This window comes from Mustelus asterias, chromosome 20, assembly GCF_964213995.1.
Source record: "Mustelus asterias chromosome 20, sMusAst1.hap1.1, whole genome shotgun sequence".
NCBI lineage: Eukaryota > Metazoa > Chordata > Chondrichthyes > Carcharhiniformes > Triakidae > Mustelus > Mustelus asterias.
In genome coordinates, this window is record NC_135820.1 from 78,644,596 (window position 1) to 78,705,543 (window position 60,948).

Below are 60,948 nucleotides of genomic sequence, written 5' to 3' on the forward strand. Positions count from 1 at the left end.
CTTCTCCAACCCCTTTACTTTATGTTTTCTCCAAGTTCTTCCTATCAAAACGATCACTCACATTTCTCCGCATGAAATTTCATCTGCAACTTATCCGCCCATTCCACCAACTAATCTATGCCCTTTTTAAGTTCTACACCACCTGCCTCGCAATTCTTCTGAGTTTTATATTATCCCAAATTTTGAAATTCTGCCATGTACTCAAAGGTCTAGATCATTAATATATATCAGGAAGAGCAGGGGTTTAAACACCAATGTCTGGGGAATTTCATTATAAATCTCCCGCCTGTCCGTAAAACAACTATTAACCACTCCTCTGTTTCCTGTCACTCAACTAATTTTGTATCTATGTTTATACCGTCCTTTTATCCATGAGTTTTAGCTTTGTTCACTAAGTCTGTTGTGAGGCACATCTGGATATCCACATACACCAAGCTTCTCTATTACCTCACCAAAAACTTAAGCAAGTTACTTAACCACAATTTTCCATTCACAAGTCTATGCTGGCTTTCTTTAATTAACCCAGGTTTACACAAGTGACTTTTAATTTTGTCCAGAATTGAGATTGCTAGAAGCTTCCACATCACCGAAGTTAAACAGACTGTTGTGCAGTTGCTGGATTTATTATACCTTTTTTTTGAACAAGGGTGTAACATTCGCAGTTCTCCAATCCTCTGGCACCACCCTGAGTCCAATAGATTGGAAAATTATGATCACTACCTCTGCAGTTTCCACTCTAGCTTCCCTCAATATCCTTGGTTGCATCTCATCTGGTCCTGGCACCTTATCAACTTTCAGCACAGGCAGTTTATCCAATACTTCCTCTAACAATTTTAAGCTTTTTGTGTTTGAACTATCTCCTGCTTCATCATTCGAGGAGACAGTGGCACTGTGGTGATGTCACTGGGTTAGCAGGCTAATGTCGACAGTTGAAATTTAAATTTAATTAATAACTTTGGAATTGAAAGCTAGTCTCAGCAATGGTGACCATGAAACCATCAATTTTGGTAGAAACCAACTTGGTTCACTAATGCCCTTAAGGGAAGAAAATCCCTAACTGGCCTGCCCTACATGCGCCTTTTAACTGCCTTCTGAAATTGTCTAGCAAGCTACTTAGTTCAAGGGCAATTCAGGATGAGCAACAAATGCTGGCCTTGCCAGCAATGCACATCCCATAAAAGAATGAAGGAAAAAATTACTTGTGCAGTATCTTTTTCCTTGGTGAAGACAGATACCAAGTTCTCATTCAATACCTCAACCATGCTCCCTGCCTCCACATGTAAATCTTCCCCCCCCCCCCCCCCCCCCCAATTAGTCCCACTTCTCCTCTTACTACATATATGCCTATGGAAGGCTTTCCAATTCCCTTTTGTATTAGCTGCCAGTCTCTTTTCATAGTCGTTCTTTGCTTCTCTTATTTATTTGGTTTTTCAATTCCCCTTTGACTTATGTATATTCAGCCTACAAGTGTTACAAGCACACTTTTTCTTCTTCATCTTAATCTGTAACTCTTTTGTTATCCAAGGGACTCTGGATTTATTTGCCCTATCTTTTCCCTTTGTGTGAATATATGACGGCTGTGTCTGAACTCTCTCTTTAGTGGCAGCTCACTGTTCAATTACAATTTTGCCTGCCAACCTTTGATTCCAATTCCATTGGGTCAGATCTATTCTTACCCCCATTGAAGTTCATTCTCCCAGTTAATTATTCTTACCCTGGATTAAGTACAAACATGCCAATTAGGAGGCGTCAGCCTTTTGACCACTTGAGCCTGCTCTGCAATTCAATAAGTTCATGACTGATCTTATTGTGGCCTCAACTCCACATTGCATCTACCCACAATAACCGTTAACTCCCATGTTAGTCAAGAATCTATCTGCTTCTGCCTTAAAAATGTTCAATGGCCCCGAGTTCCAAAGATTCATGACCCTCAGAAAAAAATGTACTCTCTCAGCCATCTTAAATGGGAGACCCCTTATTTTTAAACTGTCCCCCCTAGTTCCGGTCTCCCCCAAAAAGGGAAACATCCTTTCAGCATTCACCCTGTCAAGTCCCTTCAGGAGCTTATAGGCTTTAATAAGATCATCTCTAAATCTTCTAAACTCCAGTGGATACAGACCAAACTTGTCCAACCTTTCCTCAAAAGATAATCTCCCCCGCCTCCATCCCAGGTATTAGTTGAGTGAACCTTCTCTGAACTTTTCTAACGCATTGTTAATGGATGTTCCTTGTCCTTTTACATAGCGAACCTAAAGTGTATGATACAATGTTCGTTGCCCCTAAATGTTCCCATACTGACACCTGATCCACTTGGCCCATCTCATTCTCAAGAATCAGATCTGGCAATGCCTTCTCTCTCATTGGGCTGGAAACATCCTATAGAAAATTCTCCTGAGCACAGTTAAGGAACTCTTGCCCTTTCTGGCCTTTACACTACAATAATCCCAATCTATAATTAGATAATTAAAATCCTCCATTATAATTAACCGATAATTCTCGCATCTTTCTGTAACGTGCATGCAAATTCATTCCTGTACATCTTTTCCATTACTTGGTGGTCTATAGACTACACTGAGCAATGTAACTGCACCTTTTTGTTCTTCAGTTCCAGCCAAATAGATTCTATCCTTGACCGCTCTGGGACATGCAACATTGCAATATTCTCCTTGATCAAAACTGGTAGCCCTCCCTCTTTTCTGAACAACTTGTTTACAGGAATATTTAATACCCAGTTCTGCCCTTTTTTGAGCCAGATTTCCGTTATTGCCACAATGTATTTCTACATGATAACCTGTGCCTGAAACACATTGATTTCATTTGCCACACTCTGCATTCACATACATGTACAGTAACCTTAATTTAGACTTCATTACTTTCCTCCTTAAGATAGCTACAGAAACTTAGAATTCCAAATCCTGCCACTATTTGTATCAAACTAGCCATATCTATTAATGGATGTCAGGTTAAAAATTAGGTTGTTGCCCCCATCCCCATCTGGAGGGTCTGAAAATAGATAAATCCCCTGGTCCGGATGGGATTTATCCAAGGATTCTCTGGGAGGCAAGAGAAGTGATTGCAGAGCCTCTGGCTCTGATCTTCAGGTCGTCGTTGGCCTCTGGTATAGTACCAGAAGATTGGAGGTTAGCGAATGTTGTCCCATTGTTTAAGAAGGGGAACAGAGACTTCCCCGGGAATTATAGACCGGTGAGTCTCACTTCTGTTGTCGGCAAGATGTTGGAAAAAATTATAAGGGATAGGATTTATAGTTATTTGGAGAGTAATGAATTGATAGGTGATAGTCAGCATGGTTTTGTGGCAGGTAGGTCGTGCCTTACTAACCTTATTGAGTTTTTTGAGAAAGTGACCAAGGAGGTGGATGGGGGCAAGGCAGTGGACGTGGTATATATGGATTTTAGTAAGGCGTTTGATAAGGTTCACCATGGTAGGCTTCTGCAGAAAATGCAGATGTATGGGATTGGGGGTGATCTAGGAAATTGGATCAGGAATTGGCTAGCGGATAGGAAACAGAGGGTGGTGGTTGATAGTAAATATTCATCATGGAGTGCGGTTACAAGTGGTGTACCTCAGGGATCTGTTTTGGGGCCACTGCTGTTTGTAATATTTATTAATGATCTGGATGAGGGTATAGTTGGGTGGATTAGCAAATTTGCTGATGACACCAAAGTCGGTGGTGTGGTAGACAGTGAGGAAGGGTGTCGTAGTTTGCAGGAAGTCTTAGACAGGTTGCAAAGTTGGGCCGAGAGGTGGCGGATGGAGTTTAATGCGGAGAAGTGTGAGGTAATTCACTTTGGTAGGAATAACAGATGTGTTGAGTATAGGGCTAACGGGAGGACTTTGAATAGTGTGGAGGAGCAGAGGGATCTAGGTGTATGTGTGCATAGATCCCTGAAAGTTGGGAATCAAGTAGATAAGGTTGTTAAGAAGGCATATGGTGTCTTGGCGTTTATTGGTAGGGGGATTGAATTTAGGAGTCATAGCGTTATGTTGCAACTGTACACAACTCTGGTGCGGCCGCACTTGGAGTACTGTGTGCAGTTCTGGTCCCCACATTACAGGAAGGATGTGGAGGCTTTGGAGAGGGTGCAGAGGAGGTTTACCAGGATGTTGCCTGGTATGGAGGGGAGATCCTATGAGGAGAGGCTGAGGGATTTGGGATTGTTTTCGCTGGAAAGGCGGCGGCTAAGAGGGGATCTTATTGAAACATATAAGATGATTAGAGGTTTAGATAGGGTGGATAGTGATAGCCTTTTTCCTCTGATGGAGAAATCCAGCACGAGGGGGCATGGCTTTAAATTGAGGGGGGGTAGTTATAGAACCGATGTCAGGGGTAGGTTCTTTACCCAGAGGGTGGTGAGGGATTGGAATGCCCTGCCAGCATCAGTAGTAAATGCGCCTAGTTTGGGGGCGTTTAAGAGATCCGTAGATAGGTTCATGGACGAAAAGAAATTGGTTTAGGTTGGAGGGTCACAGTTTTTTTTTAACTGGTCGGTGCAACATCGTGGGCCGAAGGGCCTGTTCTGCGCTGTAATGTTCTATGTTCTATGTTCTATCCCAATCCACCCAGCAAATAATATATCTACCCTTAAAGAATAGAGAGGTGTGGGTGAATTACTGGATGGCTGCTTGAGCAGGAAGCATAGTGGAAACCATATTCCACAAAGCACTATTACATTCAAAACAAACATGAAGTGATAGCAGCTTTAAATGTAGACTAGTGTACTATGATATACTATGTACTGGTATATATACTGGTATATTATGAAGCAGTCAGTTCCCTGGTCATAACAAGAACAAAATATTTTACACTGCATCGCAGTTATGGTTTCCTGAATTCCATAAAAGTCTCCATGAACTGATGCTTGTTAGAAATCTACAGCTTAATAGACTCTTGGCTATGATATATAATGTTTTAATCTACTTGAGTAACTTATTAAAGTGATGGTAACAATGCTATGATTATGTTTTACAGTCTATAGTAATTCTGCAATTTCCTATTGCCCTCCCTAGGAATTTGTTAACTCATTTGACTAGTTGATGCAATGCTAATTATTAACAAAAAATAAATACTATGGCTGAAATGCACTGCATGTAACAATAATTATGGGGAACCTACACCACAGCCCCACAAAGCCTCAGGTCTGAATTAGGGTGATTAATTTCAAGGAAAGGAAACTGGAGCGCTATTTCAAAATATTCAGATTATATTTGTACTCCTTTTAGTCATGTTATGTCACTTTCCTCCTCTATCCTCTCGATGATGTTGCAAAATGCACATGTAGACAGCAGGAAGATGCAACATATTATGATGCTGAATCATTTTTCTTCCTTTCCACAGCTGTGCTGGTTCTCTTTCCATTAGCCATTTTTAGCCAACATGAAGGAACGTGAGCTCTAGTCCAGATGACATTAGGCCAATGTAATGTTACAACAAGAGTTAACGCAAGTGTTTCACTGATCTGTAAAGAGTGTGATGAGCCTAAACACATCAGTGAATTACTGAACAGTTATGAAATAGCACCCATTGGTGGAAAATCATCCATTACCTCCTGATGCAGGATGACCCATCCCAAAGTCTACTGGGTTCTCCTTCGTAACGATGGAATGTCAGTAACACAATAACAATACTGCCTGATACTGGAATTGTTGGACACTGAAAATTTTTAAACATCCCCATTTTTTTGTATGACTAGAGCCAATTTAAATATTCCAAAATCTGGGATTTGAAAAATCTAGTAAAATATGCAGATATTAACTGTTTAACGTTTTGCCAAACCTTGAACGGTAACTGATCTTTTCACCAGCCAATTCAAATAGATTGTCTACTCAGGGTTAGGGGTGGGAAATGAAAATGTAGAACACTGGTGTTATTCCTTCACCACCACAAAGTATAACAAGAGGCAGCAACTTCATGAAAAACATGGAATGCCCAGACCATTGCTACCAGTCTTGAAGATCTAAAAATATATTAAAAGGAGCTTTGAACTTTAGTATCTAAGAATTGGAGATGCCAATTGAGACTGCTGCAAGATTACCCTTACCTGTTTGTGCATGCCAGTTGTATGCTCCTTTCACAGATGTTATGACCAGAGCTCCTGAGGGAAACCAATACAGGACAGGTACAAAACTGAACAAGCAATAGCCTTCAACTAAAGACTGAACATAGACTGTTCTGGCAGATAAGAAGAGCACGATATGCAACCAGCAAGGTTGGTCTCTTTCTTGTGTTCATTGTATGAAAGCATTATGAATAATGTTGAAACAGTTGTACTCATTATTTTTTGGTGGATTTCAAGTGGAAAAGAAATTTAATAAGATGGCAAAAAAACAGGCAAAGCAGGAAAGGCAAATCATTTGCAACACAGAGGAAAGTTGAGAAAACAATGGGTGATCAAACAAGTTGCGTGAAATTCTTTGTGCAGCTTGGGGTGGCTTTGGACAGTATGAATTTCAAGCTGCCAAAAAGAAAACAGATTAAACAGGATGCACTGAAAGCCAAAACTAAATTCACATACAATAAGGAAAATAACAAGGAGAAACTGCACTGGTGCAGATTTTCAATTTTAAAGAAGCATGCATGTATAGTATAGCTGTATGAGGTGAGCACGATGTCTCAGTCTACACCAACAATCTGAATTCATCACTAAGTGCATAACTGGCTGCTAGCCCAATTTCCCAACTCCTTGTTCAGCAACATCATGTTGGCACACCAAAGAACAGAAATATCCTGCAAGGTGAAGAATCACAGACAGCAGACAGAATCCTAATTGTTATAACCAAACTATTACATCACCTGACAACCGAGTGCATTTTTCCCACCTACTTCACAAATGCTATTTCACCTACAATAGTATTGGGGTTCACAGCCCTGCTAAAGCAGAACATTGCTAATATTATTGTAAATCACTGTCACATTAAGCGATTTCAATTCTGTTCCATATTAAATCAGGATACAACATAGCTGCGTTTTCTGAAATATGGGACATCAGCAATTGCACTGTTACCACACCTCCACATACAAATCCTCTGAAACACATTATAGTTAACAATCAAGCTTCAGGAGTTTGTCCTACCAATTCTCCCCACCCCAATCTCTAAATTGTCAGAGTACTGAATGAGCAGCAATTTTCTTCAACCAAATACTGGGTCAGCCAAAGCCATTATTTTGAGTCTCCCTCAAAAATATTGTTCCCTAGCTACTCCATCGCTGGCAATAGTCTGAGCCTGAAAGAGGTTTGCAATGTCGGTGTTATATTTGCTCCTAAGATAAAGTTCCGACCACATATCTTTGCCATCATGAAAACAATCTATTTCCACCTCTCATCCACATTTTTGTTACCTCCAGAGTTGACCATTTCAATGTACTCCTGGTCAGCCTTCCACACTCTACCCTCCGTAAACTTGAGGTCATCCAATATTCAATTGTGCCTAACTCACACCACATCCCATTCAGGCAGAAGAGTTTTGGAGCAAACTCTTTTTAAGAGCAAACAAGGTAGGAGGCAGGTGAGGATTACATTGATGTAGTCTGTTCTTGATGTCTACAATAACGTCAAGGATAGTTCAGCTGAAGCAGGGCGGAGATGGGCGATGTAATGGAGGTGGAAATGGACAGCTCGGGGACGGGAAAGAATGCAGGGTCAGATGTTCAACCCAGGTTCAAATAGGTTACCGAAGTTAAAAATAGTCTGTGGCAGCATCAGAGGAGCTTGGAGGTGCTAACTCTGAAAAGAGCATAAAATGGAAGCAGTGGCTTCAGTCATTCCAAAATTTAATTTGATGCTGTTTTATCCACTTCTGAATGTCAGGCAAGCAACACAACAAATGAGGCCATGGAGAGCTCAAGTGAGTTGGTTTTGAGATAGAGATCTCTGTTTGTGTGGGACTTAACCTACAGAGTAAAAGCACACTGTACAACTAGTCACAGGAGTCAGTTTTACAATGCAGTAGTGCACGTTAGTGGTTGTTGTACTAGGTTCCTAAACTTTGACAGATTAGGTAACATATCCTAAAGGCGTATCAGCATGATGTGCTCCCATTTCTGGTGGTCAGGATGAAATAAAGAAGCTCAGCTGAAACCCTTAGATCACTGCTGTTTTCCAAATATTGATAGTTTGTCCAAATACAGTTGCTATGATAAGTAAATGTGTGAATATTGTATTTGCTCATATGTATTTGCATCCAATTATTCAGGGGCAAGTAGTGTAGCTTTCATATATATATATACATTAAACTGGAAGTTAGGGGACTGAACAATTTATCTCCTGAGTATCCAGAATTACTATACAAAACTACTGTATACTTCACATGTCTGACAGTCCTAGAAAACACTTTCGCTGGCTAAAATATTTTAGTTCCTAAAACTACAACTCAATTATAAACATAAGACTGCAAATGTTAATCATCTGACAGCATTGAAACATCCAATTAGAATTATGAAAGGTTATGTCAGCTACAATTGGATTGACCTCGACCACACTCTTGGGCACTGTATTACAGGTCCCAACCACTCACTGAATAAAAAAGGTTTTGCTTCATAAGGCAGTTGGTTCTTTTGCCATTCACCTTAAAATTGGTAACCTTCTGGATGCCAAAGAACAATTTCTCCCTATCTAGACCCTTCATGATTTTGAACACTTCTATCAAATTTTCTCTCAACTATCTTTTCTCCAAGGAGAATAATCCCAGCTTCTACAACATACCCCACAAAACTGAAGTCCCTCATTCCTGGAACCATTCTTGTAAGTCCTTTGCATCCTTCCTAAAGTACCCTCCAGTTGAATCCAAACCAGTGTCTAATAAAGGCAAATCATATTTTCCTTGCTTTTGTATATTATGCCATTATTTATCAAACCTTGGATCCTCCATTTAATCACTTCCTCAAGCTGCCAATGACACCGTAAACATATATGCGCACGTATACCTCTGGATCTCAATCTGAAACGTTTTTTTACACAAATGGTGTCTGAGCTCGAGCATTTTTTTTCGGTTTGGAGTTCCATTTGACTACCATTTTCTTATCCATCGTACATTAACTGGTTCAAACTCGTTAGGCCAGATTCAACCTTCAATTTTCAAAATTTGATCTTCGCCAATTGTTTATAGAAAACTAGAAAGATATTTCCCTGTCTGCTTATACCAAACTCCAGGAAGCACGTATACACACTGACAGCTTCCCACAGATGTAAAATAAGTAAATCTACGTTAAACTCACACCCACTAGTGTAGAGCGCAATCTAAAATTCCTTCATCACATCTGCAAACAGGATATGTTTAATCCGATTCACTCCGCATTAAACGTTACAGATTAACCTGAAATAAATCCAGTAAAGCATAAACCGAGCTACCATTCCGGGGGGGGGGGGAGGGGAGCGGTTAACCGGGCCACGGTTTTTAGCCCGAGCGAGCCTGCGGTCTAAACGTTACCAAAATGACGAGACTGGTCTCCGTTAATCCAGGGCCGGGGGCACACAGGGGCCCCGGAGACAAAGCGCCTCGGGCCGACGGAGCAGCGAGGCGGACCCGCGGCCTACACTGCGCCCAAGGGCCTAACCCGCGGCTCCCGCGGCCTCTCAGCCTGCAGCGCTACTCACTGGAATGAAAGCGGCTCCTGATGTTCCTGTGTATGGCTGTGTTCCTCGCTGCTTCCGGGGGTACCGGCAGCGGGGCCTGGCTCCGGGCACGGCACCCACACGCGGCCTGGCGCCTCACACCCAGCACAGCCTCCGCCACCTTCTGGGCGCCATTACACACCGCACACGTGACCCCTCCGCGCAGCCCCGCCCCACGTGACCGACGGGGACAGCAATGCTGCTGCACTGGAGCCCCCAGAGCCTCCCTCACTGAGGGGCAAGGTCACACACAGCCAGACCCTCCCTCACTGAGGGGCAAGGTCACACACAGCCAGACCCTCCCTCACTGAGGGGCAAGGTCACACACAGCCAGAACCTCCCTCACTGAGGGGCAAGGTCACACACAGCCAGAACCTCCCTCACTGAGGGGCAAGATCACACACAGCCAGACCCTCCCTCACTGTGAGCAAGGTCAGACACAACCAGACCCTCCCTCACTGAGGGGCAAGGTCACACACAGCCAGACCCTCCCTCACTGAGGGGCAAGGTCACACACAGCCAGACCCTCCCTCACTGAGGGGCAAGGTCACACACAGCCAGACCCTCCCTCACTGTGAGCAAGGTCACACACAGCCAGACCCTCCCTCACTGTGAGCAAGGTCAGACACAACCAGACCCTCCCTCACTGTGAGCAAAGTCACACACAGCCCGACCCTCCCTCACTGTGAAGCAAGGTCAGACACAGCCAGACCCTCCTTCAGTGTGAGGCAAGATCAGACACAGCCAGACCCCCTCCCTCACTGCGAGAAGCTCAGACACAGCCAGCCCCTCCCTCACTGTAAGCAAGCTCAAACACAGCCAGACTCTCCGTTCTGCATTCTGTAGGCACTGCAAAGCCAAATCCAAATCACCATTGCCCTCAGTGCCCTGCCTGGCGCCTCGCTAATCACTCTACATGCCTAACTTCAAACTACCAAAACTTCGCCAACAATTGGCATAACACTCCTGGATACACGCAAATTACTGCGGATGCAGGAATCTGAAACCAAAAGAGAAAATGCTGGAAAATCTCAGCAAGTCTGGCAGCATCTGTAAGAAGGCTACTTACAGATGCTGCCAGACCTGCTGAGATTTTCTAGCATTTTCTCTTTTGACTCCTGGATAAAAGTTCCGACAAGTACATCCACTATTTTGCTATTTTTACTGCGTATATAAAAACTTACAAGCTGATTTAAGACTTACCTTTATTAGGGTCCTGCTCCAAACTCATTTTATCTTATCACTGATCACATTAAGCAGATCTTTCTCTTCACCCTATCGGTAACTGCAACACTACATTCTGCACCCTATCCTTTCCTTCTCCCCTATGTACTCTATGAACAGCATGTTATGTCTGTAACAGCTCACGAGAAACAATACTTTTCACTGTATCCCAATACATGTGACAATAATAAATCCCAATGCCATAATTGGTATTTTGGTAAATATAATTCTAAATGTAAATCTGTGTAATCTGTTATATTAAGCAAAACACTTCACCACTGTCACCCCATTCCCTATTTTGTTTCCAAACACGGATGGGAAATCTTAAAAGTTAAAGTTAAAAGTTAAAGTTTACTTAGTCACAAGTAAGGCTTACATAAACACTGTAATGAAAATTCCCCTAGTCCTAGTCGCCATAGTCTGGCGCCTGTTCGGGTCAATGCACCTAACCAACATGTGGGAGGAAACCAGAGCACCCGGAGGAAACCCACGCAGACACGGGGAGAACGTACAAACTCCACACAGACAGTGACCCAAGCCGGGAATCGAACCCGGGTCCCTGGCGCTGTGAAGCAGCAGTGCTAACCACTGTGCTTCCGTGCTGCCTCAAGCATGACTGTAACACTACATTCTGCACTACATACTACATTCTCTCGTTTCCTTCTGTATGAATGGTATGCTTTGTATAACGTGCAAGAAACAATAATTTTCACTGTATGCTAATACATGTGACAATAATAAATCAAATCAAAAGCAAAGCCAATTAACACAACACCAGGAAACATCCTTCTGACCTCAAAACATTTGGCACTGGAAGATGACAAACTTCCACATAAACAGAAAATGCTGGAAAATCTCAGCAAGTCTGACAGCAACTGTGGAGAGAGAGCAGAGCTAACATTTCAAGTCTGGATGACTCTTCATAAAACTGTCTCTGCTTCTTTGAAGAATGAGATAGAGAATCTGGTGAACTGGTGCAATGACAATAATCTCTCCTTCAATGTCAACAAAACGAAGGAAATAGTCATCGACTTCAGGAAGCATAGTAGAGAACATGCCCCTGTCTACATCAATGGCGACAAAGTAGAAATGGTCGAGAGCTTCAAGTATTTAGGTGTCCGATCACCAACAATCTGTCCTGGTTCCCCCATGCCGACACTATAGTTAAGAAAGCCCACCAATGCCTCTACTTTTTCAGTGGTCTAAGGAAGTTTGGCATGTCAGCTACGACTCTCACCAAGTTTTACAGATGCACCATAGAAAGCATTCCTTCTGGTTGTATCACAGCTTTGTATGGCTCCTGCTCTGCCCAAGACAACAAGAAACAAAAAGGGTTGTGCATGAAGCTCAGTCCATCACGCAAACCAGCCTCCCATCCATTGACATTGTCTACACTTTCTGCTGCCTCGAAAAAGCAGCTAGCACAATTAAGGACCGCACGCACCCCAGACCTACTCTCTTTCACCTTCATCCATCCAGAAAAAGATACAAAAGTCTGAGGTCACGTACCGACTGACTCAAGAACTGCTTCTTCCCTGCTGCCATCAGACTTTTGAACGGACCTACCTTGCGCTAAGTTGATCTTTCTCTACACCCTAGCTATGACTGTAACATTACATTCTGCACACTCTCCTTTCCTTCTCTATGAATGGTATGTTTTGTCTGTATAGCATGCAAGAAACAATACTTTTCATTGTGTGCTAATACATGACAATAATAAATCAAGTCAAAGTAAATATTAAATGTTAAAAGCTGCATCTTGACGACAAATGCTAAAAAAATTAGAAAATCATTACAGCGCAAAAGGAGGCCATTTAGCCCGTTGTTTCAGCACTGGCTCTCCGAATGAATATTTCACCGTGCCATTCCTATGTGACTCTGCACATTATTTCCTTTCAAATAATCATCTACTTCCCTTTTGAATGTCTTGATTGAACCTGCCTCTCCCACACTCTCTGGCAGTGCATTCCAAACTCTAATCATTATTTAAGTACAGACAGCCTATTCAATAAAGGTAAAGTCGCCATGGTCCCAGATGACCATAGGCTGCTGTCCCTTTTGAGGTGGAGAGCTGACTGGTGGTGATTTAACCTGAGGATCACCACACCTCAGAGAGGGGCAAGGTTCATGAATAACCTCAGCCAGTACAGGACCCAACTTCAATACTTCCTTATCAATGTTAAAACTTCTAGCGACTGAATTTCCCCCTCTTTCACCATGGCCTTAGTAGCATTTTCTTCCTTGGTAAAGACGAATATGAAGTACTTATTTATTATCTCAGCTATGCCCCTTGTAAATATTCCCTTTTTGGTCCCTAATTGGCCCTACTCCTCCTTGTATCACCTTTTTACTATTTATATGCCTATGAAAGACTTTGGTATTTCCTTTTATGTTAGTTGCAGCCTTTTTTCACATTCCCTCATTGCTTTTCTAGTTTGTTTTTTCATCTCCTGTCTGAACTTTCAGTATTCAGCCTGGTTCTCAGTTATATTTTCTATTTGACATCTGTCGTAAGCACATTTGTCTGCATCTTAATTTCCACCTCCACTATCATCCAGGGAACTCTGGAATTTGTTTGCCCTATGCTGCAAATTATGTTAAGGGCATAGGCCTGCAAATTTGGCATCATAACAAACTACATGTTATAGTGTAAGCTGGGAATTGTTAAGTCATTCTAGCTGCCTTGTCATGATCTCGGCGCAGGTCATTAACTTTTAAAAATAAATTCAAACATGGTTGTTTACTGAAAGAAATAAGCCACAAGATTCCACATTTCAAACAAAAATTTGACTGTACAAGAGATAAACAAAGCAACTAACTTAACACAATAATTCATAAAGTTATTTTTCAAATTTTAAAATTCAACAGACCATCTCTTATCTATCTTTATTTCCACCTAAGCGTTCCCCGATACTTTACAGAATCTTGAGGGTTCCTTACTTCTCCTGGGACCAAGTTAAGGCATGCCACAGCTCTTAGGAATTCACTTCAAGTTGCCTCAGTGTTCCGACTATACTACGAGGTATGAGATTTCTTGGGATCCTCCCACTAGCAAGCGGCAAGGTGGTCCTCCAACTCTCCTTAACTAATACATGACTGTTGATGCCCTAACTCAAGCATGAGCCTCACTACTTTCTTGTTTAATGAGTCCACATCAGAAAATACCCTTGGTTTTTAATTGCCCTCTGGTACTGATTCACAGCTTCTATACAGCTCCCGATCCAGTCTCCAACTGACTGCCTCAAAGCTGCTCCTAATCTAACTAGCTGTTTTGTGAGAAAATGAGCAGATAAATCCAAATAAAAAGGCACCCCTGTGTAACCTATTTCCATAGCAGCATGGCAAACCTGTGATGTTCCAGGCAGAGATCCAAACAAATTAATTTTATCTTCAAAACGCACCAATTAGGACCCAGGTGAATACTTTAAACCCCTTATTGAGACAGCTGTACATATCTCATTTCCACCAACAGAAAGAGGTCATCCGGATTGTTTAGCATTTTCCTACTTCTAACTCTGACATTATTAAATAAACATTGGCCAGCTTTTGAATTGCAATTACTCTAGATTTTGTTTACCAATTTCTCAACCTGGGAGTTTTCAATTCTTGCATTCAGAAATTTTAAATCCCCTAACTAGAAGTTATGTTCCTAAAACACCTGAATCATGGAATTGCAAATTTGTTAGAGTCTGCATATTTGCATTATGATGCAAAAACAAAGAATCAGCTGCAGGTTGGAAAACAATAGGAGAAGGCATCCGAGGTAGATGTTTAAAGAGGATAAGTGAATGGCCAGGGAGCAGATGGCAGTGACACGGGAGTGGAACCACAGAAAGTGGCAAAAATGCAGGACTCAATTCACCTGCTGGTTAACTGAAGACATTTGTGACTTATCTAAAACCTGATGTGGGTCAGGCAACCCTACATAAGTTGCTGTGGGCTGGCTGCTGTAGTGTTACAAAGTAGCAGAAAAGTGAAGGTAGGTGTCAGCAGCACACACATGAAAGCTGACACTGCACCTTTAACGAGAATGCCAATAAGCAATAAGCACATAGCATTACAGAAATAATAGTCATAGAGGTTTACTTCATGGAAACAGGCCCTTCGGCCCATCTTGTCCATGACCCCCTTTTTTTAAACCACTAAGCTAGTCCCAATTGCCCGCGTTTGGCCCATATCCCTCTATACCCATCTTACCCATGTAACTGTCTAAATGCTTTTTAAAAGACAAAATTGTACCCGCCTCTACTACTACCTCTGGCACTTGTTCCACTCACCACCCTCTGTGTGAAAAAAATGCCCCTCTGGACCCTTTTGTATCTCTCCCCTCTCACCCTAAACCTATGCCCTCTAGTTTTAGACTCCCCCACCTTTGGGAAAATATATTGACCAGCTGATCTATGCCCCTCATTATTTTATAGACCTCTATAAGATCATCCCTCAGTCTCCTACGCTTAATATTAATACTTTAAGAATTGGAAGTGGAGCCATGTAAACGCAGTCCCATGAGGCTGAACAACAATAGAGGTGGTATCACTGAGGGAAGTGACAGTGGAAGTTGTAGAGCCACTGGCCATAATTCTTCAGCCTCAGGGATGGTCCCAAAAAGCTGGAGAATCACAAACCTTACACCATTGTTTAAAAAAGGGTGTAAAGATAATCCCAGCAACTACAGGCCAGTCAGTTTAATTTGGGTGACAGGGAAACTTCTAGAAACAATAATTCAGGACAAAATTAATAATCACATGGACAAATGTGGGTTAATGAGAGCCAGCATGGATTATGTAGGGGAAGATCATGTTTAACTAACTTGGGAGTGTTTTGAGGAAGTAACAAAATGGTTGATCAGGGAAATGCTGTTGACATGATGCACATGAACTTCCAAAAGCCGTTTGATACAGTATCACACAACAGACGTATGAGCAAAGTTATAGCTCATGGAATAAAAGTGGCAGTAGCAACATGGATATGGAATTGGCTGAGCAACAGGAATAATGGTTAAGAGTAATGGATTTTTTTGTGCTGGAGGAAGATTTGTAATGGAGTTCCCCAGGGGTCTGTGTTGCATCTCTTGCTTTTCTTGAAATATCTTGGTAACCTCGACCTTGGTGTACATGGCACAATTTCAAAGTTTGCAAATGATACAAAACTTGGAAGAATTATCAAATTGTAAAGAGAGTCCTGTAGAACTTCAAAGGATCATAGACAAATTGATGGAATGGGCAGAGAGATGGCAGACATAATTCAATGCAGAGAAATGTGAATGTTTCATTTTGATAGGAATTACATGAATAGACAGTATAATTCTAAAGTGGATGCAGGAGCAGAAAGACCTGGGTGTACATGTGAATAAATCATTGAAGGTGGCAGGATTAGAACAGGTTAAGAGAGGAGTTAATAAAGTATATAGCATCCTGAGCTTTATTAATAGATGTCAGACAACAAGAGCAAGGGGGTTGCATTTGTATCAGTCACTGGCTTGACCTCAGCTGGAGTATTGTGCTCAGTTCGGTCCACTGGACTTTGGAAGGATGTGAAGGCATGAGAGAAAGTGCAGAAAAGATTCACCGGAGCAGTTCCAGAGATGAGGAACTTCAGTTTTGAAGATAAATTGGAGAAGTTAGGACTGTTTTCCTTGGAGAAAAGGTGATTGAGAGGAGATTTCATAGACAGGGTCTAGACAGAGTAGATAGAAACTCCCCATTCATGAAATGATCAGGAACATGAGGGTACAAATTTAAATTAGTAAAAAGAGCAAAAGCGATGCGAGGATAAACTTTTTTTATGCAGCGAGTGATTAGGGTTTGGAATGCACTGACCTCCTTTTGTGCCTTTTTGTGATTCAGAATGTTCCCAATGGTGGGTGAGTCCAAAACTAGAGGTCATAGTTTGAGGATAAGGGTAAACCTTTTAAGACTGAGGTGAGGAGAAATGTCTTCACCCAGCAAGTGGTGAATCTATGGAATTCACTACCACAGAATGTAGTTGAGGCCAAAACTTGTGTGATTTCAAGAAGAAATTAGATATAGCTCTTGGGGCTAAAGGGACCAAGGGATAAGGCGGGAAGGTGTGATCAGGATATTGAGTATGATCATAATGAATGGTGGAGGTTTGAAGGGCCAAATGGCCTACTCCTGCATCTAGTTTCCATGTTTCGATAACAATTCTGTGATTAGAGAATGATGTGGCGAACTAACCAACCATTTGGAGATGTTGAAGATTAGGAGGAATAATATTCATGTCACAGACAATGTTCCATAAAAAAATTCTATAAAGGTGAGGAAGGGGCAGGGGCAACTGATCATGATTTTGGTCTTAGAGATATCCTTAACCTCCTTTCACTAGGAATTAAAGGCTAGGATGGAGAGGGAAGGACAAGAAGAAACAAAAACAAGTTTTGTCCTTGCCCTCCATAACTGTTGTTTAGTGAGCAGTATTGATGAACGAGAATGTGGCAGTCACAATTGACTGGTGGCTAGGCCTGTTATGAATCAGATGCACTGGACTTTGTTGCCCTCTGATTTGAGAGTGCCAAGATGTGGATGCAATCAGAAAAGTGATAAAAGTGAAGAAGTGAGGGATTTTCTGGGAACAAGGGCATCAAAGATGGAAGCTTTAGTTCCATAATTAACAGAGGCATCATGGCAGGTTGAGATGAGAAAGCTGGGGAGGAGTTCTATTCCCCCATGGACAAATGGTAAAAAAAAAATGGGATTCAGGAGAGATGGGAAAGTGAGTGGCAGTCGAGACAAGGAACCAGTCAGAGACTATCGGATCAATCATCAATAGGGAGAAAGGTCATGAAAGGTGGGGAGTGAGAAAGTAGCCATGGGTATAAATGAGAAGTTTATAATGAAGGATGGGTATGATTTGAGATCAACAAAGTCAAGGGAGAGGGCTGAAAATGTTTAAATAGAAATTGAAGTTAGAATGAATTAGAGATCAGTGAACTAGAGAAGGTAGGTATTCTGATGGCAGATTTCAAAAAGGGTTGGCCTGTATTGCTGTTGATTTTCTAACACAGTCCCCCAGAGTTGGTATGATGGAAACGGGGCTCAAGTCTCAGAAAATTTCTGCACTTGATGTTATAATTTTTTTATGTGAATTCTATGGGCCAAAATATCTTTCATTCTTTACTTGTTCGATTACTACCCACTTTGGCCTTGCACAGCCAACTTTTCTTATTTTACATTTCCCATCTTCTGCTCTTTCAGACTTTCTGTCGTTATTTTCCACCCTCTCCATTTCACCTGCTTAAAACTTAACACATTTCTAAATTTTCCAGTTCTGATGAAAGGTCATCGGCCCGAAACATTGAGCTATAACATCCATCTAGAAGCAGAAAAATTCTGCAGGAATTAGAACTTAATACATGCTTACCTGCTCTTGAGAACTGTGCAGAAACTTCCGATGGCCTGAGCTGCCTAGGGCTTGCATCAAAAAGTTCTTGCAGGCCTGAGTGCAGTCCAGCTCCGACTGATTCAAGGAAGGCGACACCCCTTTTTTTACCACACTAGCTGCCATAAAGCAGCTACATTTAAAGAGCCCATTGAAGTTGACAGGTCAGGGAGAAGGTAAGTGTCAAGGTAAATGTCAAGGGATTTGTATGGTCAGGAGAAATGGGGGTTGGAGGTCACAGGATTGGCATCAGGTTGTTTCTGCAGGTCAAGGAGGGTGGGGAATTGGTCTGGGTGTTTATAATGGTTACCCAGTATAAGTGGTTTTAATTCTTCTGTGTAAGATGTTCTTTCGGAGATACAGTGCAGACTCGATGGGCCAAATGACCTCTTTCAGCATGTAGAGATTCTATGGTTTAATGGTTCTATTATTAACTCCGTTTCTCTCTCCAAAAATGTCGCTTCTCCCGCCCAGCAGTTTTGGATTTTATTTCAGGATTTCCAGCATCCACAGTATTTTGATTTTGCGTTGATGAAGTAAACTTGCAATGTATCCCTTAAATCACACATGTATAGCCAAGTGTCCGGTGAAGGGCTGAATATTAAATCGAGGGACAGCAGCACAGATCAATCAAATTACTCTATGCTGAACAGTGTTGTTGCCAATGCACTCATCCATATGAGGGGGGGTATATTCCATCACACTTTGACTTGAGCTTGTGAACGTCGAAGAGGCTTTGAGGAGTCAGGAGCTTTTAAGTTTATTTATTAGTGTCACAAGTAGGCTTATAGTAACACTGCAAAGAAGTTACTGTGAAAATCCCCTAGTCGCCACACTCCGGCGCCTGTTTGGGTACACTGAGGGAGAATTTAGCATGGTCAATGCATCTAACCAGCTCGTCTTTCGGACTGTGGGAGGAAACTGGAGCACCTGGAGGAAACCCACACAGACATATGGAGAACGTGGAGACTCCACACAGACAATGACCCAAGCCGGGAATTGAACCCGGGTCCCTGGCGCTGTGAGGCAGCAGTGCTAACTATTGTACCATCGTGCCACCCTGCCACCATCCAGTGAAGATTTCTGGGGCTTTGCTTGTCCGGCTGTTGATATGGCTAGTCTGGTTAAATTTTCAGTCAGTGGTCACTCCAGAAATGTTGATAATGGTGGACTTGGTGGGCAGAGGCTGGGCTTTATGTTGTTCAAGTTAATGAGTGTGTGGAAGTTGTCTGGCGCAAATGTTAACTGTAACTTGTCAGCCTAAGCCTGGATGTTGTTCAAGTCCTGTTGTATGACATCCTGGACTGCTTCATTATTGTGGACTGTGAATAAATAGAGTCAGAAGAAAGTCAGCAAATAGTCCCTCTCGATTTTTAAAAATTCATTCATGGGACATGGGTGTCGCTGGTTGGCCAGCATTTATTGCCCATCCCTAGTTGCCCTCGAGAAGGTGGTGGTGAGCTGCCTTCTTGAATCGCTGCAGTCCATGTGCTGTGGGTTGACCCACAATGCCATTGTAGAGAGAATTCCAGGATTTTGATCCAGCGACCCAGTTGCAATGAAATGAAGGTTAATGATGGTCAGCTGAAAATGTTTGGGCTGGTATTTTCCTGAATAAGTAACTCCTGCGGCGATGCTATAGGATTCGGTGATTGGCCTCCAATAACTTTCCTTGGTGTCAGTCTAGTGTTGCCAGTGCTGATGTATGTCGAGCCTTTGACTACGAGTCACCACATTTTGTCCCATGAAGTTAAAAGGTCTGCATTTTACCATTGTAACTCATTATACAATACTTATATGTCACATACAGACTAGATGAGATGGTGGCGTAGTGGTAATGTCACTGAAACTCCAAAGTCTAAGTTAAATGAACTGAGGAGACACGTTCAAATCCCACCATGGCAGCTGGTTGAATTTCAATGTAATTAATAAATTTAGAATATAAAGCTTCTCTCAGTAACCATGACAACTATCATTGATTGTCGTAAAAAAACAACCTAATTCATTTATGTCCTTTAAGGAAGGAAATCTGCCATCTTCATTTGGTCTGGCCTACATGTGTCCCATGAGTCTTGACTCCCCTCTAAAAGGGCCTCACAAATCATTCAGTTCAATGGCAATTAGGGATGGGCAACAAATGCTGGTTTTGTCAGCGATGCCCACATCCCAGGCAAAAATAAAGGAATCCAAATTCCCTCATCGGCCTCGCCCCTCATTATCTTGTAATTTTCCTGCTTTACAATTCTCCAAGATCTTTTCACTCCTCCAATTGCTCTCATGCCCATATTAATCAAAGGCATGCTATGCCTTCAGCTGTCAAGGCTCTACATTCTGAAATTATTTCCTTCTCAGCATCTCTACCTCCTTTTTTAAGACACTCCCTAAAACTACTTCCTTGACCAAGCTTATGATCACCTTTCTAATGTCTCCTTGTGTTACGCATCGTCAAGTTTTGTTTAAAGTTCCTGTGAAGGAATCTGCTACTACATTAAAGGCACTATGTGAATACAGCTTGTCATCATATACGACGAACTCAATGATTAGCCCTTTAAATCCACAATTTTCTATTTTACTTGGACGCCTTGGTGCCATACTTCATAGAATGCTGCCTTAATAGTGAGGGTAGTTACTCTTCGTAACAAAGTAATTGAGACACCTCCAAAAAAATTCTGCATAATGTTGCACGAGGCTAATAAAATTAATCATCTTTCTGATGCTGAAAGAATGGCACAAAGAGCAATTAGTGTGAACAAAAATATTAAGCAAGTTCACATTAATTCACAGAATCAGTACAGCACAGAAGGAGGCCATTTGTCCATTGTGTCTGCACTAACTCGCCGAATGAACTCACCTAGTTCCATTCTCCTGCCTTCTCTCCATACTTGAGAGAGGATTGGTTGGTTAAGAACAAGTCAGGATTTTGCAAAGTGACTCAGGCAGAATTATAGACGACACCAGGAAAATTGAAGAGATCATTAAATGTTTTTAACCTACCTCTTGTAGAACAGGCAAAAGTAAAAATCAAATGTGTTGTATACAGATGGAATGCTTCAGGCTATGTTAAAGAGATACAGGTGGGAAAAGCAAAAGATCTCACTTATCCTCGGTTCTGAAGGAAATGACTGAAGTTGTGGCGGATGTCCTGGTTTAATTAAGGTGCCTGTTGAACCCTTAAAAGGACATAATCTGGTAACAGTAGAACTGCAAGGTAACATCACTGAATGTCTCCATAAAACTTTATCAAGGCATTCGATTAAAACCCCTAACAGACTATTAGCCAAAGATGAAGCTCTCAGAATTGAGGACAGATTAGTGATCTGGTTAGGAAATTAGTTTAGCAGCAAGAGACCAAGTGTAGGAATAATAGGAGGTACTTTAATGGTGCCAAATAGAGATCTGTGTTGGAGCTTCAGCTGTTCACTGTATTTATTAATGATTAGGTGACATGATAGAAAGTCACATGTCCAAATTTGCCAAATACACCACTGTAAGTAGTACATGTGGAAGCTTAAAATTACAAAGTGATATTAATAGATTAAGTAGATGGCCAAAATTGTGGCAAACAGATTTCAGTGTTGGCACAGCGTGCGCTCATCCACTTTGAACCTATAAAAGGATAGATAAAAGTATTTCTTAAATGGTAAAAAGCTGGAAACAGTGACAGCCAAAAGAAACTTAGGGGTCCATCCATACAGATCATTATGTTCTTATGTTCTTATTAAGATGTCATGGACAAGTGCACAAAATAGTCAAAACAGTAATGGAATTCTGGCTTTTATATCTAGAGGAGTAATATGTAAAGGTTCAAGTCACACTACAGCTAAACAAAGCCCTGGTTAGACCACACCTGGAATGCTGTATTCACTTCTGAGCATTACACCTTAGAAAGGATATACAGGCCTTGGAGAGTCTAGCATGGATTTACTGCAATGATACTTGAACTCCAAGGATTAGGATCACACAAAATAAGGCTGTATTCCTGGGGCCATTTAATCCAAGATATTATGGAGACCTAATATGGTAAATAAAAACATTTCTTGCTGGTTGCGGAATCTAGGACTAAGGACACAACCTGAAAATTAGAACCAGGCCTTTCAAGAATGAAGTGAGGAAACCATTTTTTTAAAACAGAAAGGTAGAAATTTGAAACACTCTTTCACAAATAGCCGTTGATATTGGGATAATTATTAATTTTAAATCTGAGATTAATAGATAAAAGCAAATTGCTGCAGATGCTGGAATCTGAAACCAAAAGAGAAAATGCTGGAAAATCTCAGCAGGTCTGGCAGCATCTGTAAGGAGAGAGAAGAGCTGACATTTCGAGTCCAGACGATTCTTTGTCAAAGCTAAAAGGCATAGGAAGTGGGAGATATTTACACTGCAGGGTGAGGGAGTGAAAGATGAGATTAATAGATTTTTGATAACCAGAGATAATAAGGGATGTGTGAAAATATAGTCTCAGGTTTTGACAGCTGTATACATGATTTCCTTTTCTTTTTGATTACTTCCAAGTGAGTAATATAGAAAAGATTTTATATTTGCATATTAGGGGATTTACCTCTTTGAAAATCATCTGCAGAAAGCATTGAAGAGTTTCACTTTCGCTCACAGTCACTTGCCAATCATGCAGCTTGTTGAACTTTGTTTTGCTCCGGATAAGAAAACATCCGAAACATTTTCTATGAAAAGTGACATGAAAGATCTGTTTAACAAATAAGCAGAAAACTGCAAATTCGGAATACTGAAACAAAACAAAATGCTGGAAATAAACAGATTAGTCTGCATCTGTGAAGAGAAAAGATAGGTTGTGATAGCAGCTCAATATGATTCTAACTTAGAAGCTGCTCGTTAAACATTGAGGATAGTTTGATGCAATGTGAAAAAACTTGGAAATGAATACAAACATTAACTTCTGATAAATAATCTGCCCTGGCCTCTGGTTACATATGGGACCAAATAGAAACAATCATAAATACATTTTCAAAATAATATTATGATTAAGACATCCTTACAGAACAGAAATACTGGAGTTGATTTTCCTGGTTCTCCTGTACCCTATGCACATACGTAGCGGTTCTCAAGTAAAACAGCAATTATGATGGCAAATGGTATGTGGCAAAGGGTTGGAATATAATGTGAGGGAAGTCTTGCTGAAATTGTATGGAGCTTTGGTAGGACAATATATGAGTACTTTTTATGATTTTTGTCTTCTTGCTGTAATGACTTGAGCGAGGCCCATGAGGTGGGCCTCTTGGAGTACGAGCTCCCTGATTGAGGTCATAATTTTCTGCCCAATCACCTGTATATAAATATGGAGTGTCGGGTCCACTGGCACTCCTGATTCTGACTTTGTATCTGAAGCACTCTAGTAGTGGAATTGAGTTTGTAAAAAGGAAATCTGGTAAAGGGACACTGGTCTCTGAGGAGTTATTTCACTTAACAAGAAATAATACATAGCCTCAGACAGTGTGTAACAAAGGTGTAGTAGGTTGATTCCTGGGGTTACACAGTTGTCCTATGATGAGATTTTGAGTAGAATGGGTCTTCATTCCCTAGAGCACAGAAGTATGAAAGGTGGTCTCATTGAAATGTATAATATTCTTAGAGGGTGTTAATGGGTAGATGCTGAGATGCTATTTGCTCTGTTAAAGTTGAAAGTTAAAGTTTATTTATTAGTCACAAGTAGGCTTACATTAACACTGCAATGAAGATACTGTGAAAATTCCCTAGTTACCACACTCCGGCGCCTGTTCAGGTGCACTGAGGGAGAATTTAGCATAGCCAATTCACCCAACCTGCATATCTTTGGACTGTGGGAGGAAACCGGAGCACCTGAAGGAAATCCATGCAGACACGGGGAGAACTTGCAAACTCCACACGGACAGTGACCCAAGCCAGGAATCGAATCCGGGTCCCTGGCGCTGCGAGCCAGCACTGCTAACCACTGTGCCACCGTGCCGCCCCACAGGACAGTCTAGAATTAGTGACCCTAGTCTCAGTAGAAGAGGTCAGCAATTTAGAACTAAGATAATAATCTCAGGGAAAAAGTAATCTCTTCACAAGACTTGTCATAAAGAACCAAGACTTGAGAAAGAAACAAGCTTGCTCTGCTGATCTCTGGGCATTCTCTGACTGTGGTAGAAGAAATATCCTCTTTGAAGAAACAAAATATTCCCTGATCCTCTAGTCAATCTTTGGCTTGCTATTAAGATCCCAGAAATTCCATTATCTGCTTTGTGGTTTCTGGATGGATGTTGCAGCAGCAAATAGAAGCAAGAGGCCAGGAACACCCCATTTTCATGAGATTCCTGAACATTGCATAAATCAGGATTCTATTTTTTATTCGTACAAATGCTTATTGTACCTTTAATATTTTGCTCCAACTTTTCATTTCTAATGCATTTAATTTCCTATCGATTCACTGCATATTTCATGCTGTCACCTACATTTTATTTTACTATGTTCACTAGTTTTCTCTCAGAATGTACCAGCTGTGTCATAGTTGATGGCTCTTCCTCCATTAACTCAGTGGTTTATCAGAGCTCTCCCACTCTAGCTCTTCTGTGATAATGAGCCCTTTGAATCAACATCCAAACTTATTTATTCCTTTATGAGGATTCCACATTTTGACGCATTAATACACTTGTACAATATCAGCTATAGTATCTACATATTATTTAGTTTGAACTGCTAGACATCTGTTACTTTTTAACAACTCCACCCTCAGACATTGTTGAATTTACTTATTTCCATAAGGTCATAGGAAATAGGAACAGGAGTAGGCCGTTCAGCGCCTTCGAGCCTGCTCTGCCATTCAATAGGATCATGGCTGATCCGACATTCCTTGCACCCACTTTCGTGTCCTTTATCCGTAACCCATAATTCCCTTACTGATCAAAAATCTATCTATCTCAACCTTAAATATACACAAGAACTCTGTCCCCAAAGTTCCCTGTGGCAAGGAGTTCCAAAGACTCACAACCCTCTTAGAGAAGAAATTCCTCCTCACCTCAGTTTTAAATTGGCGCCCCTTTATTTTAAGATTATGCCCTCTGGTCCTAGACTCTCCCATGAGGAGAAATATCCTCTCAGCATTTATCCTGTCAAGGCCCTTAAGAATCCAATATGTTTCAATGAGACACCTCTCTCCTAAATTCCAATGAGTAGATCCCGGGGATGATCCTAGTGAACTTTCTCTGAACTGCCTCCAGTTTTGGCTTCTCCCATTTCGTGTGGGGTTGTCACAATGTTGTTTGGTCATCCTCTTGATCTCCTCCAGTCAGACCCCCATTCCTCTTCCAGTCTCACTGTGTTCATGTTTCTTGCCACCTTTCCATTTGGTCTTAGGCCTCCCTCGTCTCCTTCCTGGCAGTCCTATCACCATCACTACATTTCCGTATGCCATACCGTTTTAATCTCCTCTCGGGTACTTAAATGCTCCCGCAATCTTCACTAAACCCGATGGACCAGTTGCTTACGGAGATATCCATATTTATTTTCCATCCCATCTTGACCGGAACACGTGCAATTGCCATTGGATAAAGATCAATAATCAATTACATCAATAAATGTAAAAATACATTCTTTGTCCAACATTTAGGAGAAGTGGTGGAAGATATGTCACATGACTTTTCCCAAGATGATTTGATTTGATTTATTGTCACATGTATTAGTATACAGTGAAAAGGTTTTTTTTCCACTCCAAATCCAGGATTTTGAGATTGCTGACAGGCTGATCGTGCCAACAGTCTCAGTTGGATGTGGATGTACTTTAATGTTCCCGGGGTGTTCAGAGGTTCTAATAAATTTCTCATTAACTCCCCATATCCATCTAACCATCCGCATCCCATTAATGTCCAGTCATTGATCCTCTCCTCTTTGTATTGTTCTATTCTGAACCATATAACAAGGTTGGTCTCAACTGTTTTGTGGCTTTGCCTTTTGGTTTCAGCGATTCTTTTTTGTCGCATAACATTCCATTGCACTTCTCCCAATTACTCCAACCAGTGCCAATCCATCTTTCAGTGCATTTCTCCCATTCTCCAGATTGTCATTCATGTTCCTATCATTCCCACCACCTAGCTCAATGTCATCTGGAGACATCATTGATGTACATCTCCGTATGTCTTCTCTAGGTACTCGGTCATAAGTCTTCTCTAGATCAATGAATCCAGTCATCATGTTACACTGGCCTTCCCGATATTTCTGCAGCCCATGTCTCAAAACAAAAATGGCATCGAAGGTATTCCTTGCAGGCATGAATCCGCACTTACCTTCCTGGGTTGCCACTATTTACAGTAGCTTCATTGCAGTGTTAATGTAAGCCTACTTGTTACACTAAGGGCGGCACGGTAGCACAGTGGTTAGCACTGCTGCTTCACAGCTCCAGGGTCCCGGGTTCGATTCCCGGCTCGGGTCACTGTCTGTGTGGAGTTTGCACATTCTCCTCGTGTCTGCGTGGGTTTCCTCCGGGTGCTCCGGTTTCCTCCCACAGTCCAAAGATGTGCGGGTTAGGTTGATTGGCCAGGTTAAAAATTGCCCCTTAGTGTCCTGGGATGTGTAGGTTAGAGGGATTAGCGGGTAAATATGTGGGGGTAGGGCCTGGGTGGGATTGTGGTCGGTGCAGACTCGATGGGCCGAATGGCCTCCTTCTGCACTGTAGGGTTTCTGTGGTTTCTAATAAACTTAAACTTATTTTTCTCAGTCTCTATTCCATGACTTTCTCCCATATCTTGTGGTAGGAGCTGAAATTACAATCTCCTCGGATCTCAAATGTCCCCTTTTATTAGTAAGAAGTCTCACAACACCAGGTTAAAGTCCAACAGGTTTATTTGGAATCACGAGATTGCGGAGCGCTGTTCCTTCATCAAGTGAATTTATTAGAACCTCTGAACACCCTGGGAACATTAAAGTACATCCACATCCAACTGAGACTGTTGGCACTATCAGCCTGTCAGCAATCACAAAATCCTGGATTTGGAGTGGAAAAAAAATCACCCCAGGTTCTTGATCAATATCCTACGGCAATTGCATGTGTTCCGGTCAAGATGGGATGGAAAATAAATATGGATATTTCCATAAGCCTGGCTTACTTTATAAAATTGTTATTTTTCTCAGTTTTTCAAATTCAAAATGGACAGTCGCTGGACTGATAAAATGGTTCCAGCTGATCACATACTAGATTCTGGACGTTTCTGAGAAGCTTGAAAGTGAACAAATGTTAACACCTCACACCTCCTGGAATCTAACACTCCTTAAACATTCCAGCCAAGCCAACACAATGGTCTCGGTGACAAGTTGTCTGCCCTAAACAGCTATGCACAAAGGCAGCTGTTTGCAACTCCAGGTCTCCAATCTGGTGCTAATGGCCCAAACATTACCTGTTCCAACACACAGCAGCTTTGAGCCAGGAGGCTTGTGTAACAACCTGGAACCAGTGTCTCCAAGATCAAAAGGGACCCTGACTCCTATTAAACCCTCAAGATTCCAGCCCTGGGAAAATACATTCTTTGTCCAACATTTAGGAGAAGTGGTGGAAGATATGTCACATGACTTTTCCCAAGATGATTTGATTTGATTTATTGTCACATGTATTAGTATACAGTGAAAAGTATTGTTTCTTGCACGCTATACAGACAAAGCAAACCATTCATATAGTACATAGGGGTGAAGGAAAGGGTGCAGAATGTAGTGTTAAGTCATAGCTAGGGTGTAGAAAAAGATCAACAGACTCACATGGTGAAGGAGCCTTTAACCTGGTGTTGTGAGACTTCTTACTGTACCCACCTCAGTCCAATGCCGGCATCTCCACATCATAACTGAATATAAAGTAGGAACATTCAAAAGTCTGGTGGCAGCAGGGAAGAAGCTGTTCTTGAGTTGGTTTTTAAGTGATCTCAGATTTTTGTATCTTTTTCATGATGGAAGAAAATGGAAGAGACAATGTCTGGGGTTAGTGGGCTCCTTGATTATGCTGACTGCTTTTCCGAGGCAGCGGGAAGTGTAGATGGAGTCAACGGATGGGAGGCTGGTTTGCGGATGGACTGAGCTACATTCACAGCCCGTTGTAGTTTGTGGTCTTGGTCAGAGCAGGAGCCATACCAAGCTGCGATACATCTGGAAAGAAAACTTTCTATGGTGCATCTGTAAAAATTGGAGAGAGTTGTAATAGACATGCTGAATTTCCTTAGCCTCCTGATAAAGTAGAAGCATTGGTGGGCTTTCTTCACTATAGCATCGGCGTGGAGGGATCAGAACAGATTGTTGGTGATTTGGACACCTAGAAACTTGAAGCTCTCAACCATTTCCACTTCATAAAAGCAAATTGCTGCGGATGCTGGAATCTGAAACCAAAAGAGAAAACGCTGGAAAATCTCAGCAGGTCTGGCAGCATCTGTAAGGAGAGAAAAGAGTTGACGTTTCGAGCCCAGCTTTGACAAAGGGTCATATCTGGACTCAAAACATCAGCTCTTTTCTCTCCTTACAGATGCTGCCAGACCTGCTAAGATTTCCCAGCGTTTTCTCTTTTCATTTCCACTTCATCCCTGTTGATGGACATGTCCTCCACTACGCTTCCTGAAGTCGATGACTACCTCCTTCATTTTACTGACATTAAGGGAAAGATTATTGTCGTTGCACCAGATTCTCGATCTCTTTCCTGTACTCCGTCTCATCATCTGACCCACTACAGTGGTATCAACAAACTTCAAAATGGAGTTGGAGCAGGATTTGGCCACGCAGTCTTAAGTATATAAGGAGTATAGTAAGGGGCTGAGGACACAGTCTTGTGGGGCACCAGTGTTGAGGGTAATTGTGGAGGAGTTGTTGTTACTGATCCTTACTGATTGCGGTCTGTGGATTAGGAAGTCTGGGATCTAGTCGCAGAGGGAGGAGCTGAGCACTAGGCCATGGAGTTTGATGATGAGTTTTGTAAGAATATTGGTGTTGAAGGTGGCCTCTCGCTGACCTCTTGCTCAAAACGGGCATAAAATGCGTTGAGGGGTGCATTGTTGCTGGCGATTCTACATGCCTTCATCTTGTAGCCTGTTATGTCTTGCAGATTTTGCTATAATCGGTGGGTGTCGATTTACCAAGTCTGGGGCTCTAGCTTGGCCTAGTATGGTCTCTTGGCATCTTTGATAGTTCTCCATGCTAGAATTTGTAACATTGTCTGAATTCAGGTCCACAGGTAGTCACTATTTGAGCTCCAAAGAGAAACAGTAGCTCCAAACAAACAGCCAGTGCTGTCTACCATCTCACCATCAAGCAGTTGGCAGCAGAAAGAACTCTGGCCTTGATCAAAAACTTCAAACAACTTGAACACTGGAACTTGTGCCTTCAAGACTAACTCAACTGTACATATCTTCTCCCTAAGTGGGCATCCTGATTCTGAAAAGACGGATCTCCCTGCAGCAGTCAATCTCCCCTCCGAAGAAACATTCCAAATAGACTTTTGATTCTGGACTCTTGACACACCTAAAATCCTAACTTGCATTTTATGGTCAAGCCCTGAACCTTCTTCCTTTCCCTTATTCCTCTTTGTGTTATAAATTCAAAGGGATGGACGTTGCAAAACCCCTCTCTTGTTGCATGCATGAGCGTGTGTAAAAATAAACCAACCCCTTTTATTTTCTCATACCTTGAGTTTGTTTTGCAAGTTATTCACAGAGGATTGGAACAGTCGAAATTTAAGGGTTGGGGAAAATACACCACCGCTCATTAAGAGGGAAATCATAAATCCAAAAACACCTCTTTATGGAGGGGTAGTGAGAAGAGAAACCAAGGCTGTTTAAATAAACCCTCCTCCTGTCCATAACACTAGGTTGTATCTATGGCACAAGAGCAAAGCCCAGCTCTGATTGACATTCACTGGAAACTTTCCAAACATGGAAGAAAACTTTCTTGTTTGAGATACCAGATGAAAGGTACCTGCAGAAAGCACAAGAATTTCTTATGGCATCAAGTTCTCTATACTCCCACTATGTTACATTAGAATAATGATGCACAACTTGTGGATCAAAGTGACAGCTGCATTTCAAGATATTAAAGGGAACTGATAGACGGAAACAATTTCAGCAGGGTGGGGAGTTTAGGATTAGGGGACATAGGTTTGGATCTGCTGTTTCGATTTTCTTGAGTGATATTAAGAAACATGTCCACACACAATGAGATAGAAGCTGGAATTTTAGGTCAATTGATGTGTTTTTTTGTGGAACCAAACATATTAAAGCAACCTTCTCCAAGGTACGACCCGGGGCTGCAGGCAATTTTCAAAACTCGTGTCAACCAGTGGAGTTTCGATGCACACTTCTGAGGGAGAGAAACAGTTTCTGATTGGTGAAAGCAGAGAACAGTTGCTGAAGTTGGTGGGCGAGTGAGGCGAAGATAGGTCGAGTCTGGAGTCATGGGTGCCTGCTACGGCAGGACAGACACATGGGGAGCCAAGCAATAATGGGGCCAGAACCCACGCAGCCAGCTGCAGCAGGGCTGGAGCCCAGGGAGCCAGCTACAGCAGGGCTGGAGCCCAGAGAGCCAGCTACGGCAGGGCTGGAGACTGAGGAGCCAGCAACATCAGAGCTGGAAACCAGGGAGCCAGCTATGGCAATATCGGAGCACAGGGAGCCAAGCAATGATGGGGCTGGAGCCTGGGAAGTCAGGTGTGGTGAGACCAGAATGGCTGATTGTTTTATTTGATTTACTATTGTCACATGTATTAACATACAGTGAAAAGTATTGTTTCTTGCGCACTATACAGACAAAACATACCGTTCATAGAGGAGGAAACGAGAGAGTGCAATATGTAATGTTACAGTCATAGCTAGGATGAAGAGAAAGATCAACTTAATGCAAGGTAAGTCCATTCGAAAGTCTGACAGCAGCAAGGAAGAAGCTGTCCTTGAGTCGGTTGGTACATGACCCCAGACTTTTGTATCTTTTTCCCAAAGGCAGAAGGCGTAAGAGAGAATGTCCGGGGTGCGTGGGGTCCTAAATTATGCTGGCTGCTTTGCCAAGGTAGCAGGAAGTATAGACAGAGTCAATGGATGGGAGGCTGGTTTGCATGATGGATTGGGCTACATTCACGACCTTTTGTAGTTCCTTGCAGTCTTGGGCAGAGCAGGGACCATACCAAGCTGTGATATAACCAGAAAGAATGCTTTCTATGATGCATCTGTAAAAGTTGGTGAGAGTCATAGCTGACAAGCCAAATTTCCTTAGTCTTCTGAGAAAGTAGAGGCATTGGTGGGTTTTCTTAACTATAGTGTCGGCATGGGGAGACCAGGACAGGTTATTGGTGATCTGGACACCTAAAAACTTTGCCAACTCCATCAGGGCTGGAGCCCAGGAGACATCTACTTTGAGGCCAGAAGGACAAAGCCTCAGTGGGCTGGGGTGGGGCAAAGTCATGTTGGGCCCACCGAGATTGACATTATGTCATTTTGGCAAGACTGGGAAGGAGACGGTAACTGAGTGAGGGTGAGTGATTATGTGCGGGAGGTGTGTGTGTGTGTGTGAGAATGAGTGAGCAAATGACTGAGTGTATGAGAGAGTGAGTGACTGAATGGGTGAGGTGGGCGAGTGACTGAGTGAGTGAGGAGAACGTGAGTGACTGGATGGTTGACAGGGTGAGTGAGAGTCTGACTTACCCCCAATCTCTATTTTCTTACTCGCTCTCACCGCCACACAGCAACACAAATTCACACATGCATCCACACACTCCCACCCACATACACTGAATCTCCCCCAACATTCTGGTCATTTTTATTACCTTTTTCTGAAATTCTGTTTGTGTGGCAAAACCTTATCTTTCCGAAATTTGCTCATTGGCCCTTTTAGTAAGAAAAATATGTAAATGTGACTCCCGGAGTGAAAAGGTTGGCCAAGCCTGTGTTAAGGGACATGGTGCAGAGGTACGCACTATAGAGTTAGGTGGCACTTCAGTGCAGCACTGTGGTTAGCAGTGCTGCCTCACAGTGCCAGGGACCTGGGTTCACTTTCCTTGGGTCACTGTGTAGAGTCTGCACATTCTCCTTATGTCTGCGTGGGTTTCCTCCGGGTGCTCCAGTTTCCTCCCACAGTCCAAAAGATGAGTGGAGAAGCTACGACATCTTCTCTGGAGCCTTCAACTTGTCATCGATGAAGACGAACATTTTGCCAAGGCCATCTCCACACCCCCACTTCTTGCCTTCAAACAACCGCACAACCTCAAACAGACCATTGTCGGCAGCAAACTACCCAGCCTTCAGGAGAACAGTGACCACGACACCACACAACCCTGCCACAGCAACCTCTACAAGGCGTGCCAGATCATCGACACAGATGCCATCATCTCACATGAGAACACCATCCACCAGGTACACAGTACATACTCTTGCGACTCGGCCAATGTTGTCTACCTGATACACAATAAGAAGTTTAACAACACCAGGTTAAAGTCCAACAGGTTTATTTGGTAGCAAAAGCCACACAAGCTTTCGGAGCTCTTAGCCCCTTCTTCAGGTGAGTGGGAATTCTGTTCACAAACAGAGCTTATAAAGACACAGACTCAAATTACATGAATAATGGTTGGAATGCGAATACTTACAACTAATCAAGTCTTTAAGAAACGAAACAATGTGAGTGGAGAGAGCATCAAGACAGGCTAAAAAGATGTGTACTGTCTCCAGACAAGACAGCCAGTGAAACTCTGCAGGTCCACGCAACTGTGGGAGTTACAAATAGTGTGACATGAACCCAATATCCCGGTTGAGGCCGTCCTCGTGTGTGCGGAACTTGGCTATCAGTTCCGCACACACGAGGACAGCCTCAACCGGGATATTGGGTTCATGTCACACTATTTGTAACTCCTACAGTTGCGTGGACCTGCAGAGTTTCACTGGCTGTCTTGTCTGGAGACAATACACATCTTTTTAGCCTGTCTTGATGCTCTCTCCACTCACATTGTTTCGTTTCTTAAAGACTTGATTAGTTGTAAGTATTCGCATTCCAACCATTATTCATGTAATTTGAGTCTGTGTCTTTATAAGCTCTGTTTGTGAACAGAATTCCCACTCACCTGAAGAAGGGGCTAAGAGCTCCGAAAGCTTGTGTGGCTTTTGCTACCAAATAAACCTGTTGGACTTTAACCTGGTGTTGTTAAACTTCTTACTGTGTTTACCCCAGTCCAACGCCGGCATCTCCACATCATGACTACCTGATACACTGCAGGAAAGGATGTCCCGAGGCATGGTACATTGACGGGACCATGCAGATGCTACGACAATGGATGAAGGAACACCGCTCGACAATCACCAGGTAGGAGTGTTCTGTTCCTGTCGGGGAACACTTCAAGAAGTTTAACAACACCAGGTTAAAGTCCAACAGGTTTATTTGGTAGCAAAAGCCACACAAGCTTTCGAAGCTCTAAGCCCCTTAACACTTCAGCAGTCACAGGCATTCAGCCTCTGATCTTCGGGTAAGCATTCTCCAAGGCGGCCTTCACAACACACAACGCAGAATCGCTGAGCAGAGACTGATAGCCAAGTTCCGCACACATGAGGATGGCCTCAACCGGGATCTTGGGTTCATGTCACACTATCTGTAACCCCCATAACGACTTGCCTGGGCTTGCAAAATCTCACTAACTGTCCTGGCTGGAGACAATACATACCTCTTTAACCTGTGATTAAACCACTCTCCACTCACATTGTCTGTACCTATAAAGACTTGATTACCTGTAAAGACTCGCATTCCAACCATTATTTTGTAAATTGAGTTTGTGTCTGTATGTGCCCTGTTTGTGAACACAACTCCCACTCACCTGAAAGAAGGAACCTGAGACTCCGAAAGCTTGTGCTACTAAATAAAGCTGTTGGACTTTAACCTGGTGTTGTGAGACTTCTTACTGGGATTCTATGATTCAGCCATGAATTCATGGCGAAGGGCTGAATGGCCTCCTCCTGTTCCTCTGTGTTTTGTTAGGTCAAAGTGGAGTGCCAGATGGGTTACGGTTGGCTATAGCAGAATTCCCCGGCCGCTGAAGCTAAGGCCAGCCACACATTAGAGCAATGTTAATATATTTATATCGACTTGTTTACATCCCTCAGTCACCATCGGGTCGACTCGCCCCGATTGGAGTCGCTTCACTGAAAACAAGCACAGGCCCCACACAGCCACCTCAGCTGGAACCACAACACCCCTTCCTCAGCCTCCTTACCCGATGTGTGAATACTTTTACCTCCTGTATTTCAGGAGAAGCTGGGCCCTGATTAATTTTGGACAGCATCAAACACCGGCGCAATTCGACAACTTCACAGCTCGAGCGAGCCTCAGCAAGCTTCAACACATGCGCGCGAGCCGGAGGGGTTGGGTGGGGGGGGGGGGGGGTGGAGGGAGGAGACGAGGAAATGGGGCGGAGTCAAGAGAAAGGGGGCGGGGCCCAGAGGCAAACTGGAAGGGGCTGGAGGAAAAGGGGCAGGGACTGGAGGGAAAGGGGTGGGACCAGGAGGGGAAATGGGCGGGGCCAGAAGGGAAATGGGCGGGGCTGAACAGAGTTGGTCTCTGAGCCGGGAGAAGGATGAAGGGGGAAAATGGGTGGGACCAGGAGGGAAAGGGGCGGGGCCTTGAGGGAAGGGAGCAGCGAACGGGGCGGGGCTGAGTTCTGAAACCAGAAGAGAAAATGCTGGAAAATCAAAGAGCTTTTGACCAAGGGTCATCCGGACTCGAAACGTCAGCTCCTTGCTCTCCCCACGGATGATGGCAGAACTGCTGAGATTTTCCAGTATTTTCTCTTTTGTTTGCAGATTCCAGCGTCCGCAGTGATTTGCTTTTATCCGGGGTTTGACTTCTGTTGGCCTCAGAGCCGGGAAAGGGGGCAGGGCTGAGTTGCGGTGGCCCCAGAGCGGCGGGGAAAATAGGCGAAGGGGGCGGGGTCGGAGCGGGTGACGTCAAAGGGGCGGGGGGCGGAGCCTGAGCCTTGGCACGCGAGGCTGGCGGCCGTTGGGCGCCTTTTCAAACGGCGTGAGGTGGGGGGGGAGGGGCGGCGGGAGCGGCGTGCCGCGGATCAGCAGCTCGCGGCTTGCGGGAGGGGGAGGAGGGTTTGAGCGCGTGGAGAAAAAGGGGACAAAAAAAAAACAGGGCGTGTGATAAACCAGCCCGGCCAGGATTGTGTGCCTGCTTGTTGTTGTTTACTCGTCTGGTGATAAAACTTGTAGATGTTGTATTGATGTGGAGGCAGGTTAACAGCTGGCGGTTATGTAGGTGTGAACTGGTGCTGTGCTGTAGGCTTTATTCCCATTCGGCTGGTGGATCCCCCAGCCCCACCACCCACCCACTCTTACCTCCGTCTGAAGAAATTTTGTTTTTAATTTAAGTGCCCTTGGAGTTAAGAACCACTGAGTAGAGATTGAGATCTCAGTTTGTTCTCCACCGGCAGTGTTGCACGACGATTGTGAGTTCACCATAGTCTTTGAAGGAGGGGGCACTTACCCTTAAGATTGTGTGTTTTTAAGTGTTTTTAAAGCTTGTGTTTCAGAACACAAGTTTAAAACAGCAAGGAAAGTGGATAGCATGTGAATCTTTAAGGTTATTTTCCTATCTCAGTGAAATTTTAGATCAAATTGTGAGGAGGAAGATCTTTTGGCTTAGATGGGTAAAAGTGACATTGCTAAAGTTTAGGATCTTTTTTGGCTTTTGTTTTGCTACCCTAAATTGTAGAAGTGAAGAGATTACTTTTTTAAAACTTCTGACTTGATGATGCTTTCTTCTGAGGCCACACCAGAGCCACCCCATTCCCCCTCTCATGAGTCCAGGCCCGTGGAGCCCACCCCAACCACTTGTACTTCCGAATGCCCTTTTACAGAGCCGGGACTTAACTTCACTAACTCTGATCTTAGCCTCGTGGACATGAGTGAGGTTGAATATACCCAACTCCAGCACATCCTTTATTCACACATGGAGTCCCAGCCAGGGGAAGGTGAACTGGAGGCTCGTTTGAACCCTACTTTGTACCAATCTGCCAATACTACCAACCAGGCTTCGTTTCCAACCGCTAGCTCAGTTAACCAAGTTCCGTTCTCAACAGCTAGTTCTACCAGTCAGAATCTGTACCCAGTTACCAGTACAACGAACCCAACCTCAGATTCTCACGATGTGGGGAACAGTCAATGTTTAGGGCACATTGATTTCCAAGAGTTAAAAATGATGCTTTTGAATGACCCTCCATTGCCTGTTAACAGCAGTAATAGTTTGCAAAGTGTGGAGAAATTCTCACAAAATTCTTCTGTGGAAACCACCCGACCAAATGGACCAACACTGAAAAATAGGGACACAGTGGGTAATTCGGACAAAGAGAAGAATTCAGGGGATAACTCGATGACAGGACAAGAGTCAAGATGCAAAACTGGACCTAGAGTTCGTCTTGAAGACAGATTTAATGCAGTCCAAAATGAAAACCAGGACCGACAGGAGCTACAGGATTCTGGAGTTACATTTAACAAGTGTGTTTCTCAACATAGAGATTTTCAATCTATATGGAATTCAGAAAATAGTTAAGAATTATACAGTGTAACCTGTCCATAACAAGCTCCATTTGATTTGGTTTCATTACAGGTTTAAGTGTGATCATAGAAACCCTACAGTGCAGAAGGAGGCCATTCGGCTCATTGAGCCTGCACCAACAACAATCCCACCCAGGCCCCATCCCCGTGACCCCATGCATTTACCCTAATCCCCTGACACTAAGGGGCAATTTATCACGGCCAATCAACCTAACCCGCACATCTTTGGACTGTGGGAGGAAACGAGCACCTGGAGGAAACCCACGCAGACACGGGGAGAATGTGCAAACTCCACACAAACCCGAGGCTGGAATTGAACCCGGGTCCCTGTCGCTGTGAGGCAGCAGTGCTAACCACTGTGCCACCCTGTGATGAATTAGAATTAACGGTGACTTACTATTAGAAGCAGGTAGTCTCCATTAAATTGGTTTCAACTAGATAGCTCTCTGACTGGTATGGCACCATGTCGAGCAGGGCACAATAAATTTCAATTTGCCGTAATAAATCTCATTTATTGGGTGTTTTTCTGCATTTGCAGAACTGCATACCCTTATCTAATATTTACAAATAAAACTTTTTAGAAATGAAAGTGCTTAAATTTTTCAACATTTTTATTGAACAAGGCTTGCACAGATCACAAAGTATTCACTTCCTTTTGAAGATTGATAAAATCAACAACCCAAATAACCAGGGTTTGTTTATGACCTGAAGCAAGGTATTTTTAAGGAACTGCTGAAGGTCATTTTTTGCAATGTTGTTGTACATTAAGTTTATCATCAACAACAGTAGAGCATCTTGATTTAGTTAAATATTGATGTCTTAAATATTTTCAAAAAAGGATATAATATTTATGGTAAAAATTACCTGTTGTGCCCTTAGCTTTGGTTTCCTTTATTTAGGATCTAGTTTTAAGGAAAATACTTTGCATTGTAGGCGCAGAATCGAGATTAGCTGTGTTCCAAGACTCAAAACATTTGTACGTTATTTTCATATATAGTTTTAATCAAGTTGGTGGAATGCTACAGCTTTTACTTGTCAGAAAAATGGCACAAATAAACACATCTAATGAATATCATTAGCATGCTTTGCACTGTTCAGTTGAAGACATTGTTCTTCTGGTTGCTAATACAGTTTTAAAAAATATAGATTTAAAATTGTGAGAAATTGTTATTTTTTGAATAGGCATACAATCACTTGTATTTCTGCTTACACACACAATACAGACACTTACACAGTATAGAAGTATGCAGATATATTTATGATCTGTTTTCTCTTCATTGATCTATAGTTTGGTTGCTTTGATCCGGCATCCTTCAGAGCTGATGGGGATACCTCTCCATCCACAGCAAAGCAAATGTACTACTTTAGTCAAGAGCAAGGCTGGGGCTCCTTCTGCTCTGCAGTTTGCATACCCTTTGTACACACCGAATACATGTACACCAACTGGCAGTACTAACTCCAGTCAAACTCAGGTAAGAAAGTTGCCTCATTATGTAGGTAAGCTAAAATTCTCACTGGTAGAAGTCTGGTCCATTCACATGATACTCTGAATTCCAATATTGCTTTTGGAGCATCAGTAATTATTTTTGTTGAGTGGGCAATACAAAACATTGCAAGCATTGGTATTTCTTGTATAAACCTGGTAAAATGTATTCAAAGCAAATACGCAGCAGAAATTCAAGCCAAATATATATATAAAATTAGGTTCAAAGTATCTCTAACGAATTTGATAAATATGAATCTTTGCTGTGGAGCAGATGCATCAGAAGGAACCTTACCTGCCTGATATCAGAACAGTTTGCTCAGGAATTGAGTAACCTGCCTCAGAATTTTGTAGCCATATTACTTATTCTGGCCACTAGATGACTGTGTGGCATATAGGAATTCTCTCAATTCCTTCATTATTTTGTTTTTGTATCCATCATTTGATCATGGACAGTGTCACACAGATAATTTGCTAATTCATTATAAACCCAATGTTATCTATGTTTATTTTTATTTTGTAATGTTATATACTGTCTTCAAATTCAGGCATTTAAAAATCAAAAGGTGCCTTTAAGCACTATTTGAACTCTAATGCTATTATCTTTATGCGTTATGACTTACAAATTATACATGCTCAAGCACAGTATTCGTTAGTAATGCATTACTGCTATTAGTTTGATGTGGAGACACTTAACTGGTTCCACTAATTGGCTTTAATAGGGTACAGGAAACCAGGCACATGTGCTAGAATCTGCCAGCCCTCAGGAGCTTGCCCTGCCAAGAGCGTTCTCTTTATGTTTCCAGCAGGAACTTCAATCCGCCAGACAGGCACTGAGTAACTGCAACAGAAACAAACCTTTACCTGAGCAAGTCTGGATTAAGGTAGAAGGTAAAGATACTATTTCATTGACATTTAGCACTTATAAATATAATTAAGGATGAATGATATCACGGAGAATAATTTTGCTGGAAACATTTTCATTTTATTGATGGTAAATGTTAAAGAAAAACAGCTATTTCCTGCCAAGTTCCTTGATGGCTCAGCTGGTAATGTACTACTACATTAACCTGAGAAGAAAAGAAGCTTATTGGCTCAATCCCCAAGTCATCTCAGCGACAGCTACATCTTTAACCCCTCTTTACAGCAATCTGATGTCCCTATCTGCTTCAAGAAGATGACCATCATCCCGGTACCTAAGAAACGCCAGGCAGCGTGCCTTAATGACTATCGCACGTTGGCTCTGACATCCATCATTATGAAGTGCTTCAAAAGGTTAGTCATGGCACAAATCAGTTCCGGCCTGCAGGATTGTCTGGATCCACTACAGTTCGCCTATTGCCGCAACAGGTCCAAACAGACGCTTTCTACCTTGGTCCTACACTCAATTCTGGAACAGCCGGAAAACAAAGGCACCTATGTCAGACTCCTATTTATTGACTACAAAACTCATCTCCAAATGCTGTGGCCTGGGGCTCAGCTCATCCCTCTGCGACTGGATCCTAGACTTCCAACCCACAGACTTCAATCAGTAAGAATAGGCAACAACACCTCCTCTATGATCATCCTCAACACTGGTGCCCCTCAAGACTGTGTTGTCAGTCCCTTATATTCATTATACACCTATGACTGTGGGGCTAAATTCCCCTCCAACTCAATTTTCAAGTTTGCTGATGACACCACCATAGTGGGTCAGATCTCAAACAATGAGGAGACAGAGTACAGGAAAGAGAGAGAATCTGGTGAACAGGTGCGATGACAATCTCTCCCTCAATGTCAGTAAAATGAAGAAGATAGTCATCGACTTCAGGAAGCGTAGTGGAGGACATGCCCCTGTCTACATCAATGGTGATGAAATAGAAATGGTCGAGAGCTTCAAGTTTCTAGGTGCCCAGATCACCAATAACCTGGTCCCTCCTGGCCAACGTTATGGTTAAGAAAGCCCACCAACACCTCTACTTTCTCTGGAGGCAAAGGAAATTTGGCGTGTCAAGAATGACTCTCACCAGCTTTTACAGATGCACCATAAAAAACATTCTTTCTGGTTGTATCACAGCTTGATGTGGCTCTTGCTCTGTCCAAGACCGCAAGAAATTACAAAAGGTCGTGAACGAAGCCCAATCCATCACGCAATCTAGCCTCCCAACCATTGACCTGTCTACGCTTCCTGCTGCCTCGGAAAAGCAGCCAGCATAATCAAGGACCCACGCACCCCAGACATACTCTCTTCCACCTTCTTCCATCGGGAAAAACATACAAAAGTCTGAGGTCATGTACCAACTGACTCAAAAACAGCTTCTTCCCTGTTGCCATGTGAATAGATCTATCTCATATTAAATTGATCTTTGTCTACACCCTAGTTATGACTGAAACACTATATTCTGCACCCTTTCCTTTCCTTCTCTATATAGCACAGAAGAAACAATACTTTTCATTGTGTACTAATACATGTGACAAATCAAAGCATTATACTTGGGTCTGCAGCCATAACAAGGAAGAATTGCTGGAAGGGATGCATGTTTTGGTACAGGATGACAATATCATCTGCTTTGGCTAATAACCCTAAAATGGAATGGCCTGATGACAGCTATTGTCTAGGATCATACAAGAAGATTGGGCACTTGTATGAGGTACTTGAGAGTTACAGACATCTGTGGACCTTAAAGAGAGGAAAGGAGAAAACTAAGTAAGTGGGATTAAATTTATCAATAGCAACTCATCTGAATAAGTATGTAATAAATAGGTGCAGGAATAGATGTATGGACCCTCGAGTACTCTCTGGCATTCAGTGTGATCATGACTGATCAGTAGCCAGAACTCCATTTTCCCACCCTGTCCCAAATCTTTTGATTTCCTGAGAGAATAAAAGTATGTATATCTCAGCCTTAAATATATTTGCTGACGGAACAACACAATCTTCTGAGGTGAAGAATTTTAAAGTTCCCAACTTTTGAGTGAAGAAATGTCTCCTCATCTCAGTCCTAAGTAATGAGCCCCTTATCCTGCGATTATGCATCCAAGCCATGATTCCCCCAGCCATGGGAAACAATCTCTTAATGTCTGCCCTATCAAACCTCTTCAGAATTTTGTATCTTTCACTGAGATCACCTCACATCATTCTAAACTCTAAAAGTATAGGTTAGACAGGTACTTGATGAGGAATTACAGCGCTACGGACAAAAGATGAGGTGTGGGACGAAGCATGGCTGCTCTTTCAAAGAAACACAACAGGTCAAATAGCATCTTACAGAGCTGTCAGTTTCTATGGCTATGAAATATCCTGGTAAACGAGATACCCCAGACTTCAAATGCGGTGGTATTCATTAAACCAAATGGGAGGCAACCTCAAGCTAACTTTGGGAGTTGCAATGTATAGATAACTTGGCCAAAGGGACATTGGTGCACTGTGACCTTTGCAGACGAGTTGCAGAGAGATTTATTTTTAAATAATTAAATCCCTTCAGTAAAATCAAATTTTCGAAATACTGAATGCATAGCTTGCTGTAACAAGAGTTCATTCATGTAAGGATGAAGAATAAGTATGGCAAGTTTTGGGAACCTTGGATAACGAGAGATATTGTAGCCTAGTCGGAGAGAAAAGGGAAGCATTTGTCAAGGCTAGGAGGCTAGGAACACACGAAGCAAGTGTGAAATACAAGGAAAGTGGAAAGAAACTTAAGCAAGGAGTAAGGAGGGCTAAAAGGATCACGAAAAGTCATTGCCCAGCAGGATTAAGGAAAATCCCAAGGTTTTTTATACATATATAAAGAGCGAGAGGGTAGCCAGGGAGAGGGTTGGCCCACGCAAGGATAGGGGAGGGAATCTATGCATGGAGCCAGAGGAGATGGGCGAGGTACTAAATGAGTACTTTGCTTCAGTATTCACCAAAGAGAAGGACTTGGTGAATGATGAGTCTGGGGAAGGGTGTGTAGATAGTTTGGGTCATGTTGAGATCAAAAAGGAGGCGGTATTGGGGGTCTTGAGGAACATTAAGGTAGATAAGTCCCCAGGGCCTGATGGGATATACTCCAGAATATTGAGAGAGGAAAGGGAGGAAATTGCTGGGGTCTTGAGAGAAATCTTTGTACCCTCACTGGCTACAGGGAGGTCCCAGAGGATGGAGAAAAGCCAATATTGTTCCTTTGTTTAAGTAGGGTAGCAAGGATAATCCAGGTCATTACAGGCCAGTGAGCCCTACGTCAGTGGTAGGGAAATTATTGGAGAGGATTCTTCGAGACAGGATTTACTCCCATTTGGAAATAAGTGGACATATTAGCGAGAGGCAACATGGTTTTGTGAAGGGGAGGTTGTGTCTCACCAACTTGATCGAGTTTTTCGAGAAAGTGACAAAGATGATTGATGAGGGTCGGGCAGTGGATGTTGTCTACATGGACTTCAGTGTGGCCTTTGACAAGGTCCTTCCTGGCAGACTGGTACAGAAGGTGAAGTCGCATGGGATCAGAAGTGAACTGGCAGGATGGATGCAGAACTGGCTTGGTCATAGAAGACGGGGGTAGCAGTGGAAGGGCGCGTTTCTGAATGGAGGGCTGTGACAAGTGGCATTCCTCAGGGGTCAGTGCTGGGACCTTTGCTGTTTGTAATATATATAAATGATTTGGAGGAAAATGTAGCTGGTTTGAATAGCAAGTTTGTGGACGACACAAAGGTTGGTGGATTTGCAGATAGTGATGAGGACCGTCAGGATGCAGCAGGATATAGATCGGTTGGGGACTTGGGCGGAGGGATGGTAGATGGAGTTTAATCCGGACAAATGTGAGATGATGCATTTTGGAAGGTCTAATAAAGATAGGAAATATACAGTAAATCTGGATGTCACCAACAGGTCAAAGGTCTAAAATAGTTATAGAATAATATGAATATTCTATGGCCAGTTGATCATCAGAACAGTGGGTAGCACTCTCACCACTGGGTCAGAAGGTGCTGGGTTCAAGTTCTACCCCAGGACATGAACACAACAATCAAGGAATGCATTCCAGCGTACTACCAAGAGCTGATGGAGGTGCTGTTTTGGTTTAACAACTGATGAGTTGTTAAACTAAGCTCCATCTGCCTCCTTAGGTGGATGAGAACTCTGGGAAAGATGGCAGTTATTGCTGTGTCTTGGCCAGTTTGTACAGGGACTGCAACATAGCAGTAACATTACTGGATTAGTAATTTAGAGATAAAAACAGAAAGTGCTGGAAAAACTCAGCAGGTCTGGCAACATTTGTATTAAGAGAAACAGAGCTAATGTTTCAAGTCTAATATGACTCTTCTTCGGAACTGAAGACAGGTAGCAATGTGATGGATTCCATGCTGTTAAAATAAAGAGGGGTTGGAGCAGGTGGACTAAAAATGTCAGGGTACGGTTAGAGGGCAGGGGAGATTAAATAACAAAGATACCATAGAACACAAGACAAGGAGTGGTAAGAGTATGAAAGACACAAAGCATCAGTCCAGGGTAGATGTTAATAGCAGAATAAAGGTCAGCACTGAAAGCAAAACATGATACAGATTGGCACTTGGAAGAAAGAAAGTTAAAACGGAGGACGGAATTCATGGTCTGAAGTTGTTAAACTCAATGTTGAGTCCAGAAAGCTATAAAGTGCCTGATTGAAAGATGAGGTGCTGTTCCTCCAGCTTGCATTGTGCTTCACTGGAACATTGTAGCAAGCTGAGGACAGAAATGTAAGTACGAGGGCAAGAGAGCAAGAGGCCTGGACTAATCATACTTGGGGGAGGGGCATGTTCAATTTCCATAAAAGCATAAAAGTGAAGGAAAGAGCACAGCATGAGGCGAGAAATAGTGGGAAGCCAGAGGATTGGGAAGCCTTTAAAAGCAAGCAGAGGGCAACTTGGTGAAGATGAAATATGAGGGGAAGCTAGCTAGTAATATAAAAGAAGATTGCAAGAGTTTTGTTTAGATATATAAAAGATAAGAGAGAGGCAAGAATGGACATTGGACCACTGGAAAATGAGGCTGGAGAAGTAGTAATGGGGGACAAAAAAATGGCAGAGGAACTGAATGGGTACTTTGTATCAGTCTTCACGGTGGAAGACGCCAGTAATATCCCAGAAGAGTCAGGGAGCAGAGGTAAATGTAATGGCCATCACTAAAGAGAAGGTGCTAGGGAAGCTGAAAGGTCTGAAAGTGGATAAATCACCCGGACTGGATGGACTACACCTCAGGGTTCTGAAGGAGATTTTTGAGAAGATTGTGGAGGCATTGGTGTTGATCTTTCAGGAATCACTGGAGTCAGGGAAGGTCCCAGAAGACTGGAAAAAGGCTAATGTAACATCCTGTTTAAGGGAGGCAGAAGATTGGAAATTATAGGCCAGTTAGCCTGACTTCGGTCATGGGTAAGATCTTGGAGTCCATTATTAAGGATGAAATTGCGGAGTTCTTGGAAATGCATGGTAAAATAGGGCTGAGTCAGCATAGCTTTGTCAGAGGGAGGTCATGCCTGACAAATCTGTTGGAATTCTTTGAGGAGGTAACGAAGAAGTTAGACAAAGGAGAGCCAGTGTATATGATTTATTTGGATTTCCAGAAAACCTTTGACAAGGTGCCTTACGGGAGGCTGCTTAATAAGCTAAGAGCCAATGGAATTAGAGGCAAGGTACAGGCATGGATAAGAAGATTGGCTGGCAGACAGAAGGCAGAGAGTGGGGATGGAAACCAGTGACTAGTGATGTTCTACAGCGGTCAGTATTGGGTCCACAACTTTTCATTATATATTTAATTATACTATTAATGATCTGGAAGATGAAACTGAGGGCATGGTTGTTAAATTCACAGATGATACAAAGATATATAGAGGGACAGGTAGTGTTAAGGAAGTGGAAAGGCTGCAGAATGACTTGGACAGGCTAGGAGAGTGGGCAAAGAAGTGGCAGATGGAATACAGCGTGAGAAAGCGATGTTATCCACTTTGGTAGGAAGAATAGAGGTGTCGGCTATTTTCTAAATGGGGAAAGGCTTCAGAAATCTGAAGCACAAAGGGACTTGGGAGTCTTGGTTCAGATCCCATTTGGAATATTGTGAGCAGTTTTGGGCCCATACCTGAGGAAGGATGTGCTGGCCTTGGGGGGGTATCCAGCAGAGGTTCACAAGAATGATCCCAGTCTATACTCGATGGAGTTTAGAAGGATGAGGGGGATCTAATTGAAACTTACAGAATGCTGGGAGGCCTACATAGAGTCGATGTGGATAGGATGTTTCCACTAGTGGGAGAGACGAGAACTCAAGGGCACAACCTTAGAATGAAGGGATGCTCCTTTAAAACTGAAATGATGTGGTGATGCCGGCGTTGGACTGGGGTGGGCACAGTAAAAAGCCTCACAACACCAGGTTAAAGTCCAACAGATTTATTTGGTATCACGAGCTTTTGGAGCGCTGCTCCTTCAGCTGATCACTCACCTGATGAAGGAGCAGTGCTTCGAAAGCTTGTGATACCAAATAAACCTGTTGGACTTTAACCTGTGTTGTGAGACTTCTTACTGTAAAACTGAGATGAGGAGGAATTTCTTCAGCCATTGGGTGATGAATCTGTGGAATTCATTGCTACAGAGGGCTCTGGAGGCCAGGTCATTGAGTGTCTTTAAGCCAGAGATAGATAGGTTCTTGATTAATAAGGGGATCAATTGTTATGGGGAGAAGGCAGGAGAATGGGGATGAGAATCATATCAGCCATGATTGAATGGCGGAACAGACTCGATGGGCGAATGGCCTATTTCTGCTCCTATATCTTATGGTCTTTGCAAGCAAGAAGTTAACCTGTACTAGTTACCAAAGTAAGGTATTTTGTCCCTGACCACAGATGCAGGTGCGTAAACTGAATTGCCTGAGTTTAGTTCTGTATACGCGCGTCATCCATTTCATTCTGCAGAATTCTGATAATAGGCAAATTCTCATTGGTGCCAGTATGGCAATTTTTGTTTTAGAATAACTGTACAGTTTATAGTTCAATTAATAGCTAAGGAATGATGAAATAGCATGATGCAATATCACTGTGACCATTCAATCAGCTTCTAGTACCATCTCCAAGACGATGTGAAATTCCAACCACTTTTCCAATCATAATTACACAATTTGCATCGACAAACCAGACAATCCTGCTCAGAAAATTTAGGCTAAAGACTGTATGTATGTAGTGACTTTTTGTTTTCACCAAAAATGAACAACTGGTAATCATGCAATCAGTGTGAACTTTTTAATTTGAATCATTCTTTCACATGAGAATAATAGAGAACTCTACAAATTTTTCCTTGGGCAATGTATTTGTCATGATGTGGAGATGCCGGCGTTGGACTGGGGTAAACACAATAAGAAGTCTCACAACACCAGGTTAAAGTCCAACGGGTTTATTTGGTAGCAAAAGCCACTAGCTTTCGGAGCGCTGCTCCTTCATCAGGTAAGTGGGAGTTCTGTTCACAAACAGGGCATATAAAGACACAAACTCAATTTACAAAATAATGGTTGGAATGCGAGTATTTATCGGTAATCAGGTCTTAAAGGTACAGACAATGTGAGTGGAGAGAGGGTTAAACACAGGTTAAAGAGATGTGTATTGTCTCCAGCCAGGACAGACAACGCAGAGTCGCTGAGCAGAGACTGATAGCCAAGTTCCGCACACATGAGGGCCTCAACCGGGATCTTGGGTTCATGTCACACTATCTGTAACCCCCACGACTTGCCTGGGCTTGCAAAATCTCACTAACTGTCCTGGCTGGAGACAATACACATCTCTTTAACCTGTGCTTAACCCTCTGTCCACTCACATTGTCTGTACCTTTAAGATTTGATTACCTGTAAAGACTCGCATTCCAACCATTATTTTGTAAATTGAGTTTGTGTCTTTATATGCCCTGTTTGTGAACAGAACTCCTGCTTACCTGATGAAGGAGCAGCGCTCCGAAAGCTAGTAGCTTTTACTATCAAATAAACCCGTTGGACTTTAACCTGGCGTTGTGAGACTTCTTACAATCTATTTGCATCAGAACATTGTGGTTTTGCTTTACTTTGGGATTCAATGTTAGAGAAGTATAATTTCCATTATATTTTAAATCATCACCGGTTTACTGATATTTGTATTTGAAGAGAATAGTATGAAAGAAAGAAAATGTTCCATAATTGTTTTTTCCATTAGATGAAACTTTACGCAAGCAGGTGGCAAACAAACGCTGTCGCAGTCGCTCACGGCAAGCCAGCATAGAAACAGAGCACAAGGTTCTTCGTGATCTCACTAACATGACAGAGAATCAAAACGCAAATGTTGCTCAAGGTGGACAATGGCAACCAACGCATCCAACTCCTCCTGGCCCTACACATGGGAACCAGCAGGAACTAAACTGCCAGCGAAGAGAGAGACACAACCGAATGGAGAGAGACCGTAGGTGAGTCTTGAATGGGGTAGGAGGAATAGCAACAGGTCTATTGCATTCGGTGCTCCCAATGCAGTCTATATCGGAGAGACGAAATGTAGACTGGGTGACCACTTTGCTGAACAGCTTTAGCCTGTCTGCAAGCAGGACCCAGACCATCCTGTCGCTTGCACTTCAACACACCGCCCTGCTGTCCTGTCCACCTGTCCGTCCTTGGCCTTTTGCAATGTTTTAGTGAACTCCAACACAAACTGGAGGAACAGCACCTCATCTTCCGATTGGACACTTTATAGCCTTCCAGACTGAACATTGAGTTCAACAACTTCAGAGTATGAACTCTCTCCTCCACCTTCACCCCACTTCTATTTATTTTATTTCATCCTGTTTCTTCTTTTCATCTGATTCATCCATTTTTATCATCCTTCTTTCGCTCTTCTATTTTTGCACTTCTTCATTCCTGCTCTCCTTCTTGCCCACCTCCCCTCCCCTCTCAGGCCAACTGCTTTAACCATCTGTACCTCTGTTCTGCCATTCACACATTCTGATCTCTTAATGGACACTTTAAGCACCTCTCTCAGCCGTCTTTATCCACATTTATATTCGCTTTATTCTTCTACAGCCCCCCCACCCCCACCCTCATAGTATAATTTTTTGCCCTTAGCTCTGATGAAGGGTCATTGAGACTCGAAACATTGGCTCTATTCTCAATCCACAGATGCTGACAGACCTGCTGAGGTTTTCCAGCATTTTCTGTTTCTGTTTCAGATTCCAGCATCTGCAGGATTTTGCTTTTATCTTTGGAGGAATAGCAATTTTGATAGATGTTTAATTTAAAATTCAGACTAAATTTTACTAACCAAATGATGTTCTGATGAATTAGTATTTGCATTTAATCTTAGCTTCATGTCTCAGGCTCCATATAAGTAATGAAAAATCTGGGGGGAGAGAAAAGGCAAGAGGATGTAAATCAGCCTGTTACCAGCTTCAAACTGCTTTTAAGCTGCCATTAGGATGTGGATGCTTTTACTTCATGCTGTTTATCGAATTTAGATTTCTACCATTGTGAACTGTCCAGTGCATTGTAGTGTCCCAGTAAAACCTCTTGTGTAACCCTGAATGTATCTTAATATTTATTATATGTTTATTTCCTTGCCACAATCTGATTTTTGGAAGTAATGGGGACGATTCTCACAAAAAAGTTCTAAGTGCTGAATGCGCAGGAAAAATGGTGTAAATCACGATTATTTTTTCAGTGGGAGTTCAGACTTGAATCTCCCACACTCTGTGCACTGCAGAGGTCACAATCATGATTATCATTTATCCCATCGTGTGCTAATAGAGCGGCACGGTGGCACAGTGATTAGCACTCCTACCTCACAGTGCGAGTGACCCGGGTTCTATTCCTGGCTTGGATCACTGTCTGTGTGGTGTTTGCACAGTCTCCTTGTGTCTGCGTGGGTTTCCTCTGGGTGCTCCGGTTTCCTCCCACAGTCCAAAGATATGCGGGTTAGGTTGATTAGCCATGCTAAATTGCCCCTTAGTGTCAGGAGGATGAGCAGCATAAATACATGGGACTACAGGGATAGGGGCTGGGTGGGATTGTGTTCAATGCAGACTAGATGGGCCGAATGGCCTCCTGCATTGTGGGATTCAATGAATTCGGTTCCATCTGCTGTACATATGAACCACATTTTTTCCCTCAAGAAGTACTTCACATTTCTCAATACAAAAATTAATTTACAATTTGTCTGCCCAGTTGCTCAGTTTAAATCTTGCAAAGCTTTGGCTGTCTGTAGCTCACTACATTTATTGGAAAGAAGAGTGAACAATTGTTCATATTGTTACATAACATGTCTCTTGCAATGCCATATGACATTTAAATTAATTGAAGCTAAGTGCAACTTTGGAATTTAATACAAAAAATTTACAACTGTTATTTAAGCTCGGACAAGGAGGCTTATTGGTGAAAAAGTAGAAATTAGAGTTGGCAGTGCGTAAACTGTTCGGTCATAAAGAAGACACTGAAGACTCCAACATGACTTATTCTTTCCCTGCTCTGGTTCACAAAAACAATTTGTGCCAGAATTCTACCCTTTGTTAACGGTCAAAAACCCAGTTTGTGATTCAGTGACATTGTATGCAGGCTGCAGTTGAAAATAAAAGTTATTTGTTCTCCACACTGTTTGCACCAACTAAGTATTAATAGGTCATTGAAAAAAATGATTGCACTGGTGATGTGAGTTGGTTTGATTCAATTAAATTTTTAAATTCCTGGAAGATTGAAATGCTCGATATTTTGATCATAAGGCAACAAGATGTAGGAACTGAAGTAGGCCATTTGGTCCATCAGGTCCGCTCTGCCATTCAATGAGATCATGACTGATCTGATATGATGATCCTCAAATTCATTTTCCTGCCTTATCCCTATAAACCTTGATTCCCTTACTGATTAACATACTTAACCACTCAGCCTCTACTGCCCTCTGCAGTAAAGAATTTCACATACTCGCTATCCTCAGAGACAAGAAATTCCTCCTCATCTCTGTCTTAAATCGATGACCCCTTACTCTGAGATAATGCCCGTTGGTCCTATTCCCTCCCACAAGGGGAAACAACCTCTCAGCATCTACCTTGTCAAGCCCCCTGAGAACCCTATATGTTTCAATTAGGTTATCTCTTATTCCTCTAAACTCAGCATCTGCTGGCTTTGAAATATTGTTCTCATAGTAAATAATCAGCTATCGCAGAACACAGTGGGCGGAATTTTACAAGAGTGATTCTAAGTGTCCAGCTAGCATCAAAATGGGAGAGTTTCAGGTCCGTTTTTTGGGTGAGTTTTCATGCCCAATCTTGTGCACATAGTGCATGGAATCTATGATTCTATGACTGAGATGAAAAATGGTCTAGAATGTTTCTATTTGCTTAATTTTCCAGCCAGCCTGCAGAGGGTGCTATTGTGCATGTGCAGACCTCTGATGCTGTATATGGGCAATAGCCATGATGTGTAGATGCCGGCGTTGGACTGGGGTAAGCACAGTAAGAAGTATTTGCTACCAAATAAACCTGTTGGACTTTAACCTGGTGTTGTGAGACTTCTTAATGGGCAATAGCAACAGCAGAGTTCTGACAGACAGAGAGAGAGCTGTCAGGCCTATACTGCTACAGGCAGCCTCAACAAACACCCCCCTGACCCTCACAATCACGGGGGCCCACAGCCAATCATAAGCCCAACACTGCCCAAGATACAGGTCTCGCCGCCTAGACCAATCGCAATGCAGAGCAGCCACCCCCCCCCCCCCACCAATCGCCTGCAGAGTGCCAGAGGGCGCACCCTCCCCACCCACACCGATCACCTGCAAAGCAGCAGTGGGTCCACCCTCCCTCTCTGTTCGGACCACCCTTCAGGCTCCACTCCCATAGGCCCTGCCCTGGCACTGCCCAGTGGGCAAGACCGAGGTTCCAGGCTGGCATTGCCCTAGAGGCACCCCCCCATTTGCCCTCGGCCTCCCCAGGGGGCCTCAATGGCCTCCGGTTCTACCGGCAAGGCCAACATGACTGTTGCCCGTTCATGGGGAGCAGGTGTTTTCCTCACCGGCGAGAACCTCTCCTGGCGAGGCCATAAAGGCAAGCGAACCTGGGTGAATGAGCACTGGGCTCGCCAATGCCATGTAAATTAAAATATACTTACATAATTTATTCAGCGCCTCGCCCATTTCTGGCTCTCGTAAGATCGTGAGAGAGGAGAAATTGGGTGTGATCCTGATTTCTCGGCTCTTGCACGATTCTATTGGCTCGCTGCGCCTATCGATGGACAGGGTGAGCCAGTAAAATCCTGGCCAATATGTTCAATGAATAATAGAGGAGAGGTGAAGTGCCTCAAATATTTGATACTGGTATTTTTGTTCTTATAGTTGGGATTTACTGAAATGTGCGTATATTTGCAGGCGCAGAATCCGTATTTGCTGTGATGAGCTGAATTATCTTGTTCCATTCTGCAATTCTGAGACAGATAAAGCTACAACTTTACAGTGGACCACTGCCTTTCTCAAATATATTCAAGAAAAACACGGTGATACACTAAAAAAGGTAGGTTACATTTTTCCAAGTATTCATCCCTCTTCTGAAGACCATGCCTCACACTATGATGCAGTTCCATGGGTATTGGCAGAACCACAGTCACCTACTGTCGTTGTTCATGTTTGAGCCTTGGCAGCAAGCATTGCCTCATAAATGGTGCTGATCCTGTCCTTGGCTCCTGTATACATTTTCAGTACCAATTAATTCTGGGATTCCCTGGTCTGTGTGGCTCAGTACTGTGCCACAGGGTGTTTAACTACTGAAGTATCAGGGGTGTTGGTCAGGTTGTGCTTAATCCAGAAGCCAGATGTATTGGATTCCTACTAAAACTTATGAGTTGAAATCTACCAAGATGCAATTTCAGGCTTTTCTTTAAAGGACAAGTCAGTTCTATCTTTGTAGCTAATTAAAAGATAACAAACCCATTAAAATGTTATAATTCTCAATAAAAATATTAAGATTATTCATCCAGTTACCTGTTTGATTTTCCTAATTTATAGATTGCCATTGGTTTTCAGAAGCTTCTGTTCAACATACGCAAGTGACAGAGGAATATTTAGAAATACCCTGAGGTTTTCAAAGATGAACGGAACCATAGAATCCGTACAGTGCAGAAAGAGATCATTTGGCCGATTGAGACTGCACCAACTCTCTGAGTGAATATCACACCCGGACCCTACCCCCACCCTATCCTCCTAACACTGTATTTACCATGTCTAATCGACCGAACCGACACATCCCTGACATCCCTAAGGGACAATTTAACATGGCCAATCCACCTAACCTACACATCTTTGGACTGTGGGAGGAAACCGGAGCACCCTGAGAAAACCCACACAGACACAGGGAATTGGACTCCTGTAACTGCCTGCTACCTTCCTATCATATTTGCATCCTTAATTTCTAGATGCATGGAAGTTATTAACATGCAAATTATCATCATGGATCACAATTATAGTCTGCCAACATAAATGATATTAGAAAGAATTTGAGATACTGGTAGTATCCACTGAAAAGCGCAGTTTAAGAGAATATTCAATCGAGGTTCTCCAAATTAAACATGGGTAGGATTAATTAAGAATGTATGGGGGGCGATTTTCAGCCTGCGTTCACTGTCAGAACGACGAAGCGGGGTGAAAATGCGGAAAGAATCGGGAAATGCGATTCTGTCCAGAGAAATCGCGTTCTGTAATTTTCCCTATCCCTCAACAGGGATGGAACAAAGTTCATGACCACAAGGCAAGAACCTCATTTCAATGTATTTTATTATCATTAACTACTCCGGTCGCCATATTTTCATTTCTTACTTCTTATGACTATAACAGGTTCACCCAGACGTGCACCTGTGGTGGGGATCCCACCAGGAGTGTAAAGGTGATTATAGCCCCAGGGGGAGAGGGACATACTGGGGCATGGTGACAACCTGTGCCAGGGTGCAGTGCCGGGGCAGTTCCTCGTGGGAGACTCATTGGGGAGAGGTGGGAGGGGCATATGTGTGTTGTGAGGAGGGAGAGTGGGAGATGCCAATGATGACTGTTGGAGAGAGAGAAAGAGAACGCGGGGGAAGATGCCAATGATGACTGTTGGTGGAGAGAGAGAGAGGGTGGGGGAAGATGCCGGTGATTATGTTGGTGGGGGAGGGAGAGAATGAGCGAGGGTGGGGGAAGATGCCGGTGATGATGTTGGTGGAGAGAGAGGGAGAGTGGGGGAAGATGCAGGTGATGATTGTTGGTGGAGAGAGAGGGTGGGGGAAGATGCAGGTGATGACTGTTGACGGAGGGAGAGATGATGTCTCACCTCTCAGCATTTCAATCTCGTCTCCAAAGACTTTGTTCCCCTGGATTTTAACTCATAAGCAAAACTTCAACCCTTTGGCTGCACTGAGCAGAATTCTACTATCCCAAAGGGTTACCTTTGCCTATACTCATTTATATGTCTGTATGTATGAAACAGCTGTAGAAGTTTGGGACTAGGACATTACCCGGAGGAACTCCTGCAACAATGTCCTGGGTCTGATAAGATTAACCTCCAACAACCACAGCCAACTTTCTTTGTGCTAGGTATGACTCCAATAGATAGAGAATTTTCCCCTTGATTCTCATTTTTTCAGTTTTGCTAAGACTCTTTGATGCCGCACTGAGTAAGTGCCACTTGATAGCAATGTCGGTGACACCTTCCATCACTTTGCTGATTGAGAATAGACTGATGTGGCAGTAATTGGGCAGGTTGGATTTGTCCTGTTTTTTGTGGACGGGACATGCCTGGGCAATATTCTATATTGACAGGTAGATGCCAGAGTTGTAGCTGTACTGGAGCGGCTTGGCTGGAGGTGCAGCTCATTCTGGAGCACAAGTCTTCAGTACTATGTTGGAATATTGTCAGGGCCCATAGCTTTTACAGTGTCCAGTGCCTCCAGCCATTTCTTGATATCACATGGAGTAAATCAAATTGGCTGAAGGTTGGCATCTGTGATTCTGGGGACCTCATAAGAAAGCAGAGATTAATCATTCACCTGGCAATTCTGACTAAAGATGGTTTCAAATGCTTCAGTTTTGTTGTTTGCACAGGTATGTTGGGCTCCCCCATCATTGAGGATGGGGATATTTGTGGAGCCTCCTACTCCAGTGAGTTGTTTAATTGTCCACCACTATTCATGACTGGATGTGTCAGGACTGCAGAGCTTCGTTCTGATCCGTTGGTTATGAAATTGCTTAGCTCTATCTATTGCACACTGCTTCTGATATATGGCATGCAAGTAATACTGTGTTGTAGCTTCACCAGATTGACATTTCATTTTTAGGTATGCCTGGTACTGCTCCTGGCATGCTGTCCCCCAGCTTGTGAATAATGCCAGAAAGGACCATGTGATTACAGATTGTGGTTGAATACAATTCTGCTACTGCTGGTGGCCAACAGTGCCTCATAGGTGCTGAGTTTTGAATTTCCTCGGTCTGTCTATCTGTCCCATAGTCATAGAGGTTTATAGCATGGCAACAGACCCTTCGGCCCAACTTGTCCATGCCGCCCTTTTTTTCTAGTGGCTAAGCTAGTCCCAGTTGCTCGTGTTTGGCCCATACCCCTCTATACCTATCTTACCCATGTAACTGTCCAGATGCTTTTTAAAAGACAACATTGTACCCGCCTCTACTACTACCTCTGGCAGCTTGTTCCAGACACCACCCTCTGTGTAAAAAAAAAAATGCCCCTCTGGACTCTTTTATATCTCTCCCTCTCATCTTAAACCTATCCTCTCTAGTTTTAGACTCCCCTACCTTTGGGAAAAGATATTGACTATCAAGCTGATCTATGCCCCTCATTGTTCTTTAGACTTCAATAAGATCACCCCGAAGCCTCCTATGCTCCAGAGGAAAAGTCCTAGTCTGTCCAGCCTCTCCTTATAACTCAAACCGTCAAGTCCCGGTAGCATCCTAGTAAATCTTTTCTGCACTCTTTCTATTTAATAATATCCTTTCTATAACTGTACACAGTATTCCAAGGGTGGCCTTACCAATGTCTTGTACAACTTCAACAAGACATCCCAACTCCTGTATTCAATGTTCTGACCAATGAAGCCAAGCATGCCGAATGCCTTCTTCACCACCCTCTCCACCTGTGACTCTACTTTCAATGAGCTATGAACATGTACCTCTTGATCTCTTTGCTCTATAACTCTCCCCAACGCCCTACCATTAACTGAGTAAGTCCTGCCCTGGTTCGATCTGCCAAAATGCATCACCTCGCATTTATCTAAATTAAACTCTATCTGCCATTTGTCAGCCCACTGGCCCAATTGATCAAGATCCCGTTGCAATCCTAGATAACCTTCTTCACTGTCCACTATGCCACCAATCTTGGTGTCATCTGCAAAATTACTAACCATGCCTCCTAAATTCTCATCCAAATCATTAATATAAATGACAAATAACAGTGGACCCAACACCGTGCCCGAGGCACACTGCTGGTCACAGGCCTCCAGTTTGAAAAACAACCCTCTACAACCACCCTCTGGCTTCTGTCATCAAGCCAATTTTGTATCCATTTGGCTACCTCACCCTGGATCCCGTGAGATTTAATCTTATGCAACAACCTACCATGCGATACCTTGCCAAAGGCCTTGCTAAAGTCCATGTAGACAATATCAACTGCACTGCCCTCATCTATCTTCTTGGTTACTCCTTCAAAAAACTCAATCAAATTTGTGAGACATGATTTTCCACTCACAAAGCCATGCTGACTGTCCTAATCGGTACTTGTGTCTCTAAATGCCTGTAGATCCTGTCTTTCAGGATACCTTTTAACATTACCCACTACAGATGTGAGGCTTACTGGCCTGTAGTTCCCAGGCTTTTCCCTGCAACCCTTTTAAACAAAGGCACAACATTTGTCACCCTCCAATCTTTAGGAACCTCATCATTTAGTACAGTGGTAGTGCTGACAGCACACAACATGCAGGAGGGTATCCTCAACAAAATGGATGAACAAGTACATTGGTGAGGACAAGACAAAGTAGGTTTTTCCCTCTTGTCGGTTTCCTCACTACCTGCTGCAAACCCAGTCTAGCAGCGATGCCCTAAAGGACTTGGCCAGCTCGGACAGTAGTGGTGTTACCTGGCCAATTTGGTGATAGACATTGAAGTCACCTACCCAGAGTACATGCTGTGTTCTTGCCTTCCTCAGAACTTCTTCCAAGTGATGTTCAACAGGGAGGAGTACTGATTCATCAGCTATGGAGTGGGTGATAGTTGGTAATTGGCAAAAGGTTTCCTTGCCCATATTTGACCTGATGCCCCAAAAAACATCATGGGTCTAGAATCCATGTTGAGGAATCCAAGGACAACTCCTTCCTGTCTGTATACCATTGGCCTCCACCTCTGGTGGGTCTAACCCGCCAGTGACATAGGGCATACCCAGGAATGATGACCGTGCTGTTTTGGATATTTCATACAAGGTATGATTCTTTAAGTATGACTATGTCAAGTTTTTGCTTGGCTAATCAGTGGGGCAGCTCTTCCAATTTTCGCACAATCCCCCTGATGTTAGTATGGAGGACTTTGCCTGGCCGACAGGGCTGAGATTGCTGTTGTTGTTTCTGGTGTTGAGGTTGATGCCAGGTAGTCAGTCCACTTTCATTCCTTTGAGACATTTTAGCGGTTTGACACAACTGAGTGGCTTGCCAGGCCATTTCAGAGAACATTTAAGAGTCAACTACATTGCTGTGGGTTTAGAGTCCCATGTAGGTAAGGACAGCAGATTTCCATCTCTAAAGGGTATTAGTGAATCAGATGGGTTTTTACAACAATCAACAATGGTTTCATGGTCATCATTACTGAGACTAGCTTTTAAATCTAGATTTATTAATTGAATTCAAATTCCACCACCTATCGCAATGGGATTTGAACCCTTGTCCCTAGATCATTGACCTGGGCCATTGCATTGCTAGTCCGGTGACATTACTTCACAACATCTCCTAAAGCAAGTTGTGAGCAATTTAGTAAGAATGAGGTGGATTTCATCAACAATGTGATCTCAGCAGGAGTTAAACACTTGAGAAGCCTAGAGAAAGAGCTGAGATTAGAGCTAGGATAAAGGGGAACCTGGGGGATAGCTCTGGCTTGGTGAATAAGGTGCAGAGCAAGCTGAACAAATAATTCAATCATCTTGTAGGTTGATGAGTTATCGAAGATAGTTGACAGTGGAGAAAGGGCCAGGTATTATCTCTACTCTTGGTTTGATGTGGCGGTGAGGGATTTTGAAAGAGGGGAGTGCGGCCCATGATGTATTCCAACCTATGCTTTGGGTACACGCATCTGCAACACATGGATTGAGGGTGTGAAAATATGGGTCGTATTGGAGTGATACTTATGTTTTTTTCCATGTTTAACAACTCAGTAACAAAACTGTAGGAATACATGGCTTTGAGACTTGAGTCCTGAGGATGCTTTTTTTTTTGGTTATAATTAAGCTAGGTTGTTTCCATTTCAACTTTCTGTATTCTAATCCAGCATCTTGACATCTTTGGGTTCCAGTTCCCTCTGAGCACTTGGGTCAGTAAGAGGCGTTTGGCAACAACAAAAGCTTTTCCTCCTAATGATGTGATAACATTATAATGCATACTGTTATAATGAATCATGTTATAATGAGTTTTTAAAGTATCAGAAATAATAACAGAATACTGGTTATTTCAGTTTGTTTTATTGGTTGCTTTTCAGAAGGTGCCTGATAGTGACTCTCTCAACACTGTTTAAATTAAATTTTCATCAGGCAGCTTCTGAAAGCATGTAAACCTACCATGACATCTGCATTTAGTCGATGTTCTACCCTCATCTTCAGATGTCTTTCCTTAATTAAAGCCTGTTGATATTTGAGGAGATGGGGAAAGAGTTCTCCAGTTATTTAGTAATTGTTTTAAGCTATGGGAAAACATTCCTGATTAAGATCAGCAGGCTGCATAATTCCTATGTAAAGTCTGTTGCTTTATTTATTGAAATCATCCTTTGTCTGCCATTTTAGTAAAATAATTCATGTACTTGAATGTAAAATTGTGCAATGATCACTTTTTAATTGAAGAGAAAATTAAATTTTTCATTTGGTTAAGACCCACAAACCATAGGCTGGTATTTTCCGGCTCCGCCCGCTCGTGGGATCTTCTGACCTGGCCGAAATCAACAGGGATTTCAATGGATCATCGCATCCGTGGCGGGAAAACCCGCCATGGTGGGACCGGAAAGTCCCGGCAATAGAAAAGAGAAGATATATATCAGGGAAAATAATAATCACTGGGACACATGTCCTTCTTAGAGATCTTTCATCCAAAACCAGTGACAGCTATTTTCCCAATCTATATCCCCACATCTTCACATATCCATTTCAATTTACTTTATTTTCACACAGCATCTTGCATAATGCAAGCAGCTCAACCATGTGAGAAAAGTATGTATGAAGTCTGAACCAGACAAGTTGTTGCCTGAATTTCTAATGCAGGTATTGTAGGGACAATAGGAATACCAGCTTACACAATGGCCCATCTATGGGTCTCAAAGCTCACTATCAGCAGTTCAAAAGAATAAAAATCCAGTCCTGGCCTCAACACTCAACAATACAGAGACTTGATCACTTCACCATCTGTGCCACACAAAGAAGGAAACCTTCAAGCAAAGACTGAAATACTTCTTTGTAGAAGGTCCACATCTCGTCAAGTCTTAGTGCCTCATAATGTCTGGCTACAGGACTAATTGTGGTAGCCTCGGATTTCCACAAATGAGCTAAATCAGCCAGATGAATTGAAGTTGTGCATGATTTACAAGGAACATTGGACTTAGGAGCAGGAGTAGAAAAAATAATAATATAAAATAAGACATAAAAGTTAATTCATTTTAGTAGCAAGTAACATATATACACAAGTAATATTGATGGAGTAAATGGCAAATAGTTGAATATTCTTTATCTTCAAGGAATTTGAGAGTGTTTTCTGTGGAAAAACTGGCAGACGGCTGAAACAACCAAGAGTAGAAGCACCAGTAGATCACTCAATAACTACCAGTCTACACAATCATGGTGTGATGGAAGGTAAATGAACTCCAGTTTGAGTAAATTTGCAGCTCCGAGAGGCACAGGTTAGATTTATCTTCCCAATTCACCGTATCAAAACTCGGTCGGGAAATGGAAAAGTGTAGACAAGCGCAGAACTATAAACCCATGGTTATCCCAGCATAATGGCTAGGTGGTATTTATCTCTAACAATGCTCGGAACTATAAGATTGCACTGTAAAATCAAAGATGTGGCAGAAAAGTTGAATCCACTATGATTTATGCCATATACCTGTTTGTGTTTCCCCCAATCCCTGAAGGAAGTTCTGTCTAGTTTAGTCTGTAATCTTTTATTTGTACTTTATTTTACCTCCTTCAATTTTTTTGTTGGAGGCAATGAGCAGGTCACTTAACAACCAGGGTGATGTATGCTTGTGGTGGAAAGATATGTTTTCCATGCTCAGATATCCTGCTTTTCTGGTTGAAACTGATAAGGATGCCCACCAGACAAAATCCAAATGTGAATGTCAATCATCAACAACAGTTAAGGTCGGCTTAGTTGAAAGTCCAACACTATTATCTCCCTAACTAAGCCACGCACATAAAACCATTCCAAATGTTTTAATGCACATTACACATAATATATAAATGTTTTAATATACAGTATATGAAAATCACAGGAGAGTCACATTTTCCCTATCTATCTTTGGTATTTAAATTGAATGCAGTTAGAGCAGAGGTGTTGGATAATCTCAGCAATGGTATGGTGTCTGAACTTTGTGTGAATAAACTTTTGGTTTGTTAGCTGGAAACTGTTGCCAATAGTAACTAACACTGAAAACTCCACACCTAAATGCTGCTATTAAAGTGAAAGTACAGTTAAAGAGACAGTATCCATTTACCAATAAACAATCAAATATACGGAACTGCAAAGTTACTTGGTGAAAACTAGTAAGACGAATAGCAGAAATGTACTTGTTTTACTGTACCAAAAAGTTTTGTATCAGTATATGAATCAATAGTTTGGGGGAAAAATATAAAACACTTTTTCACAAGACTGAAGCACTTTAATTAAAGCATGCTAGGAGGGTTGTTAAGTTTTGCCATTCTAAAGGGCAAGAAAATCAAAAGAATGCTGTACTTTTGGTGTAAATTGCACGTTAACTGCGATATAGGCTTTAAAATTTATGCAGTATATTTAAAGTACAAGATATTTATAAACTTTAACAGCAACACAAATGATTCCTTACTCTATAAAGAGGTTTTATTCATTAAGTGAAATCTGTTTGCAGTTTTATTTCAATGACCAGTTAATTGTTGGAGGTACTATTGATCTGTAAAATAAAGGATGACCAAATCATTTAAAATAAGCTTGTTTCCTAAATTAAACCATACAATGTACACTGCTATATCATTTAAGTATATTTAATATTTATTTAGGTTATACTGCATAGCTTTTAGTTAATATGTTCAAAATAAATATAAACAGTAAATCCTTGAAGGGCTTTCTGTCAACTTAAATAGTGTGTAAATGACAAAGCAAATGTATTAATGGGATGTTTCACAGTATCTTAAATTCAGATATACAGAAGATCTATCATTTACATTAAATCAAATTATTTGTATTTTATCTTTTTGAACGAATAAAGGTATTCATCAAACGATCTTTTGTTATTGAATCTGTCACTTAACT

The 60,948-nt window shown here is 42.5% G+C and overlaps 2 protein-coding genes across 7 annotated transcripts in view; one reads left to right on the forward strand and one right to left on the reverse strand.

Moving 5' to 3' along the window:
• LOC144508666 (death-inducer obliterator 1-like) overlaps nt 1–9,976 on the reverse strand; it is a 123,827-nt gene extending 113,851 nt beyond the window's left edge. For 5 of the 6 annotated variants that reach the window (XM_078236906.1, XM_078236905.1, XM_078236904.1 and 2 more), the window contains exons 1-2: nt 9,612–9,804; nt 6,060–6,113 (exon numbers count right to left, since the gene is read on the reverse strand). In XM_078236906.1, the coding sequence (XP_078093032.1) occupies nt 6,060–6,071 (12 nt within the window). In that variant the 5' untranslated portion in view covers nt 6,072–6,113; nt 9,612–9,804. Of the gene's footprint in view, nt 1–6,059; nt 6,114–9,611 lie in introns of all 6 variants that reach the window. The other variant, XM_078236907.1, reaches the window with a different exon arrangement.
• A 25,936-nt stretch (nt 9,977–35,912) lies between these two features.
• Nucleotides 35,913–59,302, forward strand: LOC144508345 (transcription factor-like 5 protein). Its single transcript, XM_078236183.1, has 6 exons — nt 35,913–36,724; nt 38,073–38,256; nt 38,990–39,158; nt 47,417–47,663; nt 51,596–51,737; nt 59,180–59,302. The coding sequence occupies exons 1-6, from the start codon at nt 35,979–35,981 to the stop codon at nt 59,300–59,302; spliced, it is 1,611 nt and encodes a 536-aa protein (XP_078092309.1). The 5' UTR covers nt 35,913–35,978.
• The last annotated feature ends 1,646 nt before the right edge of the window (nt 59,303–60,948 follow it).

Bases quoted from the DNA above. Each gene is read 5' to 3' on its own strand.
- LOC144508345 (XM_078236183.1), top strand. From the start codon at position 35,979: ATGATGCTTTCTTCTGAGGCCACACCAGAGCCACCCCATTCCCCCTCT. The intron at 38,257-38,989 runs GTAAGAAAGTTG...TGGCTTTAATAG, and splicing joins CTAACTCCAGTCAAACTCAG to GGTACAGGAAACCAGGCACA. The intron at 47,664-51,595 runs GTGAGTCTTGAA...GTATATTTGCAG, and splicing joins CGAATGGAGAGAGACCGTAG to GCGCAGAATCCGTATTTGCT.